Below are 72,089 nucleotides of genomic sequence, written 5' to 3'. Positions count from 1 at the left end.
TGCAATGGGTTGAGGGGAACATACTGGATGCCCCGCAGGTTCCCAGAACAATCTCAGAACTCTTTCTGTGAGGGCCTCAGGCTCTTTTGTGGTTAGAGAGAGACTCAGGGCCCTTGGGTGATGGCTTGGGTGTGGCTTGGGACTCTGAACTAGTGCTTTCTCAACTTCACCCACTTCCCACCCCTGGAGGTATTACAGAGAACGAGTGAGCACAGGTCCCATAGGAAAAGGCTGCAGCAAAGTCCTAAAACAGAATTGAGCCTCCAAGAAGAAAGGGGCACCTTAGGAATCCAGCCAGAAAACACGGCGCTATTTCAGCTAGACGCAATCCGACAGATCCTAAGTGCCTACTGTGTGTAAGCGCAGGGCTGGAACACAGCAATGAAAAGACAGACAGACTCTTCTGTCGCATGTTAGGTTTAGAATCTGCAGGGACAGACCGATGAATACACAAGCATGTTGCCATTCAATTTTCAACAGTCCTGTGGGCCGCGAGACAGCTGTGACTTTGCCTACTGGGGGAGAGCTGCTTCGGATAGGGAAGATGTCATTCACGGCTTCTCCTCGGTGCTCAGTGGTCTGCTGGCCCCCGAAGCAAAGTTGTTAGCCACTCACCCTTCAGTTTACTTCTCTGGATTCAGCTCCTTCCTCCCGTGCTTATTGCTTCATCCAGCTCCATAGTGATTTTGAAAACCGATTTTTTTTTCAATTGAACCTGGTTTTTCCAGTTTCTCTTGGCAGAAACTCTGGTTGGCTGAAGACTACTGCATCCTACACAGACGTAGAAACAATCTTCTGCTTTTGTGTTTCTTTCTTGTTTGATTGACTTGTGTGGATGTATGCTTTGCTTCTGTTTTAAGACACAAATCGCCCACGAATGTACGATCTTCACACAAAATTTAGCAGGACTGTTTGAGACCGTGGGAGTTCTCTTTGCCCTGTTCCACAAGGATTCCCTTCTTCCTCATCTTGGTGACTCTCCCTCAGGTCACAACCGTGGCCTCTCTCTTCCTTTTGCTTCCTTTGCCGGCTGGGAGAGAAAGGAGGGGGCTTAACCTGGTTGGCGAAGGGCGCAACAACATGAGGCAAGCTCAGTTTAAACTCCCTTCCTCCTGAGAGACATCTGCGAGAGGCACCAATTCTCTCCTGCACGTGTGTGCTATCCTCTCCTCTGCTGTCCTCTGCCAGCAAAGGCTGTTATTGGACCCTTGCTACCCCCTCCCCTGGGGCAGCAAGCTGAGTAGCTCCTGGCTTGGGTTAGCCCAGGATTTCGCTAGACCTGTCTCCTAACAGCCCCTTTCAGCTGGAGAAATTTTTATGCAACCCTGGATATACAAATAGATAAAGCAGGTATACAATTTAAGCACTGACTGAGAATAAATCATAAAGAAATGTATTTTAAGACAATTATCTGGCCTACATGTAATTTTAACACTCATTAAAGGTGTGTGTAATTTTTCACATCAGCAAGACGCATGCACTTAATTTTACAAAAGCAGCGAGACCTTGGCTGAGTGTCCGATCCTGCAGCACTTCAAGCATCTTCAGCACTGTCTTAGTTGATTAATATTTTGATTTATAGTCATCAATGCTAAGAATTCCCCTTTGCATGCATATATTGTATAAAAACGGAGGAAACGTGTTTAAGACCATTTTAGAAACTATTGAAAAAGCTTGCCTAACCCCAAGCCCAAAATTCACTTAATGACTTTTAAATACAATCCAAGTCAGCAACTCAAACAGCAATTTTAAAAATCAAACGTTTGGTCCAGTGAGATGGGTCAGTGCCTGACTGCCCAGCTGAATCCCCTGGACCCACACGGTGGAAAGAGAGACCTGATGTCTGTAAGTGTTCTCTGATCCAGATGTGCTAGTGGCACAAGCACCCCACCCCCACCCATCCGCACACCCACAGATACCCATCACTCTCGCACCAATGGGAAATGTGAGTTTTTGTTTATTTGCTTTTTGTAGACAGGGTCTCACTGTGTAACCCCTGCCTGACCTGAAACTCACTATGTAGGTCAGACTGGCCTTAAACTCGCAGAGATCCTCCTGCTTCTGCCTTCCAAGTCCTGGGATTAAACATGTGTGCCACTGTGCCAGACAACTAATGTGTATGTGTTTATATATATATATTTAAAATAAAACATTCTGGTACAATTAAAAAATACTAACTTGATACTTACTGAGGAATGATAGTAAAATTATACTTAAAGCCTTTGCTTTCTGTAATTATTTTATGTTTCCATATATATATATATCAGAAACAGTGCAGTTCCTGCTACATATAACATACAGTAGTCTCCCGTCTGAGCCAAGCTGCTCCAGTCACTGCTCACCAACCATGTGTGGCCACACAGTACAGAGCACAATACACACATGTACGTTCAGAGCCTAGGCTGCAGTGACGTCATGGACGGCAGCAAAGGCAAGGGCCGCCAGAAACAGTCAGGCTTGTTGTGTGCTTGGTTTTCAGTTCAGTCTTTGGTCCTTGAGCCTTCAGAAACCTTTTGTTGTTGCTGAGCTATTCGCTGCTCCCACATGGGATAACACTACAGGTGAGTCACATGACCCCCCTTGGCCCTACATGACCCCACATGGGATAACACTACAGGTGAGTCACATGACCCCACAGGGGATAACAGTACAGGTCAGCCACATGACCCCACACGGGATAACACTACAGGTAAGTCACATGACCCCACATGGGATAACACTACAGGTCAGTCACATGACCCCCCCTTGACCCTACATGACCCCACATGGGATAACACTACAGGTCAGCCACATGACCCCACATGACCCCACAGGGGATAACACTACAGGTCTGCCACATGACCCCACATGGGATAACACTACAGGTAAGTCACATGGGATAACACTACAGGTCAGTCCCCACATGACCCCACATTACTCCACATGACCCTACATGACCACACAGAATAACACTACAGGTCAGTCACATGATCCCACATGACCCCCCACATGACCCCACATGGGATAACACCACAGGTTAAGAAGCTGTGAATTAGGAGGGCGCTGGACTTTCCACTAACCATCTCATTACTTATCTTTTCCCAATAAAAGTCAGGATGTTTTGGAAATGTAGGAGAAGGAGCCACCTCCAATGTGCAACTTTGGTCTGGTACTTCTGGAGTAAAAGCTGAATTTAAAAAGCAGATGTAGTCAGGCGGTGGTGGCGCAGGCCCTTGATCCCAGCAGAAGACATTTCTGTTACTGTGTTGAAAGAGGAAGATTAGAGGCCTACCTTTAATTCCATTCATCAGTCTGTGAGTTCAACACCGGCCTGGTCTACAGAGCAAGTTCCAGAACAGCAAAGAAAGCCTGTCTCAGAAGAAGAAGACAAGGGAGAAAGGAAGAAAGAAGCACGTGCAAGCAAGCCACCCTCTCCACTTGTTTGGCTACCAGCATAGTAGTTGTGCTGGGATCACCAACTGCAACAGACACTGCCGAGAGATGGCACCAGAAGACTCTGTGTGGTGAGTTTTCCAGACTTACTCATCCTATCCATTGGTCTTTTTAGTTGCCTTCCACAGTTTACTACCCTAGAGACCAACATTTTGTCTTTTTTTTCCTCTGGAATTTATTGTTGTTTTCACCACCTTGTAGTGCTGAGGCTTGAACCCCTGACTTTGGATATGTTGGTCAGCATTCTGCCAACTGAGCTATGCCCCAACTGTATTATCTTTTAAAAGATCTAAGTAGCCTTTAATCCCAGCACTCGGGAGGCAGAGGCAGGCGGATCTCTGTGAGTTCGAGGCCAGCCTGGTCTACAGAGCTAGTTCCAGGTCGGGCACCAAAGCTACAGAGAAACCCTGTCTCGAAAAAAACCAAAAAAAAAAAAAAAATCTAAGTAAAAGATGCTTCGTTGCTTAAAGTGTTTGCCAGCAAGCCTGGTGACTCCAGATCTATCACTGGAATAACACACTCCTTGGTACCACCTTCTATTTTTGTTACTTTTCTATTGCTGTGATAAAACACCATGACCAAGGCAACTTATAAAAGAAAGTGTTTACTTTGGAGCTTACAGTTTCCAAGTATTAGAGCCCATGACCATCATGGTATGAAGCAAATCAGGCAGGCAGGCAGGCATGGTGCTGGAGCAGTAGCTGAGAGCGCACATCTTCATCCGCAAGTACAAGGCAGAGAAAGATAACTTGGAATGACATGGACTTCTGAAAACTCAAAGCCCATCCCCCAGTGCCACACCTCCTCCACCAAGGCCACACCCCCAATCCTTCCAGCAGTCCCACCAACTGGAGATCAAGTATCCAAACAAATAGGTCTGTGGGACCATTCCCATTCAAACCGTCACAGACGCCAACCAAGAACCTAGAAGAGCAGAAGGAAAGAGATTTTTGACTGCTCTATAAAAATGTATTAGAAAGAAGTTAGAAGGGCCAGGCTGGGTGATGAATGCCTTTAATTCAAGCATTCCAAAGACAGAGACAGACAGATTTCTGTGAGTTCAGGGTCTAGGAAGGAAGGAAGGAGGGAGGGAATGAGGAAGGAACAAAGGACGGAAGGAAGGAAGGAAGGAAGGAAGGAAGGAAGGAAGGAAGGAAGAAGGGTGAACCCGGAGGGCTCCATCAACACATTACCATATCTACCACACCTTTAGCAATGTGTACAAAAGCTCATCTTGTATCTATACCATAGGCTCAATTAGCTTTAACCACTAAGACTGGGTCATCTACTTTTCTTCACTGGAGTGGATAGGGTTTCATGAGGAGAACTGATGGTTGCTGCCCAATCAATTAGTTTAGCTCAGTTTGCAGCACGTCCCTAGAAAGGAGATATGTACACATTAAATTTTTTATGAACACTGTCAATACTCTGAAAGATCTAGTGATCTTTCTATTACAAGTGTTTGAGAACATCTTGCAGCCACTCTTGTGGGTCACTTTCTTTTAAAAAAATTATTAAGACTTCCTTTTATCTCTAGATCTGCATCTCTGCGTATTTGTGTAAGGGTTTGTGCATAAGCATGCAGGAGCCTGCAGAGGCCAGAAGTACCAGATCGCTGGGGCTGGAGCTGCAGACAGTTGTCAACTGCCCAACGTGGGTGCTAGGAATCAAGCTTAGGTCCTGTGGGTGAGTAGGAAACATTCTTAGCAAGTGAATCATCTCTCCAGCCGCCACCACCTGTCTCCTTCATTTTTATCATTTGTATGTGGTAAAATAGTGAGAATAACTAATATATTGAGCAACGTCCCATGTAGCTTTTTTCAAACATCACTTCACATAATCCTTATAATTCTGTCGGTGAACTATGAGCCAATCCAGGCAAGAGAAGCTCAGAGAGGTTGACTCACTAGGTCCAGGTACAAAACCGCAAGGACAAGACAAATGTGTGAACAAAGGCAGCTGGTTTTATCCTCAGGAACTGAGGCAGAGGGACAGACTCCACGAAAAGGTCTGTTACTATGTTTTGTGGGGATTTTTGAAAAGATTTGTTTTCATGAGTGTGTGTGTATGTGTTTGTGTGTGTGAGTGTGTGTGTGTGTTTGTGCACATATGTGCAACACCCCTTGAAGCTCGGAAGAGGAAGTTGGATTCGCTGGAGCTAGAGTTATGGGAAGTGGTAAACTTCCCCATGTGGGTGCTAGGAACTGAACTGCACTCTTCTGTGAAGCCATCTCTCCAGCCCCATATTGTCTTAAGAACGCCATATGGAGCAGGGCGTGGTGGCTCATATTTTTAATCCTAGCAGCTGGAAGACGGAACAAGGCAGATCTCTGTGAGCTTGAGACTAGCCTAGTCTCTGTAGTGAGTTCCAGGTCACTCAGGACTAGAGGGTGAGACCCTATCTAAAATGAAACAAACAAACAAACAACTGTGTGATGGCCAGGAAGGTGGGTGAGCAGGTAAAAGTCATCAGTACACAGGCCTGGGACCAGGGTTTGATCCTGGGAATGCATGGTGACAGAGAGAACTGACCTCTGTAACCTTCGGGGAGGTCCTCTGGCCTCCACAAGTGCACCTTCTGGAACACAGGGAGAAACAGATGATCTTTCAGGCTTCTCATAGCTAGTTTTAGGTTCTAGTAGTCAGGTACAGCTCCTGAGCTAAAGTTTGCCCTCATGATTCACAAGAAGATGTGTGTGTGTGAGTGTGTGTGTGAGTGTGTGTGTGTGTGAACCAAGCATTGTGCATCATATTTAAAACTGGTCAGACTTGAGAGTGCAGAGGGAGAAGCAGTACGGTTTGGCTGGGGAAGGCAGTGACAGTAATTTGGGGAAGGTGGCCTTGGCTGCTGTCATTTCTCAGAACGCCAAGAGACCTTAACATATGACGTCTCGCAGGTCACCAGGGCAACTCTGGAGACAATGAATTCAGAGACCCGGGATGTCCTCTCCATTTCCTCCCTTCCTCTTCTATGACCCTCTCCCCAGCTGCTTAACACCTCTTCCCTCTCCTGTGGGAGCAGAGCCGCAGTGGGGAGGCCTTGGCGGCTGGATTGCTCTTATGGGCCACAGATGCTTCTGGTTATCAGCCAGGTGTGCAGTCACATGGGGTCAGAGGTGCGTTTCCTGTGATGAGCTGCGGCTTCATGGGTCTTTCCAACCCCAAGAGGGGCTTCACTTTGCGCATGGACATTTAATGACATTTTAACTACCCCCTTCTTCCTCTCTGACTTCCCTTCATGTTTGGGGCCTGGAGCAGCTGTGGGCACTTTTGGGGGGTTCACCTAGAGGAATATAAACTAGGATCTGTCGTTTAGCGAGGGCTAAGTAGGCTCTAGTCACATGTTTTGTGTCATTTCCAGGGTGTTTTGTCAGTTCATCCCAGCGTGGGAACACTGCCAAGAATCCTTTTATCCCCGCTTGCTTGCTGCCTGCACCTGACTGGAGAGGAAGCTCATGGATCTGGGATTGTGTCACAATAAGAGTCTATCCCGCAAGGATGAAATTTCAAATAAAAGCTCCCTGGGCCTCCTAATAAGCATCTCAGGTAGTTAGGGACTGTCCACGAGGAGCTGCTATTGTGGGGATCGGCTTGCGTTTGGAATTCTTGTGTTGTTGGCTTCCATTTGTTCCTGATTCATCATCCACAGAAGTCACTGATCAGGTCACACTTTTGTTTGGCTTATTTCCCTCCCTTTTATCCCTTTCCCCCTCTCTGCTTACCAGTATTTTTTGGAATAGACTCTCAAATAAACTTTTCAGTAAAAAGAAATGAGGGAAGCCGGGTGGTGTTGGTGCACACCTTTAATCCCAGCACTCAGGAAGTAGAGGCAGGTAGATCTCGGGTAGTTCGAGACCAGCCTGGTCTATGAGAACTAGTTCCAGAATAGCTAGGGCTGTGACACAGAGAAACTCTGTCTCAAAAACAAAAACAAAAAAAGAAAGAAAGAAAAGAAATGGGACGGCTGGAGAGATGGCTCAGGGTTAAGAGAGGGTGGGGTTTAGTTCCCAACACCCACATCAGGCAGCTCACAATCACCTCTGACTCTAGTTCCTGGGGAATACAATGTCCTCTGGCCTACAAGGATACCTGCCTGCAGGTGGTACACATAACTCAAGTAGACACACACACACACACTTTTTAAAAATAAACAAATGTGTTTTAATTACTTAACTAATTTAAAAAGAAACAAATGAACAAACGTCCTGCGTCATCTGGCCCAAACAGACCAATAAAAATGAAACAAGGTTAGCAGTGTGCAGGTCAGAGGCTAGCCCATGTGTCGTACTGGCAGACATCGGGCACATAAAATCGTAAGCAGGGCGCTTGCCATCAGCTCTGCTCCAAGCAGTTCTTTTCTGTCAAGAATATAACCAGTGAAGTAAGGCAGCAAATGCAATGGTGTGTCAATCATTTATGTTTCTTCTTTAAAGTGTTTTACATTTATTTGTTTGTTTGTTTGTTTGCTTATTTATTTTGCATGTGCCTGTGCCATGGTGTTCATGCGGAAGTCAAAGGACACCTTGCGGGAGTTGGTCCTCTCTTCAACCATGTCAATTCCTGGAATTGATCTTAGGTTGTCAGGCTTAGTGGCAAACCTCCTTACTAGGATGAACCATCTTTCCGGCTCTACATATTTCCTTTGGCCAGAATCACAAGAAATAGATTCGGAATCACAAGAAATAGATTTTATCAGAATTTCTACAGAATCAAAGTATAAACTTACAGTAGCCATACACAGCATCTACTAATATATAATATCAAGCACTGAAATATCCAATGACTAGTAATAAAAAAGGAAATTTTAGGACTAGCAGGGTAGTTCAGCAGGTGAAGACACTGCTGCCAAGCTGGATGGTCTGTGTTCAAGCCCCGGGATTGTCGTGGTAGACAGAGAGATCAACACTATAAAGTTGTCCTCTGACCTCTCCTGGCTTGGGCAGTGGGAAGTGCAACAGTCCCTACACACAATAAATAAGGAAATAGTAAAATATTTTAAAGAAATGCTAATTACTCAAACTAGGGGAAAAGAGACTTGTCTTTATGTTCTCCAAGAAGTACTGTAATCAGCCAGGAGTGATGACGGCTCACACCACAAATTCCAGCATTCTAGGTGGCTGAGGCAGGAGGACAGCTGCAAGTTTGAGGCCAGCCTGAGCTACATAGCAAGAGCCTGTGTTACCTCTTCCAGCTACTCAAAGAGGTACTGTGACAGAGATGATGTCCTTGAGATACAAAGACTATACAAGAAAAAAAAAATTCGGTCAAGCAGGGTGTGGCGGCACATGCCTTTGATGGCCAAACTTGGGAGGCAGAAGCAGGTAGATAGATCTCTGTGAGTTCAAAGACAGCCAGGGTATATAGAGAAACCCTGTCTCACACACACACACACACACACACACACACACACACACACACACACACACACACACGTCAACAGAATGTATAGTCAGATGGGTCATTAGGAGATACCAGGAGATGTTTAGATTTTCTAATGGTTAGCATAGTTATTCCCTTGAAATACTGTTTATTTGGGGTTTCTTTTCACTGTAGAAATGACTGTTGATGGTTGTGAATGGTTTTGCATTCATCTTGCTATAGTCTTGTTAGTTCTCCTGGACTCCATAGTCCCTTACATTAGGTAACACTAGACAGCCCAGAGCCTGCACTGCTCCTGGCTTATCACACTGAATTCCTAAGACTGCCAGTGAGGTCGCCAGCCCAGTGCTCCTTCCTCCCGCCCCTCCAGTAAAATTGTCTTTCTTCTGGAGTTTGTGTCCTCCTGACTGAGCAAGAAAACTCTCTGAGTTAATCCCGGTCACCCCTCACCCCCATGTACTGAATTCTTGTAAAATCAGTGATCCGCCCCCCCTCCCGATGTCTGACAAGTGGAAGACTGGGAAGCATATTCAATGCAGTCTCGTTAAAGTTCGCACGCAGACACTTCTTCCCTCCGTGCCTTACAAGGGAAAGGGGCATCAAAAAGAAACCAGACAGAGGACTCCTTCTCATTACAAACGTTCAGTTCAGCCCTTTGCTCAACCAGTTGATGTTCATAAAAAGTGAGTTCCCGTGAGTAAGGTTGAAAACTTTTACTTATTGAAAGAGAAATCACATCACAGAGCTTCAGGGTGGTGGAGGAGAGTGACTGACCAGATCAGATAGCCGGGAAGAGGCAGGACCAGCTAGATCCTTTGCAAATGAATGTTCTCTGGACTAATTTTTCTTTGCATAGAGCTGAGTTGTGTGGAGATAGACTAATGAAGCTCCAAGCTGAGGTATAGGGCTCTCATTTTCATTTCCTTCTTGTTGTTTTTCCTCTTTGCACTGATGCCCACTTTCAAGTTGAAAGCTTACTCCGTGACTTTGATTATGAATGCATTATATGTAGCTTTGAATATGTTTTTTCCTCCTTGTCCTCCTCTTCCTTCTGGATTCACTATGTACCCTGGTTGGTTTGGGACTCTACTCAGCCGGCCTGGACCTCATGGAGATCCTCCTGCCTCTGCCTCCCAAGTGCCAGTATTGAATGTGTGCACACCAAACCCTTCTGGGTGTTCTTTAAATTTGTTTTCAATTTATTAATTTTTTGTTTGCTGGGTGGTGGTTGCACACACTTTTAATCTCAGTACTTGGAAGGCAGAGGCAGGTGGATCTTCAGGTTCGAGGCCAGTCTGGTTTACAGACTGAGCTCCAGGACAGCCAGGACTGCACAAAAAAAAAAAAAAAAAAAAAAAAAAAACAAACAAAAAAACTCTGACTTGGACCCCCCCCCCCCACACACACACACAAAATAAGAAAAGATTTGTTTATGTAAGAAAGTATCTTAGTTACTTTCCTACTGCGGTGCTGAGATGATCAAGGCAACTTATAGAAGGAGGAGTTCAGGGACACTGTTTAGAGCACCCTAAACAGTGTTTAGTCCATTACCATCATGACTGGGGGCATAATGGCCGACAAGCAGACACAGCCTGAAGCTTTGCTGAGACAACAACCACAATGTGGGGAGAGAGAGCTAACTAGGGATGTGCGCCATTTCCTTTCAAACCGCCACACTTTCCAAACTGAACGTTTCTTATAGAGCTGGGTGGTAGTGGTGCACACCTTTAGTCCCAGCACTTAGGAGGCAGAGGCAAGCAGATCTCTATGAATTCGAGCCCAGCTTGGTCTATGAATTTAGTTCCAGGGCAGTCAGCAGTACATATAGAAACCCTATCTCAAAAAACAAATGACAGAGAGAGAGAGAGAGAGAGAGAGAGAGAGAGAGAGAGAGAGAGAGAGAGAGAGAGGAGAGAGAGAGGAGAGAGAGAGAGAGAGAGAGAGAGAGAGAGAGAGAGAGAGAGAGAGAGGAATGTTTTTCATTTTTTTCTCGTGACCCAGTGAAGGGCTTAAACTCTCCCATTATCATAACTAATTTAGGTTTCAGTTTTCTGAGAAAGGCAAAACAGGTGTCTTTCCCATAAAGGGCCATTTATCAATAACACCTGGAAAAAAGAAAGAACGAACACAAGGCCTAGGTCAGGTCAGCCTCACACTGTCTCAAGGATAAATTCACCAGCCCCTTCTGAGTCACAGCTGAACTTGCCCAAGCTTGTACACGTACATCCAATGATAAGACTAAACCTCAGCCAGTTAAAAGTATACTAATGTAACTTGCTTGCTTAACCAATTATGAATGAGATGACCTAACTGTCCCCAAAACGCCCTTTAGCTGTGCTTAAAAGAAGCCTGCACACTCCTTTGGGGTTGTCCCCATTTTGTACAGGCGTTGACCCCTGCGTGCTGTAATATTAATAAACGGTCTTTGCTTTTGCACGTTCTTTGAATCTGGGGTCTTCCCTCAGCATTTCCTCTGATCTTTACACTAGCTCAGGGGGTTCTATGATTCATTAATAGGAGCACTAGGTATAAACACCCTTATTTGGCTTCCAATCTTAGAGAAAATGCATTCAGATTTCCCCCATTCTGTAGATGTTAGCTAATTTTTAAATAGTCCTCTCTCTGTTGTGATACAATCCTCCTATATATAATATTTTTCAGGGTTTTTATCACAGAGATAAGTTGAATTTTTTTCAAATGTTTTTTTCTTGTCTGTTGAGATAATCAGATGGTTTTGTCCATCATTCTATTGATGTAACGTGTAACCCTGATGGGTTTCCACATTTATGCTGATTTGTTTTTTGTCAACTTGATACAGGCCAGGGTCATCTGGAATAAGGACCCTTCAGAGGAGGAAATGCCTCCATCAGATTGGCCTACAGGCAAGTTGTGGAGTATTTTCTTGATTAATGATTGTTTGTGGGAGACCCGGCCTGCTGTTGACAGTGTTACCACTGGACAGGTGACCCTGGGTTGTATGAAAAAGCAGACTGAGGAAGCCATGGAGAGCAAGAAAGTAAGTAGCACCCCTCCACGGTCTCTGATCCAACTTCTGCTTCTAAGTTCCTGTTTGAATTCCTGCCCTGATTTCCCTTTATGATGGACTGGGATCAGGATGTATAAACCAATAAACGCCCTTCCCTGGTGGTTTGAATGAGATGGTTCTTGTGCCACATGTTCTCAGACATTTGCACCCTTGGTCCCCAGCTACATAATTTGGAGTGGCTTAGGAGATGTGCCCTTGCCAGAAGTGGCTTAGGAGATATGCCCTTGCCAGAAGAAGTATACCCTGGGGGTAGCCTTTGAGCTTGAAAGGCACCCCCTGTCCCAAGTACACTTCTTTGCTTTCTACTTGTGGCTTAAGATGTGGACTCTCAGTTTGAGGTTTCCGTTTCCATGCCTACCCCACTTCCCAGCTGTGATGCTGATTTGGCTACTTGGTCCCCACTTGGGTGACACTATATGGAGAGATTGAGGAGGTGTGGCCTTGCTAGAGCAAATGTGTCACTGGAGAAGCCTCTCGCCACCCCCCAGTTTGCTCTCTTTGCTTCCAGATTGTGGTTTAAGATGTGAATTCTTAGTTCGCTGCCCCGGTCTCCAGCCCTGTCTGCTGCCAGGCTTCCCAGCTAACATGGCAACAAGAGTTTCTCTGGAGCCATAAGCCGAAATAAACACTTCCTTCTGTCAGATACCTTGGTCATAGTGTTTTAGCACAGCAACAGAAAAGTAACTAAGACATTTCTTAGGTTGGCTTTGTCACAGTAACAAAACAAACTAAGACACATATGTTGAACCATCCCTGCATCCTTGAGATTCTGCCAACTCGATCATGGTAAATTATCTTTTTAATAAGCTATTGAACTTAGCTTGGCGATATTTTGCTGAGAAGTGTAGTTCCTGTGTTCATCAAGCATATTGGCTTATAGCTTTCTTCCACTGTGCTCTTATTTCAGTTGGTGACAGGATAATGTTGGCAGAACAAAATGAGTTGGAAAAGCCACTAAATACTCTTAAGTCACCATTAACGTTAGCGCTAAGCTTTTAGCATGACCACTCCCTTTAATGTTTTTTTTTTTCCTTTAAATAGGCTAAACCATTGGGGACTGGAGTGATGAGACTTCATGACAGCTGTTAGACCCTCTTCCCTGCTGCCCCAGCTGCTTTGACCAAATGACCGCTAGGCAAGCGGCCAGCCAACTGGCCTCATGGATAACCAGCTCGTTGGGACACTCCACAGTCACTCTGAGGACATTTCAGCAGCTGCAGTGAACCGCTATAGCCACAGCTGAAGATATATACTCCAGACAGCCTGCATGCATGGAGTTGGGGGGGGGGGGACTCGGTGAACTTTGGAGGACCTTCGGTCATTTTTATCCAGGCCACGGGTGGGGGTGGGGGACACTTCCTAAAGGGATCCAACAAAAATCCTGTAAACGATACAAATGGCCTCCATTCGCACGAGAACCTGTGCCGGGATTCCCTCCATTTACAGGAAAGACTGCTCTGATTGGTGGGTGCAAGTACCTTTGCCCCACTTTCTTTTGGAATATGAGCAACTTGTTTGGTCCATTGTCGGGGGTACCGCCTCTGGACTTCTGGTCCTCAGCGCTATAAGAAAGCAGGCTAGGCAGGCCAGGAGGGGCCGGCCTCTTTACTGGTATCAGACATGCACATGGTGCACAACCACGCAGGCAAAATATTCACACACATGACATAAAAATAATAAATAAAAACTTTGAAGCAGGTACCAATGGCTATGTGGGAAGAGCAGGTTTGGGGGACAGTGGGAGAGCCGGTCAGGCTGATGGCCCTTCCACACGAGCACAGCGCCCTCTAACTAAACTTGCTATATCAAGACAGCTGTTGGCTTTTGAAGCCGGAAGTGGGTCTGGCAGGAGGTGTGTCTCCTTGCGGAACAGAACACCAAGACTTGCAAGCACTCAAGAGCGCCGCATCAGAATTATAGCTCAAGCTACAACCAGCGTCTCAGTTCACTTCCTGCTGCCTGTGGATCAAGATGTAGAACTCTCAGCTCTTTCTGCAGCTCTCCAGCACCCTATCTGCCTGCATGATACCATGTCCCACCATGATTAGTAAACGAAATCTTACTGAACTGTAAACTATTCAATTAAACGTTTTCCTTTATAAGAGTTGCTATGGTCGTGATGTCTCTTCACAGGAGTAGAAACCTTAACTCAGACACCATGTGTGAGAAACACTGAGGGAGAAGCTGGAGTAGCAGTGGAGACCCTACCTAGGTTGTTGGAGAGGCCAGGAACATAGGGTGACTGAAGAGAACTACAAAACACTAAGTGGCACTGGACCAATAGAGGCCATGCATGCTGCACCATGGGTAAGGTCAAAGGGCCAAGGCTATCTGAGTATGAATAATGCCACCAACTACCCTGGGTACTAGAAAAAAGAGCTGTTGGATTTAATGCTGACTCTGCTAGGTTTTGGTCCAATATTTGCTTCCAATTGTGCTGTTTTTCCCTTTTGAAACGGGAATGTTTACTCTGGCATTGTATAGTGGAAGTATATAATTTCTTCATTTTACAGCAGTTCACAATTAAAAAATTTCCCTTGAGTTTCAGAAGGGAATTTGGACTTTTCTAACTTTTGGAACTGTCAGGATTTCAAGACCTCTTAGCTAGACTAATTGACTTATGTATTATGAAATGGCCATGAGCTTCGAGAATAAATGTAATGCTTCGAATCTGAAGTGTCCCCTACAGGCTCATGTTTTCAACACATGTTCTCCATTTGGTTGGATGCAGAAGAATCTTCAAGAAGTGGCTTCGCTGGCAGGATTCAGTTAGCAGGGGTGGGCCTTCAGAGATTGTAGTTGGGTCCCCACTTCAGGCTATTCTGCTGCCTTCCCCAGCCATCATATGCTTTCACCTACATAAACTGTCACACCTTCCCTGCACTGAAGAGCTCAAACCCTTGAAACTATGCTCTAAAGGAAACCTTGCCTCCCTCTGGTTAGGTACTTTGTTCTCTACAATGACATGAAAATAACCAATAAAGTTGTTGTGAAGAGAATGAGAGAGGATGAAGGCTACTACATTTTGTCTTAAATAGAAAGAACTCTAGCCAGGCGGTGGTGGTGCACACCTTTAATCCCAGCACTCAGGAGGCAGAGGCAGGCGGATCTCTGTGAGTTCGAGACCAGCCTGGTCTACAAGAGCTAGTTCCAGGACAGGCTCCAAAGCCACAGAGAAACCCTGTCTTGAAAAACCAAAAAACCAAAAAAAAAAAAAAAAAAAAGAACTCTAGGGCTGGCAAGATGATTCAAGGTGGCTCAGTGCTGAAAAACCTAAAAACTCGAGTCCTATCCCCTGGACCCACATGGTCAAAGGTGACCTGACCCCCATAAGTTGTCCTCTGACCTCCATGTGCACCCCATGACACAACCGTGTGTATACATACACACTAAAGAAATGCAATAATTAAAAAAAAAAGAGTTCTAAATCCTAATCAGAAACCACCTGTTGTTTTTATGGCATGACCATTAAAGGCCTGAAAAACCCATGCTTATCCAGACTGACTTTTGTGAAGTGCTTACTGTCTGTTCCTGACTTGCTAAGGTATGAATCCTGTTTAATCCTAGATTAAAAACGTATGGCATAGCTGGGTATGATGGTGCATGTCTTTAATTCCAGCACTTGGGAGGCAGAGGCAGGCAGATCTCTATGAGTTTGAGGCCAGCCTGGTCTACACAGAGAGTTCCAGGGCAGTGAAGACTACACAGCAAAATCAAACCAAGTCAAACCAAACCGAACCAAAAAAACCATAGACCAAAACTCAGAACAGGTGAATGACTGAGGTGCTAAAAAAATTTTACCACTTCTTGGAAGTCCTAGTCTTGTAAAGCCAACCCTGGGACTTGGTTTATAGTTTATAATAAATAAAGTTCTGTCTCACAGTTCTGGAGGCTGGGAAGTCCAAGATCAAGTGATAACCTCATGCAGCCAGTGCCAGGATGGAAGAGGAAGGGAAGTGAGCATGTGTAGAATAAAAAAAAAATTAAGAGATTGCTTCAGGTTGTAACCCTTCTCAAGATAATCGATCCAGTCCTTCAGGAATTAACCCAGACATATGAGAAAAGCATCCACAGGGTACCTGGCCCTATGACTCAAGAGCTTCCCACTAGGGCCCATCTCCAACACTGCTGCATTGAATAACTTCTCATTAGCACAAGAACTTCTGGGGAATACACTGGAATTAGAGTGTGCTGGCTAGTTTTATGTCAACTTGGCACAGGTTAGAGTCATTTGGAAAGAAGGAACCTCACCTGAGAAAATATGCCCCTACCAGATTGTCTTGGAGGCAAAACTAAACAGCATTTTCTTGATAGTCGCTGCGGGGAGCCTAGCTCGCTGTAGGTAGTACCAACTATGGGCAGATGATCCTAGATGGCATAAGAGAGCAGGCTGAGCAAGCCATGGGGAACAATGATGTGGGATAATGCTCTTGTACATTGTAAAGTTGTGTCACTCATATTGGTTTAATAAAACTCTGATTCACTCACTAGTAGCCAGGCAGGAAGTATAGGCTTGGAGACCAGACTAGGAGAATTCTGGGAAGAGGAAAAGTAGAGTTTCAGTCATCATTGAGAAGCAGAGGAAACAAGATGAGAATGTCTTACTGAGAAAAGGTACCAAGTCGTGTAGCTAAACATAGATAAGAATTATGGGTTAATTTAAGTTGTAAGAACTAGATAATAATAAGCCTGAGCTAATAGGCCAAACAGTTTATAATTAATAAGCCTCTGTGTGTTTCTTTGGAACAGAAGGACTGCAGGACCAGGCAGGACAGAAACTTCTGTCTATAGAGCAGGCCTGTATAGCACTCTTCTGTCCTCTGTACAAGTATAAACAAAATAAATTCTTCCCTCAAATTGTGTATGGCCATGATGTCTTACTACAGTATTAAAAACCCTGAGACAGAAACTGGTACCAGGAATAGGGTGTTTCTATGACAGATGTGACATTGTTGGATAAACCATTGAGCACTAAAGGATCAGTGGACTGTTGTGTGGAAACTTGGAAGAGGATGTTAAGAGCAAAGCAGATGATGGTGTCTGGCTTGTGAGGTTTCAGAGGGAAGTTTAAGAGTCTCTTAAAGATTCTACCAGGGCCCTTTGTGTGATTTTTTTTCTGTGTGGTTATTTTGGGGCTAAGATAGCCGGGCAGCCAGGACAAACAAGTGGCCTCCCCTTGCAACAAATTGGCACCCAATTTGGGGCTAAAATCCATGTAAAAACCTGAAAACACTTTAAAATTAATTCTACACACACACATACACACACACACACAAACAGAGTTAAACATGGTTTGCTAGCACCATTTTCTTAGTTTCTCTGTTTGCTAGAAGCAAGCAGAGGCATGGCTCCTTTAAAAGAGGATTTCCTGATTCAGCTGTAGCAGGAAAAAAGTCGTGTGATTTTAAAACGCAACTTCCTGGGCCATTCTGCCAGTGCAAACTCTGGCTGTGGATCATTTCAGTGGCATTGGTGAGCCCAGGTGTTTGTGTGCCTACTCAGGGTCAGGAGGAAAGTAGCTAAGACCATGCCCATGGCTTGGCACTCCCTGCCTGGGCAGGTAGCGGGATCAGGTCTACTAGGCTTGCACAGGCAGGAAAGCATGGCGAATTCCTACCACCATACCCAGAGATGTTTCCAGGCTGCGCAGAAGTGGCCGATTTGGCTGTTATTCAGATAAAAAGGATTTATGTGTTGCATGCTCATTCTTGGGGTTGGAGTGTTGAGCATGGCTCCTGCCTGGTAGCCCCAGAGCTGGTACTGGTGGTGCTTCCATCATTTTAAAAGTGGAGAAAGAGGCGGAGACAGCTTCCAGAGCAGCTGCAACCAAGCTGCTTACCATTTTAAAAGCTCTTCAAGACAGTAGAGAATTACAGATAATGCAATAAGAACAGATTCAGACATAAAAGAACTTTAAATGGGTCATAGTGTTGGATAAATGTACATAGGCTTGGGAGAGAGAAGAAAAAGAGTATATAGAGTTAAAAAAGAAGTAAAAAATAAGTCTTTAAAGAGACATAGTACAAATAGTCATAGATTAAAAGGAGTAAAGAAAAATAAGCCACGTAAAAACAAAAAATTCACAGAAAGTCTGGATTATGTATTTTATTGTGTTTTCTTTGAATTTTTTTGACTGTGAAGGAGCTAAGTACAGAGAGAGACATTTCATTGTATGGGCTGCTAAGCTAAAGCAATATGTATATTGTAAAGGTTTCTTGACTTCAGAATTTGGGTCTAAGGATATGGTGCTTTGGAAAAGAAGTTCTTTTGTTTTCACACAAGATGAGAACCTGCGGGTTGTTTCTAGACCAATATGGTTTCATGGAACAAGACCCCCTGAAAAGTTGCTGTGAACACCCCCACACAGAAAATCCTTCACCCAACTGCTGACTGAAATGAACTTAGCACACAGGATACACCATGAAAGACCTGATTAACAGGGTCCCCAAACAGCAAGAAGTAGTATGGATAGAACTATACCCATATTCCCAAATATTGTTTATAAATGTTCTTTTACATTTAAAGGGGGATATGCTATAGAGATTTGCATTGGTATGGATCTTGGTTTATTGATATAAATTTAAGGTCAATTTTGTTATACTGTGTATATGTATTTCTGATTTTAAGGTATTGTTTGTCCAGCTTGTTTAGAAATATAATGTATAATTAAGAAATATAGGTTAATAGTCATTTGTAATAGTCAAGATTGCAGTCATGACTATATATATATATCTCAGTTAGTATTCTTCAAATCTTTCAGAGACCTTCACAATATGGCATTTAAAATGTTTTAAGAACTTAGGACTTTTCATGACAGTGAGATACATCTGCTCCTGGCAGCACCAATCTACTTCAAGAGGAAGATGGGCATCGAAGAGGCTCCTTATGGAGTTTGTTAGATGAACTTGACGTGCAGGATCCACAGAGAAATGACTGCTGAACTTGCCTAAAGGTGAGATGATCCTTCAGGGTTCCTGCTTCATGAAAGAGTCTGCTAAGCATTCTGCAGGACACAGAAGAAAGTGACTGATAAACTGACAGTATAGGTGAAACCGTCTTTGAAATTTCCTGCTCCATGGAAAAGTCTGCTGGATACTATGGGCCTGTGGGCTGAAGATGGATGCCCCAACGGTACTGAAGAACTTTGGGTAACTGTCCAAGCAGCAAGATACCTCTGTCATTTCTTTAGTTTTGGAAGTTGCTTACAATGCACTTCCTGTTTACTTAGGTAATATATATATATATATCCTTCTGGAGTCTTTGAATAAGTTGAAGAATTTATAGTTATAGTTTTCCTTAGTTATAATAGAAGATAAAGTAAATAGAAATATTGCAACTGTAATTCTTGCTTGATAACTTTTGTTATATGTAGTTTTGCTATGTTAAAGCCTTCTTTTTTGTTTAAACAGAAAAGGGGAAATGGTGTAGGAGGTCCTTCTGCCTGTGTGTTGCTTTTCTTGGTTAATGAATAAAGAAACTGCCTTGGCCTGTTTATAGGGCAGAACATAGGTAGGTAGGTAAGACAGAACTGAATGCTGGGAGAAAGAAGGGCAGAGTAAGAGACACCATGGATCCACAGTTGGAGATAGGCATGCTTTGCTGGTAAGCCACTGCCATGTGATGATATACAGATTAATAGAAATTGGTTAAATAAATATAAGAGTTAGCCAATAAGAAGCTAGAGCTAATGAGCTAAGCAGTGATTTAATTAATATAGTTTGTGTGGTTATTTTGGGGCTAAGGTAGCCTGGCGTCCAGGATAAACAAGCAGCCTCCCCATGCAACAAAGCACTTTTAAAATGTACCAGATGGATTTACAGGTGAATGCTGGCTTGCCTGTAGCTTTTTGGTCTAAGCTCAGCCTTCTTCCAGGAAGGTCATTGCTTTAAGGTTCTTCACTCTGGTGGTGTACCTACAGGCTAGATCTATTTCCTTTTCTAATCATTAAAACTTATTGCTCATTAGTGACTTACTTTGAAACTTTACAACTCTCTCTTCTTTGTTCCTAGTGAACATTGCCTATAGTAATCACACGATCACATGTAATATTCAGATGGTTTTATTAACAAGTATATAATACATATATTGCATACTGTATATAGTATATGAGGACTGTACAGTACAAATTTATGTTCACAGTTTGACATGACAAAATGTCATTACTGAATTCCCATTGGACTACAGGGTAGAAACAGCGAAGGTACATTAAACATTCACATCTTTAGTAAAGAAAGATTACCAAAATGTCTCAGTATTTGCAAGTATACTAATGCATGCTAAAAACCTTTACCCATTCAGTCTTATTAGCTTATAAAATATATTACACTTTATTAAAAATTTCTGCATAGTTTATACAAGTATTAAAGTACTGTAAATGCAATAACCCTTCTATGCTTGCAGGTAGGGTTTAAGAGATGCTAAGCAGAAAGGTTATTCTGACCCTCTAACACTAAGTACATAACAGGAAAAAAAGTGCTAGTATTTGTAAAACACATTGTAGCCCTCGTTTAATGCATGTAAAATGGCTTTGTAAATGTATTACTTAAGTGAATTTGCAATCATTTAGAAACTGTTAACCTTGACCAAGTTGAGAATAAAGAAAACTCAAGTGACTTCATGTACATTAGCAATTCCTTCAAGACAATTCTTATTTTCAAACCAAATTATTTAAAACCTCTGATCTCGGAGATTGTCTTTACAACAATCTAAAGAATGGTGTGCAGATTACAGTATCAGCAAGTCTCTCAAATTCCGCATTAGTGCAATACTGATAGTGCGGGTGGGGGTTTAATACAACATACATATACATATATCATTCCCCTGTAATCCTGTTCCAACGCTCTTGAAACGTCTGCATATTTAGCATCTTCTTAGCTGAACCAAGCTATGCTGCAGTCTCCAAATCAAGGGACTTTAGACTGCTAAGTGCCCACTTAATGATGCACACTCCTACTGGAAAGCTGGAATTGAATGAAATCTGTAACAATTTACACGGGGTGACTTCGTGTTTGCAGCCTGTTCTCATCAATTTAAAATACTACAACCGAACCGCCACTGACAGTAACATAGCACGCCATCAAAAAAAAAAAAAAAAAAAAAAAAAAAAAATCACGTTTCCAGGGCATCTTTTATCTTCCACAAAAACGGCTTAAAAAAACAAAAAACCAAAAAACTAAAAGACTAAATTTCTCAACTACCATAGTAAGATACAAATACATACACATAACGAAAATTTGGGAAGGGCCAATGAACTAAAAGCATATCAGACCAGCATGGGGATAGAGAACGGATTCTCTGGGTTACTTTTCTTTCCGAGTTAAAATAGATCTTTCTGATAGAACTGTTAACATGACCTAAGCAAGCTGAAGAGTAATGTAATGTAGATTTTTGAGCAAAATTTAAATCTGTCAGGAAGCTATTAACTGTACTTCACCGCAAAGCTAATTCTGTCCTTCCCGGTGCTCTTCCCCTTCTCACAAGTTTGTGTGCAACACACAAACCGAAACAACAAAACCAGGCTGGATTCTTCAGTGCGCTGCAGAAGAACCACTTCAAGACACAATGGTGTTGCCAGGGCGTGACTCCACACCCACAATGGAGACCCTGCTTTTCCGAGAGACTTTCCGCTCCTCCATTCAGGCCATGGGTACAGAGAGAAAGGCAAGAGCCTAATCAGCATGCTTTAACAGCCTGAACAGATTTTTTTTTAAATTTATTTTTTTGCAGAGCTAAAAAAAGAACGAAAAGGAACCCAAGTGCTAAGATAACGTTTCTTTACAGCTTCCGCCCACGTTTCCCCTCAGCTGGTTCACAGGGCTGAGCAGGACCTTCTTTCTGTGTGCAGTCCCCACAACTCTGAACACAGTGCCACCAAAGCGAGCTCCCTGCTTGTGTGCGGGTCACGAGCATCACTAATTCGCTGATGTTCAAGGACCATCAAGTAGCGTGCTCCTCCCAGGTGTGTTGGATCCTGAGCTCTCCTCTCTTCTCCTTCATCCTTTGTGAGGGGGTGAAGGAGCTGTCCTGTCATATGTAACCACATCGGCCCATTGTGCCCATTTTCTTCAAATTTATAACCGATGGCATTTTCTATGTGTGAATTGTGTTCTGTTGGCGTTTGGACTATGGTGTTCAAAAGCCTGCTTTTGAAAAAAAAAAAAGTCCCCCCAAATAATGGTGCTATTTATCATCAACATCGGCACGAGTCATTGTTTTTAGTTTGTACTAACAGGATACATAGTAGCGACAGAAAACTGCTAGCTCCCGCAGAAACTTGTGGGAATCCTCAAGCTACATATATAAATCCCTGAATTGTGGTTTTCTCTAGTTTTCAAAAATCTGTCACCAAAATAAAGATCTATGTGCTTCACTAGGTATATTTACAAATAGTGTCACTCAGGGGTTAATTCAATGATTTCCCTCAAGCTTATGGATGCTCATGTATGCTGTGTCACAGACACAAATGACAGCCGGATTGGCACCGTGGAGCTCACACAAAAAAGCTCCATACGAAAGCTATGTGACTAATTGGATATGGGAATAGAAGTACCACTCATTTTCCTGTTTGCAAAAGCCCACTTAGCAGGCTGGAGGGGTGGGGAGAGACCACTTTATACTGTCTCAAAAGTTTTTGTTTGTTTGTACATTACCGGACAAATATTTCTATGGATTCCTTACTCTGAATGCTTCGTGATCCACAATGAAGGATCCTGCAGGAATGGAGGCGGTGGTACCGTTAACCCTTCAGGTATCCAGCTGGGTAGCAAGGGTCACTCAGTTGAGTCACGTCTGGGGATGGACATTTAACAAAGGCACCGCACAGCCCATGTTAACGGCCCAGATGTCCATGGCCCACAGTCCTATCCAAGAAGAATCGCTGGCTTCCTCCTCCACTCGCAGGCTCTTCTGCTTCTTCCCCACACTATGGGAGCACATGGCTCCCCTAAAGCAGAAGCCCGGGGTCAGCGAAGGCCTCCACATGAACTTCGGGTGCTATGGAGGACAAAGGACTTTGACATAGCGGAGTTGGTAATCCAGGCCAACAAGCAAGTGGGAAGGTCGATGGCAGAGGGGACAGGACCAGCTTGACATCTCTGTGGATCTATCTCGCTAACTGGTAAAAGGAACCCCATTCTTTGTGGGTGAACACAAAATGTGGCAGAAGGTCTCTGGCAAGGACTAGCAGGCTGGATACTGTATTTCTGATACATTTACTTTGACATTCTTTTGAGGAATACATGGAGAAACTGACAAATTGGTCGTGAGTTTACATGTTCCCTTGTTCTCATTACATTAAACGTATCTGTAAGGAGGGTTTGCTTAGCATCCCAGGAAAAAAAAAAATGTTCACATTCTTTAGGTCTGACCCGTGGTAAGGAAAGGGAGGGTTAGAGAATCAACTACTGACCATATGGAAGTCTTGAATGATATAAATTCAGAGATTCAGACCAGCTGAATCGAAATTAAAATGTACATATAAAAAATGAGTTAGCTAATGGGCAGGAGGAGAGGAACAGAGACGCACAGACAGTGAGAGAAACAGAGTGCCAGGAAGAGTCGAGAGTCACTGAGGTGGAGACAGGCTTTCAGACGAGCATGTGGCGTTTCCTGTGGAGGGCAAGGTGGTCGGAGCGAGAGAAGCTTCGGTCGCAGTCCGGACACTGGAAAGGTTTGATTCCAGTGTGCTTTCGGAAATGTCTTGTTAGTTCATCAGACCGAGCAAATTTCCATGTGCAGCCTTCCCAGGTGCATTTGTAGGGCTTTTCTCCTGCAAGAAAGGGAAACAGAGCTTGAATGGTTCTGCTGTTGTCGTCGTTAAAAGGAGAAGCTAAGATTTTTTGTGAACTAACGCACTTGGAAGATGTAACTTTTGAGATAAAGTCAATAATACAGTCACTATAGGAAAGCACGGAACAAGCGTATCCTCCATGGAAAAGCAGAGGAAAAGAATGGGGGTAGGGTCTAAAGAATTTTTAAGGTAGGAAGAACCATTCCGGGGACGAGCATGAAGCAGGATTCTGCATCTTTAGATCTCCAAGCCCTAAACCCTCGGGAGATTAAATGGTCCGTGGCCCACTGGAAGTTTCTGAGTTTTTCTTATGCTTTTCCATAGTTTTCTAAAACTATAAAGTTCCTATCAATCAAAATACTTGCTAAAGAATTCGGCAGCCCATTTTCTTATTTAGTTCCTAACAGTGATACCAAGCCCCTACGTATTAACATCAGAAGTTTTCTCTACCTTCTATACCCCTTCCTGTAGCCACCACTCACAGGAAGCCTCTTGTGGGAAAATGCTAGTGAGAGCCAGAACGGAGACCCTCACAGATATACTGCTTCCTGGTGATCTTATTGAATTAAAGTCAGTAATTCAAGTTGGCCACCCCTGACAGGAAATTCACAACACTATAAAACAGCGTTTCTCAACCTGCAGGTTGCAACCCTCTCAGGGGTCACCTAAGACCATCATAAAACACAAGATATTTACATTATGATTCACAGCAGTAGCAAAGCAACAGTTAGAAGTAGCAACGAAAATAATTCTACACTGGGGGTCACCACAACATGAGGAACTGTATTAAAGGGTTGCAGTGTTGGGAACGCTGAGAACCATTGCTCTAAAATCTGCCACACTGCACAAGTCTTTCATAGCAGAAGTTCTCCTGGTGGCATCACGTCAATGCTCAGAGTTGGGAAAATGCCATATATATGCCTTCAGGCTGTGAGGAGAGTACGGAACACCTGGGTCATGGTAGGTGATGAATTCACCCCTGTTTAGTGACTCTTGTCTCTAGAATACTTGGTATTAAGTTTTCTGGGGGCTCTATTTTGCTACTCAGCCCATACATGCCTACGTCCAAATACAAAGACTTTGATTTTAGACAGGAAGACCTGCCGCTCCACACCTCTGGTCCCCTTCATGCCTAGTGCTGACTTGCCATTGCTGTTTGGGAACCCCCCCCCCGCCCCAATACAGTTTTTTCCGCCACCTCCTCCTCCTCAGGATTCGCTGAAAACCACTGCTGTTTTTCTGTGCTGAATCCCAGATTCCTCTGTGAGTACATCCTGATGGGAATGACCCACCAGACTCAGAAAAACAATTACACTCTACACAAGGGTCGTGCAGCAAATAAGTTAGACTGTACTGTCCACCGAAGGGCTCAAGCAGCCTTACCACACAAAAGAGCAAAATAAATAAATAAATAAAATTTCTGTACTCTCAGAGCGTTTGGAATGCAAGATTTACAGACTTTAGCAGCCTGCGAGAATGCGGATGTTTCTCCTACCTGTGTGAGTTCTTCTGTGTGCTTTCAAGTGCGAGCTCTTAGTGTAGACTTTGTTGCACCCCTCGTAGTCACATCTGTGTATCCTCCGCTTCCTTTGGGTGTCCGGGGACTCCACAGGCAGAGGTCTCTTCCCAGGCTGCACTATGACCGAAGGATGGTTCCTAGCAAAGCCAAGTTAAATGCAGAACACTGAGTGATGGCGCTTTTTTCCCTTCAGTCTACTAACAACCAAAAAGCACTTACGACATCGGGCAAAAACAAACGAAAACCCCCAACAAAATATAAAAGAACAATAAAAGGAATTAGCTGTTCAACCCAAGAAGCACTGCTATATTCATTCAACAAACATGTAGCGAGCACCTACCATGAGCCAGGCACTGTGCTTGGCACCGCGATACAAAGATGAATAAAAACAGGGTTCCTGCCCTCGAGGAGCTCACACTCTAGGGGGAGACAGACATGGAGATAAGTAATGACAGCAAGAAGGTTAGGTGCTCCACTCAAGGAAGTGCCCCGAGCGGGAGAGGCTCTCTGCAGCTGTCGGAAGGACTGCGCTCCTTCCTTTTCTGCACCGCACCTGCGTTCCCACAGGCTGCCTGATTTCCATTTTTTCTCGCAGGAAAAAAAAATGTAAACAGTCAAATCCCTGCTTCTTCGGCAAACACACTGCTTGACAGATCTATGTCCTAGACTTTCTCTTAAGGTCTCTTTTAATGATTGCTGACTCACGTTTAATTTTCAAGGGCTGGCTCTTTCAAAGGAGCCTCTAACTGCTGTCTTAAGCACATTCAGTGCCACGATGGTTCCTGTGACGGAGGCTCCCGTGGTCAGCAGTGAGGCGGGGATGGGATAGCTCATGCCCTCCGTACCTTAACCTCTCTAGCACCTGCCCAAGGGTTCTTAAGCCACATCGTCTCGCCATGACTGTGAAGTGTTTCCATGTCAGAAAGGAGACCGACAGAGAGCAGGGGCACATGGGAAAAAGTGTACGGTTTCCCAAGCCCTTCCTGCGGCCCATCACCCACCCACCCATTCGCTTGCTCCTCGGCAGTGACCTAGACGATGCAAGCATTTGCAGCTGTCTGCTAACCGGGAGTAAAGGCACTGCTCATTTAGAATCTCCGGGTCCTAAAATATTCTAAATGATGCACACATGATTTCTGTGTGTGGGAGAGGTTAAAAAAAAAAAAAAAGTCAGAGGGTGAAAGGACGATTTCTCATGATTCTGAAATGCTATTGAGGCTATTGAGGGGTGCCTGCAATAATATTTTCAAGGCTCAAAAAATTGAACATACTTCTTTTCGGCTTGAGATGTGTTAAGAGGAGACTAGTAAATAAAAAGGTGGGTTCGGTTTATGTGGCCTTCCTTCCTTACATCAGTACTTTAAACCTTACCTGGGATGCCTGGGAGACAGATAAATGGACACTAAGGTTTATTTGGGGTTTTCTTGTTTTTTTTTTTTTTCCCTAAAGAAGACTCAAGGGTGAACTATATCCTGTGTCTGGGATCTGGGGAGAGCCCATGTCAAGTGGCTTTAGAAATCTGGGTTCTATAGGTTGAGAATCTAACTCATTTCAGCACGGTAATTATGACTGCTTTCCCCTAATCGCCTCTGTACCCCAATTTCATCTGTGCGATGAGGGTGATGCTAACAACTAAAAAGGCTGCGGGAAAGCCACTATCAGCGATGACACAGAGAACCACGGGACAGTGTGTGTGCCGGAGGCCAGATGACTGCCAGAGAGTGGCCAGGACTCTGTTCAAGTCCCCCCGCCCTGCACCTCACAGCTATCCAATCACGTGGAGTTTTCTAGCCACTTTAAGGAATATCAAGTTAGGGTCTACTGGAAAAGGCGGCAGCATGAGGCTGAAGGGCACTGGCTGAGAGTAGGGGTCCCGGGAATCTCATGCTCTTTGGCTTCCCACCCCTCACTTTTAAAAGATATCCCCTGGGATCATACAACCATACAACAACTACCTGCTAGGAGCTAAATTGGCCCTTAAGTTTACGTTCTCACGCCCACCCCTCCGTTTTCTGTTCTAAATGCAGCATTTTGGACATATCTTTGAGTGTATTTAAAAATGACCCTACAGCTGAAATCCTAGATTGGACAAATGGGTTTCCAAGATGGGAAGGCCACGCCCAGGCAGCAGGGTTTCTGGGCCAGTGTTGCTGGGTGCTTGTCTCTCTGCAGGGATCCAGGCACCGGACTTCGAAAGATCCCTGCCTGGCTAATGCGTCCTATATGTGGGCTGCTACTGGGCCCACTCCAAGACATTACTTAATCCCATCTGAGAAAGAGTTAGCCAGAGCGCATGCTCCGTTGTGGCTAATCTACAGATCTTTTTTTTTTTTTTTTTTTGAGGATTAGGTCATCATTAAATAAGTACATTACTCATTAAGCATTTAAAAGCATCTAGCAGTAAGATCACTAAAGGAATATTACTTGAAAAGGGAAAGAAAAAATATGCATGTCTATTTGAGACAGGTCTCATGTAAGCCCCAGGATGACTGAAAAGCCTGACTCTCCTGCCTCTTCCTCCCAAAGGATGCAATCAGAGGCAAGGGTTACCACACCTAGCTGGAAATAGTATTCTTTTTCAGCATTTTAAAGACTGCTTTCAAATCCTCTTCCACAACGTATCACACTTTAGTTCGTAAGACTTTAGACTAGCCTTCTGCCGCTGGTCAGTTTCGGCAGGGAGAACACCCAGAGAGACACAGTGGGTCGAAGCGGGTCCCCTGGTCAAGAGCGGGACTGTGGGTGCCTTAAGTAGTGCCTTGGCTCACCAGCTCTCTATGCACTCTGAATAAAGGGGGCTCTCTTGAAACACTTGGAAACGGGCATGATGACACGTGCCTGCAACCCCGGCACTCAGGAGGCTGAGGCAGGTGGCCCATGAATAAGGTCAGCCTGGGCTACACACCGAGACCCCATCTTTTAAAAAGCAGACAAAAACCCTGCCACCAAACTCTTAAGGGGAAGCACTAGACCAGTGTGAAAAACGAAAGCAAAGGCTCCCGAGATACTTTGTCTGATGCTGCAGCTGGGCGTTGAGGAGTCGCCCCTCTGTATCTGTAAGGGACCATCTACGCCAGCATCCCTCAGTGTGGTTGTTCACACCTGAGCCACTAGGAAAGCCACACCAGTCAAAGGTGGGTACGACTGATGGTCTGACATCATCACAACAGCTGCTGAAAGCCAGAGAACTCACATGTTGAGGTGATAGACAGGGAAGGTGGGCGAAACATTCATCGAAGGTGACGTGGTTCGAGAAGGATGATGGAAGGGACCCTAGGGGACAGTGGCTGTGGCCCTGGAGGCTGACCAATGGACCCAATGCAGAAGTACTATGGTACAGAGAAGGTACAAGAGTGATAACAATAAACAAAAACAGAGAATGTGGATGGTGGGAGGATTAGCCTATGGTCCCACACAGGCTGAAGCACAGCGCCAGGGTCAAAGGTCATCTCCTCCGAGACTGCTCACCCCAGCAGTGAAGCCATAAATGCTGTAACTTCACCATGTACTTTATCGTCCTGTCCGAGCACATGCTCAGATGCCTGTCAGGGCAGACAGCCTTCCTACTTGGCTACAGTTCCGCATGTGAGGGGAGGCTCCACGGTAGCTATGATTAAAGACGCGACGCAAAGATGTCCTTCAGCACTGAGCTGCTCTGAGCTGCACGGAAACCTTCTGAGGCCAACACTGTGGTTGGCCTGAAGATTTTAACAGAAGCCAATTTTTCGATCATAGACACACTAAATTACATTTGAAGTGGCAGCTGTGGGGAAGGGGATGGATTCTGTTTGACACATTAAAAACATTTTGGGACTCAAGCTGATGTGAACATCAAATCCAATCTTCGTGAGAACACTAAATATGTGTATTCCAGATGGATGGAAAAAAGGAAAAAAAAGAAAAAGATGCACGTGGTCACCTTGGGGGACCCATCCGCTGAAGTTGCCACACTGCCGGAGATGCGGTCCGTGCTGTTCCCGGAGACTGTCTTGACCACTGTTACAGAGGCGCCACCCAGCGACACCACACACAACGCAGGATGTCCCGGGTCATCCACGGCACACCCTAGGTTTGCAATTCCACTCCAGGTCCCCAGGTGCATGGCACTACTAAAACCAGGCACACCTAAGGATACTTACTCTTGCAACAATGCCTGTGGGGGGGACACGGAGTTCATTAGAGGGGGTGACATTTCTTCAGGGTAATAGTCTGTCCTCTGTGGTTCAATTCCGGGTTCTATTTTAATTTTTTTCTGTAATATGGGCTTCTCATAGGATTCAATTACAGGTACTAAAAAATAAAAATAGAAAAAAAAATCATTCTACATATGATGTATCAATTTCAGCTGTAAAGCTCACTGCCTGGCTTCTAGCTACCACACTTACGTATGGATATTTCTTCTCTATACAGCAGGGCTCATTGTGCGAGGGATCCTTACTTCTGAAGCAGAGGGAGGGCCCTGCACTTCAAGATGACTCTTCCTTACAAAGTCTGGCTATCCCTACCTTTAGTCCCCAGTCTATGGCTGGTACGTAGGCGCCTTTTAAGAGCCATTAGCAGCAGGATCAGAAAGTACTTAAGTCCCTTTTGTTCCCAGAACCTTGCTGGCACTCAAAAATCAAAGTGTAGCATATACTGTGAAAGTAACTAATTATTGAACTTTCTCTCAATATCAACACTTCAAAACAAAAGCAGAAAGAGTTGCCAAGGGGCAGACCAGGTGGTCCTCTTGAGGATGTGATAGCTCTGTCTAGAGTCCTCACTAGACTCCCAAGGGAAATGCGGTCTATACTAAGCAGGTGCCCCAGTGCGAGGGCACAGCAGAATTTACCTTGCAAGCTACTGTTTGAATTGTCCATCTCTTCTGACAAGGAGACCATGAGCGGCTGCTGGAGGTGGCTGGTGTACATGAAAGGGACAGGCTGCACCACGACGGGCTGGATGACAGGGAGGATGCCAGGGCTCCGGATTCCATGTCTGGTCAGCGCAGCCGCCATCACCGGCGGCATGGACAGCGGCATGCTGAAAGGTTGCACTCCAGGAGAAGGGGGTGAGTATTTCTTAATGGGCGGGCTGGAGGGCGGCATGCCCAGCACAGGTGACGCTCTCCGGTGCGCCGGAAACTTGAGGGAGGAGGGAGAACTGCCGGCCGAGGGTGGTGATCCCCGCTTGTTCACAGTGAGGTCCACTGGTTCCATCTGGATCCCGTGAGTAAGGCCTTCTGGGGTCGGGAAGAACTTGTCGGGTAATGGCGTGGAGTAAATGACCCCAAATTTGTTGGGTTTTATTGATTCTATGTAATTCGATGGGTACGACTATCAGAAATGGGAAAAAAAAAAGAAAAGTGTAAAGAGACATACCTTTGGGGGAAGGTTTAGCAAATGCTATAAATTAGACTATTGGGCCCCAGGGAGAACTGAACGCTATGTTTTCACGTTCAGTCTGAAGGCCAAACCTGCCTGGATGCATTCTAAAGTGGCTTGTCTGCATCACCAAAGGCTTGCAGCCTTGCTGCCACCAAGGACAGGCTGAACCAAATGCCTGCTGCTTTTCTGATGGCCTTACTTTCCTTTGCTCTTTTTGTTTTTTTTTTTTTTTTTGAGACAGAGTCTCACTGTGTACCCCTGGCGAGCCTGAAACTCACTATGTAGACCAGGTTGGCCTCAAACTCAAAGATCCACTTGCCTCTGCCTTCACTGTGCTGGGATTATGGTGTGCGCCCCCAAACCAGCACACTGTTCCTTTTGAGCTTCCCTGCCGTGGCTTTGACTGGGATTATTCCTGGAATTACACCCTTTCTTCACTAGGCCCAGACATGCGAAATCGCTGCATGTCTATGAACTACAACTGTTTGCCCTTATTGAAATACCATTCTGGACCTAGTGCCATCCTCAAATGACCCAGGAATAGGCGACCAGGCAATGAGACTAAAATCACCTGTCCTTAACTGGTTCTGATGCCACTTTCTTGCCTTTTCTTCTCTCTCTCTCTCTCTCCCTCCCTCCCCCCTAACCTTTAAAGAATTAATTTGTCTTTAAAGAATTATTGTTATTACTGTGAGTTTTGTGCAAGCGTGTATCTACAGGTAGGTGTGTGCTTGTGAGGACCGATGTCCATGGAGGCTTGAGACACGGGATGTCTGGGAGCTGGAACAAGAGATGGGTGGGAGCCACCTGATATACATGCCCGACTGAGGTTTCTGGAAGAGCAGCAAGCGCTTTTAGACGCTGAGCCACCTCTCCATTGCTTTATGAACACGTGTGGTTTTCTTCTGCCCTTATTTACTCTTATTACCTGTGTAACTCAGTGACTTCTACTGAGATCAGCTGAAAGACGGGGAAAAACTATCAGTACTGTGCAGAACAGACAAAGGAATAAACCGGGAAGAACAGGACACAGGTTTTGGCATCAGCTTTGGCTAGAGGCAGAGGGTTGAATAACGACAACCCATGCATTCCTCCCACTTCTTAGTCACTGAAAATTTAAAATTGTATTTTTGTTTTGCTTTATGGATTTTTTTTAAGGATCTAACTCCACAGTCCATGTTGCCTTTGTACTTGTAGCAATCCTCCTGCCTTTGCCTCTCAAGGGTTGGTCTCCACCAGCATACACAGCTCTTTCCTTCTTTAGAACTGGCCATACCCAAGCATAACACAAGAAAAGAGGTCCAAGTTACACAACAACATAAACATGAAGCTATTTAATTAAAATAGGTACTAATAAAAGAAGCACTGGGCCCACTTAAACAAATGAGACACTATGCACAAAGAGGATCAGTAACTAAGAAGTTACATATACTTTGTTTAATTTTCCAAAGGACACAGTTCTGGCAGGAGGCAGATCCACGTGAAATGGATGGGATCCGTGAGTTTCTCCACTGTAAAGCTGAATCCTCCTGATTTCTAGCCCTGTTCTTCCGAGACCTCCCAGTGACCTAGATTTTAAGGCCCACAGTTGCTGGCAGCTCAACAGGGAGCAAAATGAGGACAATATTTTCATCGCTGTCTGTCACCGTGGCATGAATTTAAGACAAGCGGAATGCAGGCAGAACCTGGGGGATTTGCAGATTTACTAATACCCTCAGGGTCTGCAAAGTCGTCAAGGAAGAAAAAGCCACACACCAGGCGGAGTCTAATATACACTTTGCATTTTCATACGCGCTTTTTCAACACAAAAGAGCATCCGTCCCTGCCCTCCATACTTTGGGTTCCAGGATAAGTGCAGGGAGGCACTTTGGGACACTCAACTTTGAGTATATAATCAACTACTTCCAGGGCGACCGCCTCAAAAAGGTCCAGGGGCCGTGGTCCTTCCAGTTGGCTCACTGACAAGTTCCAGGATCTTCTCTACTTCATTTGGGTGGAGCACACAGCCTACTGCAGTGGCTGACAGTCATGTGGCGTGCACTGTAAAAACCGATGCACATCAGGTACGGTTTGGGTTGGAAACCCCGCTAAGCCACTTGCCTTCTGGTTTAGATGACTCCTGTCTTCTAAGGTCATACACAGACATGGCTCCATAGGTCCCAAATCACAGCAGCAGCAGGTGTTGGAACAGAAAATTCTTCTCTGGCCATTGGCAGGCATGAATGGAAACCCAGTGTCCTCCTAACTCATCTTCTGCAACACAGCTATCCAAAGACAAGACATAGGAAGGGCCCACCAGCAGCACTCCAGCCCTGGGTGCTCCTCTCCTGGTGAAATGCACACCGCAATGTCCACACCTCCGTTACATGTATATATTTGCTGACTGCTGCTTGTCACTGGAGCGGGAGGCAAGAGCTTCATAAGCACTTCATGTCTGGATGTCTGGGAAGAATTAATCGGCTCTCCATGGGTCTTCACTCCCAGAGAGGCTCAGGATAATGCGATACTTGTGATTCTTTAAGACAGGGGTTCAAAACAGGAATTGGGGTGACGGTGGGGAGGGGGTGGGGGAGAAAAGAGGCTTGGGCACTCTCCCAGGTGTCTTACTATTACTTTGCACTGTGAGAATGTCCAGAGTCATATTTTATTAGGAACAGCTCTGGAGAGTTCGCTTTACAAGACAGTAAATGGGTGGGACCAGTGGCAGGAACAGGAAGTCTCTGCTGCTGATGGACAGGAAAACAAGGAGCATCTGTGACGGGGCTAGTCCTCAGACCACAGGTGGGGCTCTGGGCACAGGAAGGCAGAAGGCGCGGCACGTTCATCAACACTTGCTCTGGGCTCAGCAAATGTTCTGAGGCAAACAGAGAAGGCTTTCTGTCCACCTGGTCCAGGAAAACCACAAAGGGTTGCTATTGGGACAGAGCTCGGGAAATGACTAGTCTAAGTGTCTCTCACAGAACAAGGAGTCTGCTGGGAGACAAGTCACCAGGAAAGAAAAAGAAAAGAGGGCTCCAAGGGGAATTTAGAGAAAGAGTAAAAAATATTTTTCAATTTTTCTTTCTTCAATTCTTTTTGATAGCTTGAATCAGAACCTCTAGATTTTAATCTTCTTCAGGAGGCCACCCTGTCTGTCGTGTGCAGTCTTTAACAGAGTTTATTTCAGTAAGAACGCTAGTCCCCACTTTCTCTAAGCTATGACAAGAATTACAAATAAGAACCCTGCTCTGGCCAGGATTTTCTTTGAAAAAGTGAAAGGTGATGGTGGCGGGGAGTGATGACAGACACACGGACAGACACAGCAACAGCGTGACGCTTTTTGTGATAGGATTTAGAAAAATAATTCTGGAGGCTGGAGAGGTGGCTCAGTGGTTAACTACACTTGTAGAAGACCCAGATTTAGCTTCCAGCACCCACATGACAGCTCATGACTGTCTGTGACTCCAGTTCCAGGGGCTCCAATGTCCTCTTCTGGCTTCCTCAGGCACTGCATGTACTTAGACATACATGTAGGCAAAATACCAATACACAGGAGAAAAATTTCTTTGTAAAAATCTTACAAGCAGCCGGGCGTGGTGGCGCACGCCTTTAATCCCAGCACTCGGGAGGCAGAGGCAGGCGGATCTCTGTGAGTTCGAGACCAGCCTGGTCTACAGAGCTAGTTCCAGGACAGGCTCCAAAGCCACAGAGAAACCCTGGCTCGAAAAACAAAAAACAAAAAACAAACAAACAAACAAACAAAAAAATCTTACAAGCTTTGCCTAATGCCTGCAATCCTAGCGCTCAGAAGGCTGAGGCAGGAGGACTGCCATGAGTCAAGGCCAGTAAGGGATACACAGCAAGACCCTGACTCAAAGGAAACACAACCCAACTTACAAAGACCCAGTGCTCAGTAACAAGTGCTTTTTGACCCCTTCACCTCCTCCTGTGAGGGTGGGGGAGGGGAAGCTGACCTGAGAGCACAGACTGAAGCTCTCTGGAATGGAATGAATTCTGTGTCAGGTGAAGCTGACCACCAGCGCATGAAGGAGAAAAAGCACTAATTACAAAAAACACTTTTACACCACCAGCGCATGAAGGAGAAAAAGCACTAATTACAAAAAACACTTTTACACATTTCAACTTTGTATGTTTGCTTTTCTGTTGTTGTTTTTTGTTTTGTCAGCTTGACACAAGATCAGGGGACTTGGGAAGAGGGACGCCAACTGAGAAATGTGTCTTCTGTAGACCGGCCTGTAGACATTTTCTCGGCTAATGATGGATGTGAGAGGGCCCAGTGCACTATGGGAGGTGGCATACCTAAGCAAGTGAAAAGTAGCTCTTAAGCTAGGTCAGGGCAATTTCCCTCCAAGGTCTCTGCTTCAGGATCCTGCCCTGATTTCCCCTCAGCGACAGAGTTTGGCTTGGAGCTGTAGGCTGAAATAGTTTGTTCTCCAAGTTGCTTTTGATCGTGGTGTTTATCACAGCAATAGAAAGCAAATTACAGCATTCTAACACATAGAAAAATAAAAATTCCTTTTATCCCCTCCCATCACAGTTAAGCTGCATTTTCTGCACACCTAACTATCTCACACCAATCTGCCAATGTGGGTCTTCATGTCGGCTGCAATTGGGCTCATGAGCATACTTTTCATGGTTGATTAAGAACACTGGATGTACCGTCAAATATATCAACGATGGCCACACACCATTTACGAACATTATATTCTCCAGCTAAAAACTGGAGAAATGTGGCTGTCTTCACATTTTCCTGCAAGCGGAACATTGCAACAGCTGAGAGAAAGGGGCAGAAGGACAGTGCCGCAAAGTTGCTGAAGAAAAGTCCGGTTCTTCAATGAATGCGATTGAACTATTCCACTGTTCTATTCGGGCACGCGAGAGCTGCGTTATGTAGCCACTCTGCTGGAATGTAAATGCTATCTCCTCAAAGATGTTCTCGCTCCTCACTACGGACAACTCGGAATACCTCATCGGCTTAGTAATATCCATGATAACTGCATTCCGGGCGCCTCAGAGTGACCCCGTGTCTGGTATAAGTATTTCTGGCAGATCTTCCACAGCCAGAGCATAAGCATGATCTAATTTTGCAAGCGTGTCAGCCCCAGCCTTCAGATACATATCCAGGCCAAGATATTTTCCCCTTGTGAATATTTTCCAATCCCATGGAAGAAAAGAGCAAGACAGACCGGGAGCATTGCCTTGTTAGTCAGGATCCACGAAACCACATCCTCTCATGTCTAAACTGCTCCTTTTGTTTGAAAAGCCGGCCCCTCTTTGTCACCCATGTCTCGTCTCCACGGCACTAGGACTGGACTGGTGGCCTCGCAGCACTATGGCCTGGCTCACCAGAGGGGACAACTTAGTGCTAAAGCTTACAAGAAGAGCACAGATGTAATTCCCACCCAGCCACGGACTATTCCAAATGTAATAAGATTCTGGCTTCGCTGCCAAGTCCTTTCTCTGGCTGGCTTCTCCTCAGTCATCCCTCATAGAGCCTCAGCCCCATATGGCTTCTGTCTACACTGTTTTCTTTTTTCTTAATTACTTTATCCTCAATGTATTTTACACATGCATTTGTGAACTTACTTTCACTGTGAACAGATCAGCCTGTGGTTGACCCTATCTAGGGGTGTGGAAAAAGGGTCCCAAGGATGGATCGTGGCACCTCGTTTATTACTGGGGGCTTTTGAGAAATGCCACCTGTCTAGTGCCTGTCAAACAAGGAGCACATTAGGAAACAACAGAACACATAATGTTACCAGTTAAGAGAGCTCAGTCTTGGGCAACTCACCACAGAGACAGGGTCCATGGCCTCCTGCTTGACAGGGACAGGGTCAAACATGAGCATTCTTTTAGTTAAGCCTTCTAGGGTGTTCTGGTCTCTGGCCTGCAAAACAAAACGACACGCCCAGTCTTAACACCAAGGTCACATAAACTAAGAAAAACGAAACACCCCTTTGCCCCTTTCTCCACTCTACCTCTCTCCCGCCTCTGGAAAGGCTCGGACTGTTGGCCTTACCTACCACCAAAGATGCCCCCTTCATATAATTAAACCCAGGCCTCACGGGCAGGACTAGATGAAGCGGCCTTTCTTACTCAGCTGCATAAACCCTGACATTTCTGGAACAATATGTACAGCCTCTTCTGGCAGGAGCCTTGCTTGGCATTGCTGGGCAGCTCAGCAGAGGATCCTCCCCACCCCCACGCTCATCACAGCAAAACACAGGGAGAAAGAAACCCAGAGCAGCCATCAGTGACCCCTGTGTTAACCCTGCAAACCCTTTCAAGTGGGACTGCAGGACACGCGCTATTAAGAGCCTTTATGGTCACTTGACACTTTATTGAAAAACGCTTCTTTGTTGTAATGAGTGCAGGCTCAAACCATCGGCCTCACCACACTGCCCTGTGAGGACATCAGCTGAAACTGTCACTTTTCATCAGACACAAGGGCCAATCAGACGGCTTGGTGAGCAAACACTTCCGCTGCTAAGCCTGATGATCACTGTTCAGTCCCCAGACCCCACGCGGAGCAGGAGCAAGTTGCTCTCTGACCTCCATGCGTGCTTGTGCACACACACACAGAGAAAGGAATAAAATAATAAATACACTGTTGGACCCTTCGTTTCCAAATGTTCCCACTACAGACAGCGCTGACCCTCTCTGTTTAATTCTTACACCAAATTTTCTAAAGGAGAATTCTCTCCTTCAATTTTGATGGATCCCAAATGAGAGATCATTTTACTTTGAGTTAAAGCATTACTGATTGAACCTGTTTCATTTTTATTTGCCATTTACAGTTCTTTCTTTGAGAAATGTCTCCTTGGATCTTAAGGCATACCCCCTACACACACACACACACACACACACACACACACACACACTTTCCCTTATTAGCTTGCTGTCACTCTGTCCTGTTCTGCTTGGTAACCACGGCATGCTGCACAGAACCACCGTGTGGTTGCTATGGACTTTACACAGCTGCATCAGGTCCTCACCATCCCAACCTGGGGTACCCGCTTAGGACTTTGGTTTAAGACAAGGTCACTCAAGGTCACAGGTTACTCTGGCTCTCCTGAGAGAGCGGTGTGCCTGTGAGCTCAAGCACTAGGGAGACCCAGGGAGGAGGACTGCCCCAAGTTTGAGGCCAGCCTGGGCTACATGGCAAGACTTTGTCTCAAAAACAAAAACATAAAACCCCGCAGAGGCTGCAGATGGCATCATCTCTGGCATCCGCCTAGAGTTTGGTTCCTGGCACCCATCTTGGGTGGCTCCCAACCACTGGTAACTCCAGTCCTTGGCGACCCAATGCCCTCTCTGTGTCTCCATGGGCACCTGCATTCTCTAGCGCATACCCACACAGAGACACAGAATTTTAGGTTCCAGAGTCTTTGCATCTTCTATTATGGTATGGAGAAGGTCCCATCCTCACAGTCCCATGAGTACAGTGTCCAGAGTCGACCACACGTGTGCTCTGGCAGTTACACTATGACATCTTCACATAAGCACGAACGTGGTACCAGATGGCTCCTGGCCTCAGTTCTTTAATGGAACCTCTTCTGATTTTCATGTAAATATCATCCACAAGGCCCTGGCATCACACTCACTGTCCGGTACCCTAGGATGTATAATAATCTGCAAACACAATGTGACACCAGGTTGCTCAAGTCCACGGTGTCACTACCCTCTTAGTATCCCAGCAAAAAACAAACTGACAGCAAAAAAAAGGGGGGGGGGTGATCTCATTAGAAAGAAAACCTCTTTGTGTGTTGGGATCTAATAAGCAGTCTTAATCTAGCAGCTACACTCAAGGGTGGGGCTCTAAGACCTGCCTATCCCCAAGCCTTAGAGAAGGAAGGTGCAGCATCTCCTGGTGTGGTGAGGAACCATAAGGCCAGGTGACACCTCTGTGAACACTGATAAGGTCAGACAGTTGAGCAGCTTCAAAGAGAGCTGGCTTCGTGGCCTCCAACTTCTAGCCCTGAGGCAACACTTCTCACAAGCAGGGTACAGACTATACTCCTTGTTTCAGGTTGTAGGATCCTTTTCCCTCTCAATACTCATCTCAACAGATGTGCACAACTTCTGGATACGTGATACATCACACACACACACACACACACACACGAGATTCATTGGTCTCAAACTCCGGAGCAATATATAAAGCAAGGTAAGTGCCTGGACCCCTCGACTGTTAACAAGAGCTTCTAGGGGGACCCATGTGTGGTGGTATATGATTAGATCTCAGCATTCGGATGCCACAAGTTCAAGACCATCCAGGGCTTGTAAGAGAGTCAGGAGCAAAGGCTAGCTTTAGCTTCACATACCCATGTGACAATGTTTATTAACTCTGTAGTTAAACGTTTAAAGACACAAAGGGGGAAGACGGCAGAAAGCAAGTGGAGTGCGCTAATATCAGGCTGCCTGTTCAAAACAGCAGCAGCCACTGCTCTGTACCAACCGCCTGGCCACCGGTTCAGGTTTTAGGGGTTCTGTTAAGGAACCAGGAAAGAGGAGGCGTAACTCTTGGCAGGCAGAATGCTTGCCTAGTACCAAAAGGCCCTGGGTTCAATCCTTCATACTTGAACTAAAGTTAATATTTAAACCACGCACTAAAAAGGAAGCTAAGGCCCTAAGAACTGGGGTCTTTGCGCGCCGCTGCGCTCTGCAGTTAACTCCTGTATCCTTTTTAAAAGCTCTTCCCTACTTTTGAGACAGGGTCTCACTAAACAGTCTTGGCTGAGCTAGAGCTCACCAGTAAACCACACTGGCTTAGGATTCAGCTCCACACCAGACTCTGCCTCCCAAGTGCTGGAATAACGGATGGGCACCACCACTCCTTGCTCATTTTTAAAACAAGGATTCTGAAATCTTTTACGATACTGGCAGCGATCCTCAACAGAACCAGTAGGTGGCGCACTAATACAGGCATTGGAGCCTTAAGACACTGGCAGAAGACAGGCTTGTGCCCGCCTCAGGGTCTTTAAAACCTTCTGGGTTTTAACCTAGCTGAGGAATCCTATTAACCACTTTATGTGGGTACTGCAGGAATGAGGAGCCTCAAATGCGTTTTTTTGTTTGCTTTTTTGTTTTCCCAAACACACATTTACATCTTAGTTTTGTTTCGTTCAACTCTCAATCTAAATTAAGCAAGGGCAGAATAAAACAGCAAAATCTTTTTATTTTCAAAACTAAGTTACTGAAATACTTAAAAATCAACAATATAGAAAAATCACTTTGGCCCAAATAACTTTTCATAATTGGAGCAACTTTTCAAAATTGGTCATTTTTCAGGGAAGGGCCCGTAAAAACTGATTTTCAATTGGAAGTGATGTCCCTCCCAACCCCCCAACCCCCCTCCACCCACGCGTCTACTTTTGACTGCAAGGGTTAGATTGGATCAAGGGTCAGATATCTGTCAACATACAAAACTGTAGAATTACACATTAGAAACCTGGCGAGCCATTTCAGTGACTTCTAGAAATGATACAGCTCATTGAACAACTGCTTCATAAGAGGGGATGAATTGGGGTGCAGAGAAAAGGGGGGAGAGGAAGATCGAGACTTCTCAGTTTGCTGAAGGCGGAGCAAGATTTGCCTGACTCTCTTCTTTTTTATCCCTGTTCTTTGCCGGCGTTTCTTTCCTCAAACCCTCAAACGGTCCCTATGTGAGTGACTATCTCCCCAACCCAGCCTGACCCTAAGGCTTGTTTGTCTCAATTACCCTCTTCCCTCAAAGGGAACCCCAGCCAGGTGTGGGAGAATAGACTCATTAGACATCAGGCAACAGTCAGCGAGTGCCCTTTTCACTCCGCTGAGTGTCTGAATTTCAAATGGGGAAGTGAGCTAGTGGTCCCCACCGTCCCTCTCCAAAGGACCTTAGGGACAAAACCTGAGCTCTGTGTATCCTTGCCGGGAGGGCAGGCGCGTCCCCGGAGCTGAACTTCCACTGGAAACCTTTCTTTAATTTCTTTAGCAAACTCTTCGAATGCTCCCGGGGAGTAGAACGGCAGGGAGCGCTGTGCAAAGGCTAGGGCCAGAGACACAGGAGCAGGCACCCAAGTCAGAGGCCAGCTTAAGGAGAGCTAGCGCTGGCCGGCACCTACCTGGAAGGGTGTCCAGTTTCCACACCACCCAAGTCTTTTCGCCCACCTCAGTCTTCTCTTGGTGACTGGAAAAGAATCCCACGGAATAGCTCCAAATCTTTGCCTCTCATGAATTATGTTTGCATTACCACGTTTTGTCAAAGGGAGAGAGCCGGGAATTATTTCGCTGCAGATGGAATATAATGATCCCGAGAGCAAACAATCCGCCCTCCTTCTCGGCGAACAGGCCACCCAATTTTACTTTTCTGCCTCCACCCATCTGCTCCACCCCATGGAGAGTTGCCAGGGCGAGTCCAACTTGTCCAAACAGGACATGGCTTCAGATAAGATTCTGCCCACACCCTGTACTTCGGAAAGACCGGGTGAAGCAATTGCCTTCGCATGGAAATGAGCACAGGTGCAAAGGTGACCAGCAGGCAGAGTCCCTCAACATCTCCACACCACCCCCTTCCAGCAGGGGTAGGGCTGGGAGACCCCAACCTATACTACCAGCTCTCAGTTCAAGGGCACCTGCTTAGTGCTTGCGTTTTATCCTTTCCTCCCTTTGCTCCCTGGCAAGTCTGTGTTTCACTTTTCAGGGCAAGCAACCTAAGTTAAACTGAAAAATACCCACAATGTCTAATCCCGCTGTGAACACGGTTCCAAAGGCCTCGTAAGCCCTCACGGCTCTCCTCTGTGAGGTGTTACATAATCACATCCAGAAGGGCTGCGTGAGGCCACGCTGCCTCTCATCTGCCTGGCCTACCGCTAGAGACCCACCTCACTCCACCCTGCTGGGCCTCCACCCATGCGGCCCCACCCTACAGGGAGTGGGAAGGCTGGGAGGGACCTGACTGGCTCCAGGCTGCAGCCGGTTCCTGGAAATTCCAGCCTGAGCAAGGATGGCAAGGATCTTAAAAAGAACCAGAAAGAACTGTGTGTGTGTGGGGGGGGGGGGGGGAGGGTGTAGTTCCTGATGCGTGGAGTGTCCATTGAAGCTGACCTCAGAGGGCTGCACCTTCAGACTCAAAACTGTGCAAGGGAAACTGCCCTCCTCTTCATGAGTAAACACAAACCAGAAATCGCTTGCAACCACTGCTAGGGAAACAGGACTCCAGACCAAACCCTCCTCCTCCTGGTCCCCTCTCTAAGGGCTGCCCCTCCCTCCCTTCCATTTGCCTGATTTTCTGGTCTTTCACCATAGAAACCTAAGGTCACCTGTGAACCCTGCCCCACCCCTTTTCTCTCCACCTCCACTACTGCCTTGGGGGGGGGCTCCTGCGGGGAGTCTATGACCCAGCAAAGCAGCCCAGCCCCCTGGCCTCCAGTCTCTACCTCATCTGGTCCCTCCTCCAGGGCAGCCTGGGGCTGCTAGGGTGGGGCAATACTGCCTGTGCTTGTCACCAGCTTCCTAACGAGCCCAGGCTCTCCCGAGTGGCCCTGCCCCCCCCCCCCCATCCCAGGCTTTTGTTCATTTTTGGCCCCGATGCTGGGCAACAGTGTGGAATGCCCCCTCCTCTTCCGGCTTATCTAAATCCGCCTAATTCTTCAAAGACCTGCTGAAGGCCTCCCTATGTGGCCAGCTGACTGGTCCCTAATACATCCAGGTTGGCCGCCTCTTACCTAGACAACCTGGGTGTGTCTCCCAGCACCGCCAGAAGGGTCCAGGCAGGTGCCTCCCCACACTTTAGGAGGCTCCCTCCCTCTTTCCAAGGGAGAATGAAAAAACAAAGATGTTTCTTTCTCTGTCAGGCCCAAGGAGCTAACAACAAAACAAGCCACCCCTCCCCCCAGTAATAATAATTAATTGCAAGCGGCCAGGCCTTGAGTAGGACTTCCGCGGTCTTGTCCTTGGGAGCACACTCGAAACGTTCCAAGCCTGTTCCAAGGGTGAGGGAGAGCCCAGCCTTACAGGAAATTAATGATCAAACTTCCTTAAGAAGCAACTGCCCCTCACCTCTCCAGCCTATCCAGTCTCGGGGAAACCTCACCACCCACCTTCAAACATCTTTTTCTTGCCCACCCATGGAGGCCTTTTAAATAAGCCTGGTGTCAAGCGCTCTGAAAATCTAAACCAGAAGAGTTAAGAGAGGGGAGGAGGAGGCAGCTATGGGTGAAGGTTTATGTGGGCCAACTTTTGTTTTTAATGATACTTCTGCCTGGTTTGCTGGTAAATGCTGATATTCCCAGTCTCCGGCGGAATCACAGAAATTCTTACCTATTTGACCCCAGCCTGGGCCACACAGAAAGACCCTGTCTCAAAACCAGAGAGGACTACTGTTGTTGACCACTACAGACGGGACTGCATGCTATGAGCTGGAGAGTGCCTTCTAAGAGACTGGTCCTTGGGGAATATGGGACACAGTGCGGGCTGGAATGATTTTAACCCCCTCCACCTGGCGCTGGCTACCTGCCCCTTCTTTCTAAGCGTATCTGGACACAAGATCAAAAGCCACATTCTGAAGGTCCCAAATTCGGTTATTATTCTTGCTAGCCAAAGCACCTGCAATTGGCCCATAAAACTGCTAAGAAAAAAATTGGCAGCTTTACCCAAGTAAATACGGAAATCCTCACAGTAACTGTACAGAGGTGGAGGGGGTCAGGCCTCCATCCCCATTTTAGAAATGAGGAAATGGAGGAAGAGATGAGGTGACGCGTCCACATTGGTGGAGCGGCAGCCAAGAACCAAAGTGTGCCTGTTTTCAGACCAGGGCTTTCTGTTATGCAGAGCCTGGGCGGAGGGAGCCATCTTTGGGTGGAATCACCCCACCCTGGGGTCACTCCCCTATTCGGAGGGTGTGGTGTGCACACTGGTCCACGGTAAGCAGAGCCGTGGGGAGGTTCCAACAGCAATTAAGATTTCAAAACGCCTTTTCAGGTTGGATCACTCCGGGCAGCTCCCCTCCATCCTGCGGCCTAACTCAGAATGATTGCACACGATGCGAGATTAGCAGTAATAACTAGGTGCTCAATAAATACCTGAGAGATGAACAAATGTGTGGATGTCGAACTACACTTCTCAGGTGGGATACACAGGAAGGCAGGAGTCCGGGTTGAGCACCGGTCCGGGACCAGTGAAGCCAGCGTCTCCTAAACTGCCAAGTGTGAACCCTTTAAGGAAGGAGTTAGGGGAGGCAAAAGTACCATGTTTGAAAAGGGTGAGCAGAACAGGAAATTGATCTCCCTAATCAACGCATATGGGAGTGGAAAGCTTTGAAGGTATCAGGGTATAAAGTACAAGCACAGATAAAAGGAGTGGACGTCCGTGATTAGCCGCCAACAGCAAGTTCTTGGAAAGAACGGCAGAGGCCACAGGAGACAAACCCAGGCTGCTCTCCAGCCTGACTTCAACAATCTCCATTCCCTCTCGGCTGTCCAGGTCCGGCTGCGCTCCAGGGATGGGGGTTGATTCCAGCTCCAAACCATCCCTTGCCTGATTCCTACACTTACAAAGACTGGCAAGTGGGGTACGCCCCAGCTAGGCTGGACCCAAGATAGTAGTCCTGGGAGGGTTGTCCTCTTGGGTGCCCCCTTTCTGAAAATCAGGGGGCAAGCTAGTCCAGGGGTCGAACAGAGTGCATGGGAGGCCAGGAGCTTGCTTCTTGTCAGTTGTTGCTCCATCTTCACCCCAACCCCGCCCCCCCAAAGTTAGCTGGGGAAATGGTAATGCATCCAGCCTGCCAACACAATGGAAATGAATTTCAAAAACCTCCACCAACCAGTTTTGCCAAAGAACTTCCCTCCATGCAGACCAGGGCACAGGGGACAGGGTTTCTTTAATGGTGCCCTGAAGAAGGTCGCAATCCACAGTCTGGGGCGTGGAGACAGTTGAGAGGCGAACATGCTTCTCTCTTTTTGCTTTCCTGATTTGCAAGGCCTCTACTGCACAGTGCTTCTTTCCGTGCTAACTTTCAAGGAAGAAGTCTTTGGGGTGGGGTGGGGGAGCCTGGCTACCTCCTGTAGACAATACTCTCCCTTATCAGGGCAGACTCTGTCTGGTTTCCTGTCTCAGAGCTCTGGCGTGACTGGCGAAGATGAGAAGCAGGGTCTGGATAGACCATCCCCTCCTCTCCCAACTCACTCGCAGAGGCGCGGCTGAGGAAATAATCACTCGGCTCACCAGGTGTTAACTGCTCTAAGATTCTAGGGATTTCTGCCCCATAAAAGCTAGGGTCACCTCAGGAAAGAAGCCCAATTACAAGAATAATGTAATTCCTACTGCTTAAAGGACAAGACTGCTTATGTTTTTTTTTAAATGCAAATGTGTAAAATCAGCAAGAAATACTGAGGAGGAAGGCCACCATTTATAGCAAACGTGTAGATCTAGAACTAGAAGAAAAGGCAAGAACCTGGAGGCAATGAAGTTAAGTTAGGCATCATGAGTTCCATGGTGGAGCGAGGAAGCTGCTGTTCCCATGTCTTATAATTATAGCAGCTACCAAAAAAACACAATTTCCCCAACAATGTAATACAGCATTTAAAAGCCTGCAGCACTTCTGATAGACTAGATTAAACCCCAATCAATTATATTAGCCGCCTCCCTGTCCCCACCCAAGCAGAAAGAATGATCTGGATAAAACCTCATCAAGACTGTTGACCCTATATAGTTGGAATAAAAACTCTGGAATAAAAACAAAAACAAAAAACAAACAAACAAACAAAAAATAAACCCTGCTTCAGTTTGGATGACTTACTTATGAACTTCAGCTTAAAGGTCTCTTTTTCTACAAATCAGCTTAATATTTCAAGTTGCCTTGTTCCAAGAAAGAAGGAGAAAAAGAAACCCAACCAACCCTGAGAATTTCGAGGACTCCCAAGATTTTTCAGGGAAGGCATCACTAACCAACTGTTTGGCTCTGGTAACTTTTGGGCATGAAGCAGATGGGACACTTCACTTTGGATCACTTTATATTTTCCTTGCCTAAGACCAGCAGGTTGGAATATTAACTACCTCCTCTCCACACTGAGTTCAGGCCTGATTCTGTGTTAGTATCTCTTGAATTAGCTCCATCAGGCATCATTGTAGATCATTCCTTTAGGGTTTAAAAGAAAATCCCCAAGTAAGTTTGTAAAAAAAAAAAAACACATAAAAGTCCCCACCCCCAACCCTTTAAAAAAAAAAAGTTTTTCAAGAGCTCAGAGGGGGAAAATACACAAAACCTTGTTGCAGTAGGTTTTAAATAGTTTATCCAGACTGATGAAGCCACAGTGAAGGACTGAAAAACTGATATTATGAAAGATACACATCTTTCTGTTTTCAAAACAAAAGATTACAATTTTCCAAACTATCATTAAATAAAACCAACCAGCACCTAGCTCTTCTTTTCCTTAAGATTTTTATTCTCAAAATGGGCTGGAAATCAACTCTTTGTCCCTAAAAAAAAAAAAATGTTCTGTTGGTACTTTTTTTTTCTTCCTCAATAAATGCCATGCTTAGCTTGAATAATTTTTCTAGAGATTTCTCCTTCAAAACAAGCAAGACTTTCCAACTCAGCCCAGGTGGCCAAGATATTTAAATTCTCCATCCCCAGGGCCCACCTTGGGCAGCCCAGTGAAAACCAAGGGTGGGCCACAGCTTTCGCGTAATGCTACGTCTTCAACTCTTGTCAATCTTATCTAAACTTGACAGCTTCAGGGCAATGGACCCATCTTAAAACCAGAGCTCTACCCATCTTCCCAGGAAAATCACAAAAACAACTTCCTTCAGATGTGTCAGCATGCCCATGAATTCCCCCACATCATAATCCAACGATAGAATATGTCTTAAAAGGTAAAAGTATTGATTTGCCCCTATCAACAGTGGAGCAAGGGGTGTGTGCCAAAAGGTTAACTGACTTCTCATTATGACATAACACAGGCATCTTAAGCAATCATGGCGTAGAGACATGATAACTCCTGGGTGGGGATACGGAGTTGAGGGGCAGGGACCATGGCCTGGTTTAGGCTACTGATCGACCAGAAAACAGCCTGAAACAGGAAAGAGCACACATATGCCACTTGGAATGTATGACGCAAAGCCCAGCCTTGAAACAAAGAACAGGAAACAGCCCGGCCGGCAGTGCTGGAGAGAGAGCTCAGAGAAACATTTAGCCGGCCCTCCCTGACCCTATATTCATGAGCAGCTGGAGTTTTTTAAGACAACAACATGGGGGTGGAGGTGTTTGTTCTATGGGTGTGAATAACAGCACCAGCTTTCTACAGGGGACCTGCCCTATGTACAAACAGGAGCTGCCACCCAGTAAACACCCCGAGTGCACACGTGATGATCATCTTCAAGCTGCAGAGACCTCCCAAATAACCCAGTACCAGCCTCCCTCCCGATTTCTTTTGTCCCTTCCTGCCAGGTCCCAAGGGCTAGTAGTAGCCCCCAGTCCTGACCAAACTCTATGCTGGGATAACAATTCGAGGCAGACACCATGCATGTTGGGGAAAAGCCAAAGAGAGCATTGCTTTAGGAATCCAGGTTACAGCTGGGTTACCCTACAGAAGTCAAGCTGGACCAAGTTAAAGCCTCCCTTGGTCAAAACTAAATTGAACACCCAGACTTTTGCTATGTAGCCACTTGAAAATTTCATTCTTTTTCAAATGTAGAGAAGGACACAGCTACTCACTGGTTCTCCACAAAAACCTACTGAAACTCCTCCTTTTGGGGAATGTGATGATTTTTACTTCTGGCAATTCATTTACTCCAGAAGTGCTTGGCAATTCACAAACTGCAGCACCATTTCTGGCCCAGATAGATATTCCATCAATGTCTACTTTCTCTTAGGTATTCTTAAGGTAGCAAAGCCCATTTAAAGTCCCTCCCACCGTATTTTCCTTTATACTTTGTTAGCCAAGATGGTTTAACTCAACTCAGGTTTCCATTATCAGAGACTTAAGGATTGGTACGTAGACATAACTACAGGTAAAAAGAAAAAGGGGTGGGGGAGGGGGGAAGGCATCACTGTGCCCATAGCAACAAGACTGGATTTTAATGTAGAAACTTGGCAGCAAAAAGACAATAGCTTTCCGCACAGCTATGGAGTTTCCTGTGGCACAAGGCTTTGCGACCCAAGCAGCTACTTTTCTTTGTTATTCTCACATCTCAGTTCTTACGCTCGTACTTCCCTTCACGGCAGTCAAACGATCTCCACAATGCACCTTCCCAGGACTTAAGCAATGCTGTCGGTCTGCAGCTTTTCTCCAGGGAACTTAAATTAATCAAACATCTTCTTTCAGGATTCCATTAACAGCCTAAGGTTAGCAGGCACGTTTAAGCCAAGGAATAACTCAGAGGGATCGTTCTTCAAAACACCGCAACTTGCAAAATTAGAATGTTTATGTTGCATAGCTTTTTCCCTCCTAAAGACTTCCCTGGGGTGAGGGGCATTATCATGCAAGCAGAATTCACTTAAAAAAAATGCACCTCAAATTCATGCATAAAATACTCATTTATCAACAACCGGCCCATGCTCACCTAATTTTGCTTAGTAACACGATTCTAAATCTAAATGAGCACAGAATACCAAAATTCATACTTTTCCCAATACACCAGACTCTCTTGAGAATAAAGTACCTTGGACAATATTAGAGGAAAAAAATGATTCTTAGAATAAAATCTCAACGATTCCAATGTAAATGTAAAATGTTTATTTTTGAAGAAACACAAGGCGAACAATTTTCTGTGTCCACTTAACCTGAATTATCCAAAGTCTCATTCATATTCAACTACTACTGTTGTGTCCTGCAGGAAAATTTACCCAAGTGTTTCTGTTATCTGCCAAAGACGTGGGTATGACAATTCCAACTCTTATCTGCCACCTCCAAGCTAGCCACTCTGAAATGTTAGGGTACTTGGTCCACACAACAGTCCTGTGAGTCCCTACGCGGCTCCGGTTCCCTAACACAGAAGGCGCTCTCCACAGCCAGCCGAGCTTCAATCCTTTGCTTCAGGCATTGCGGCAGGTTCTCTAAGTCCCCAAAGGCAGACTCTAGGTTCTTTTCCTCCCCCTCTACCCCTCCCCAAGCCAAATGATCCGGCAGCTAGCCCGCTCTGGGTACCAAGATGGGGATGCTCCTCAAGTCCCAATCGCCCCCAAGTTTCTCGTCAGGGGCGCCGGAGGCTGGGCTCTAAGTTTGCTGGGGCGGGCAGCAGCTGGGGGCGCGGGCGGGGGGGGGGGGCGGGAGCCCCGAGTTGGGGTGGGAGGGGGAGGAGCAGGCGCGCGGCCCCACAGCTACCTGGCTCTCTCCAACGCGGCCGCATGCGGGGTGCGCCGGGGGCACCGAAGGGAGCCCAGCGCGGGAGGCCGGGGACCACACAGGTGAGCCCCGCCCGCGGGCTCCCGCTCCACCGGGTTCCCTTATCCCATGATCCGGCCCGCCATCCCCCTCCCCCTCGCTCCTCCACCCTGGCTCCGATGCACTTTCCCAAGCCCGGAGGCGCCCTCGCTGCACCCTGTACCCATTCTCCGCGCCCCGCTTTCTCCAAGAGAAAAAATAAAAAAAGAGAAGCAAGCAGATGCGGCGCAAAGCGGGGCACAGGAGGGCAAGGTGAGAGCGCGGGGACTTACTCTGCCAAGCGCGGTGCCAAGCGCAGCGGCCGGGAAACCCAGGCCCGGCTCCCCGGCGCCCGGAACCCCGCGGGCGGGCAGGCAGGTCAAGCGCTCCGGACCGAACGGCGTCGGGGACAGGGACGACGACCGCACGGGCGCGCGGGTGGGGTCGGCTCGGCAGGCGCTCGCACTGCGCTCGGGCCGCGGCTCTGCGCGGCTCGGCTCCCGGCTCCCCTCTGGCTCCTTGGCACCAACTCCGGGCAGTCACATGACGCCGGCGCCGCTCGCTCTGCGAGCCTCCCCGGGGCTGGCGGGGTAAGTAGAGGCTGGGAGCCGGGGTGGGAGGGTCAGGGAGGGGCAGCGGGAGCCGCCGCAGCCGCCGGGGCTGGGAGGGGTCCCCACCCACTTGGGTGGAGGCAGCCGCCGGAGGGGTCGGCGAGTCACTGGCAAACACGCACCCCGCCCTGCCCTTCCCCGCCCCCGCCTCCCGCACCGCCCCCGCCCGCGCCCCGCCCAGTCACCCGGGGCCGGCCTGACAGACACTCATTATTCCCCGGAGCCGGGCGCCGCCCCGCCGGCTCGACCTGTCCCGCGAGGCGCGGCGCGGCCTCGGGGCTGGGCGTGAGCAGCCCCCGCCCGGCTTCTCCACCCTGGGCCTCCACCCGGCCGAGCGCTCCGCCCCGCGCCCTGCTCCCAGAGCCCGCGCCCCGCCCTGGCCGTCCGGGCCGCCTTGCTGCCGCCCGAGCCCTGGGGGGAAGGAAGGGCGGCGCTGGCCGCTCGCGGCGTCACACAGCTCGCGGCTCTGTAGCACCGCTTCCAAAACACACAGCCCGGGCTGGCTGCGCAGCCGAGGAGGGGGAGCGGAGATGTCAATCTCTGGCTCCCGCGGGAAGGGCGGCCCCTCCCGGGCGGAGCGCAGGAGGGCGGTGGAGCGGGGTGTCGCGGCAGAGGACGCGAGTCCCCGGCGTCGGAGAGCGCGGTGGCTCCGAACGCGCTCGCTGCCCGGGACACAGGGTCGCGCTGCTGCCTGTGCGCTGGCGCTCTGTGTTCCGGAACTCTGGGATCGCTCTTGTCCTTTAGCCTGCCCTGCAGGGATGACCTCGGGGGCGCCTCCAGCCCAAAGGGACTTTTCTTGGAAAGGTGGAGACCCCCGGAGGCGTGCAACTCTCACAGGCCCCGCCTGCCCTGAAGCACTGCTGCCAGAAAATTTAGCAAACTTCGGGCAGATCCTCCTCCCACCTGGAGCGAGAGCTCAGGCTGGCCCGGGGCTTAGCCCCGCGACCTTTCCTTTCACAGCGTTGGAAGGCCAGCAGCCTCGAGGCACTTTTCTGTCCGAACCAGACCCGTGCAAGAACGATTTCGCGTAGCTTGGTGCGAGAGTCTGATGCCTTTGAGTTTCATTTTTAAAACAGTATTAATGTAATAAGGAACGCAATAAAAAGAACAAAGGACAAATTGGTTCAATTGTTTTAGTTTTGTGTAATGTTTTAAAACAACCCGGCTTCAGTCTGTGGCTTGTTATTGCTTCAAGATGTTTTAAAGGCCCTTTAAGTTCACCATTCTCACTTTGATGCCTCATCCAGGCATGGTACTACTTAAAACGTAGTGATACATAGATTCCCCGTTCCTTAATAAAACTGCACAGTACAATAAAACTAGAACCCGGTAACATCCAACATTGAAATTGCCTGTCCTGAGGAGACCCAGAATTCACTGGTTCATATACCTTCATAATATCCTCTATTAAAATGTAAGTGGTGGGAGTCTTGGGTGGTTTATTTGAGTAAAATACACAAAGAAAAAGACAGTTGATTTTTGTGTCGTTTGTTAATTGCTTTTCATTGGTCACCAACCATAAGCAGTCTGCATGAATGGCCTGAGTCTGAATGAGCTGAAACAGATGCAATAACTATGGAATTGTTTCCCTGGCTCATTGTAGGTGCTCAAAAAAATAAATAAATAAAAATAAAATACAGGTTTCAACTCAAGGGGACATGGGGTAATGAAAACTTGAAAATCCATAACCATAGTACCCTTCTATTGTTCACATGGACATGGGACCATAGAAGGGTAAAGTTTCCACTGTTGGGCAGAAAGAGACCAAGATAAGAATTGATAACGGGTGTGGTTGAGGGTGGGGGACTAACAGTGAGCCCTTTGTATCGCGTGGCTCCTGGGAAGAAGGTCAACTCAATACCCGAGTTCAAATGCATCCATCCAGTGCGAGTAGCTCTGGGAGTGACACGGAAACCCTGCTAGGTGGGCAAGTCAGAACTGCCTGAAGTCATCCACGGAACCCTCTTCCAGAACCATCACCTACTCCATGCCACTACCCTGGTCCACCCTGATGCCGCAGTATCTCTCCTGTTTGCCGGATGGCTAACCATGTGGGAAGAGAGTGGAAGCCACGGAGCAAGAATGCAAGCCTGAATGGGCCCTTGGGTAACTCAGTTTAGCCTGAAGTTCAACCTTTCTGTCTCCACTGATGGGTTCCTGTGTTAGTTACTTTTCTACTTCTGCATTAAAACTCAACGACCAAGCTAACATAGAGAAGGAAGATTCATTTGGGGCTTGTGGTTTGATGGCCATTGTGGTGGGAAAGTGTGGCCTCAGGTAAGCATGGCAGCAGGAACAGCCGCGAACTCACATTTTGAAAAGCAAACAAGCAGAGAACTGGAGATGGGGATAGACTTGGACCTCCAGCCCACTCCCCAGTGACCCACTTCCTCCATCGAGGCAGCTCCCGGACCCCCTCCCCAAAATAGCACCACCCACAGAGGGCTAAGGACTCAAATGCTAAAACCACCACATCCCACTCCCTGGCACCTCTAGTCTGCAGCCATGTAACGATGCAAAATGCATCTAGTCCAACTTCAAAAGTCCCCATAGTCTTTCAGCCTCAATGCCATTTTCAAAAAAATCTAAACTCTGTTCTGAGACTCCAGGCAACCTCTCAGTTGTAACCTCCTGTAAAATCCAAAAGGAAATGACGTGCTTCTAGCGTCCAGCGGCACAAAACCTATACACCCATTTCAAAAGGGAGGGATGGAGGTGTGGAGAGAAAACACTGGAGCAAAGAAAGTGTGGAGCCCAGCAGGGCAAACTCCAAAGTTCTCCACCTCCTTGTGTGATGTCACCGCCCTTCCAGCTTTGCTGCTGTAACACATTTTTCTCTCTTGGGTTCGTCTACTCCCTATGGGCAGCTCTCCTTGGCAGATTTCCCACAGCTCTGGCATCTCCAACATCTTGGGGTCTAAACTGTAACTGTGGTCTCACTTCCACAACTTCACACACTAGCCTTTCAGCCCCCGCCCCCCCAAAAGGACTCTTCTGCCATATGCCTGACCTCAGTGGCTCTCTGAAACCCTTTACTTATATATCCTTCATGACTAAAGCCAGGATTCTTGTGGAATATTCCTTTACGCTGTGTGAAGATGTGTCACTGTGACTGGTTTGATAAAGAGCTGAATGGCCAATAGCTAGACAAAACTTCTGGGAACAGAGAGGTCTCAAAGAAAAAAGACAAAAATTGCCAGCCAGACACAAAGGGAGCAAGACATGCAGGAAGAGAGGTAAAAGCCATAAAAATATGTGGATGAATAGAAATGAGTTAATTTAAGTTGTAAGAACTAGTTAGAGCTAGGCTGTGGTGGCGCACACCTTTAATCCCAGCACTCGAGAGGCAGAGGCAGGCGGATCTCTGTTAGTTTGAGGACAACCTGGTCAACAGGGTGAGTTCAGGGTTAGCCAGGGCTACACAGAGAAACCCTGTCTTGAAAAACCAAGGGGGGGGACTAGTTAGGAACAAGCCTAAACCAAGGCTAAGCATTCATAATTATTAAGTCTTCGTGTCATGTTTTGGTGAGCTGGCAGCCCCTGTAGCGTGATTAATAAAAACCCGGAGACAGATACTGGAGTTCAAGCTGAAGATCAGAAAAGCAAAGCAGCCACGCCAATAGAGAGTTCTTTTTTTTTTTTTTTAAATATTTATTTATTTATTATGTATACAGTATTCTTCCTATGTATATGCCTGAAGACCAGAAGAGGCCACCAGACCTCACTACAGATGGTTGTGAGCCACCATGTGGTTGCTGGGAATTGAACTCAGGACCTTTGGAAGAGCAGGCAATGCTCTTAACCGCTGAGCCATCTCTCCAGCCCCCAATAGAGAGTTCTTATCTCTACCAAGGCTCAGACAAGCAAAGGGGCGATCCTGTCTTCAGAGTGACTGCAGACCGCCACGCTCGTCACCAAACTTGAGACTGCACTTGTCTCCTCCCACCTTATGTTCCTCTCTCTACCCAGCCATATCACTCTGTCTTCACCTCCCTAGCGCTGGGATTAAAGCTGTGTATCTCCTGAGTGCTGGGGGCACCTTTGTGTGAATCTTATTTCTCTTTTTAGGCAGATTCAATCTCGTGTAGCCCAGGGAGACCTTGAGTCCTGGGATCAAAGGTGTGTGCCACCACCCCATGAAATCTAGTGGCTTAGCTCTGCATTCTGATCTTCAGGCAAGCTTTATTTGTTAAAACACAAATAAAATATCACTACAAGTTCTGACAAGACCCAAGCAAACAAAAAGAAAACACACACCCAGGCTGTCACAGCAATGTCCTACTCCCTGGTACACACTTGGGTCTTCGTTCATTTTCTGTCACTATGATAAAAGATCATGGCCAACACAACTTAGAAAAGAAAGAGTTTATTTTGGGTTATGTTGGCAAAGCTGTAGATACTTTACCAACTGTGCCATCTCCTTCACCCTGGACATTTTCCCTCCTGGTGCTGGAGATTGGATCCGGGCCTCCAGACCATAGAAGTCCTTTACCATCAAGCTATACCCTGAACCGATAATAATTATTTGATCTATGGGTTTGTTGATGACTTTCAGCCATGTTGGATTTTTGTTTGGGAGATGTTTTTCTTTGTTTGTGTGTTGTTTTGTGATTCTGAGGCTTTAGCACAGCCTTCTGCATGCTCGGCAAGAGCTCTACTGGTGGGTTGTGTACACCCATTTCTCCTGTAACACTTTCTTTCCTTGTCAGCGCACCATGATGGTTTCTCAGTTGGAACGAGAGTGGAACTTCTGAGGACAGGGACTGCTAATTGAGCAATATTACCTGTCCAGGGCCCAGCTGTCCAGTGACAGCATGTCAAGTGAGTAGATGGTTTTACGAAATGAGAGGAAGGGAAAATCTTCTGAGATAAAGAAATGCAGCCCGAGCTCTGTGGTACAATGGTGGCGCAGAATGCATAGGACCTGGGTTCCACCTCCACCCTGCAAAGGGGTGGGGGGAGAGGGGAGAAGGTGCACTGAACCCTAGTACTTGGAAATAGGAGTGTGGGGAGGAGGAGCAGGAGGGAGTGCCTCTTGCTGAATATTCACAAGCACCAGAGTGGATATAATGCCTAAGTGGGGTCTGTCAGTTTGCTTTGCTTTGGTTTGCTTTTACCCTGCTGGGGAATCTAAAAGAACCTGTGTCTGCTGGGGAGCACTCCAGAGCTCTAGACTGAGCTGACTTGCTGGGGAGCACTCCAGAGCTCTAGACTGAGTTGACTGCTGGGGAGCACTCCAGAGCTCTAAACGGAGCTGTCTGCTGGGGGAGCACTCCAGAGCTCTAGATGGAGCTGTTACTCACCCCAGACCTAAGGTTTGTTTTGGTTTTCTTTTTTCTTCTCTTTGTTTTTATTTTTATTATTTATGTATTTAGTGCCAGGGTCTCCAAGTTGGCCTCAAACTTGCAATGTATTCATGCAGGAGGATGAATTGCAATGTCCTGATTCTCTTGCATTCACCTCTCCAGTAGTGGTTCATACCTCACATAAGGTTTTATTTCCTAAACCTTTCATATATATATATATATATATATATATGTGTGTGTGTGTGTGTGTGTGTGTGATATATATATATATATATATATATATATATATACATTTTCTTTCTTTCTTTTTTAAGTGAAATGAGATTTTTTTTCCCCCATTTGTTTGTTTGAGACAAAGTCTCATGAATCCTGCCCAGGTTGGCCTTGAACTTACTAAATAGCCAAAGATGACCCTGAATTTTGGATCCTCCCACCGCTACCTGCTGAATGCTAGGATTACAAATGTGTGCTCCCACACCTGAGAGACTAGGGCCTTACACAGGAGTCCAAGCTAGCCTTGAACTTTTAACAGTCCTCCTCAGTCTTCTTAACACTGAGAGTATAGAATGAAATACCATGCCTGGTACTAGCTTTTCTTTTTACCCTCAACATTAGCACAGTGCCTGTCCCAGGCTTAGGTGCCCAATCACTCCAAAATAAATGCAGTCTCTCCAGCTGGCTTTTGGGGTGACAGCAAGCTGGTCTGGCTCAGTTCAGGTTGCTCGGGCTCAGTACAGGCCACCCCTTCTCGTCTCCTGCAGAGCCACAGTTGCTCCCAGGCAGTCACCGAACCCCACCCTCTTGGCTGGAGAGTAGGTGTGCGACCTAGTTCTGGCCGCCGTTGGGACAGGAAGGTAAGTACGCTAGGGCCTTGTGGGAAATATTTTTCTTCCTCGCAACAGGAAACCCCCCAGACCTACTTTGGACAGTGTGATGTGAGGATGTGGTACCTAAACATACTGCAGCCATCTTGTCCCGCAGGAGAAAGGCTCTCAAGTTTCCATACTGATGCTTCTTTTCTTTCCCGTTTAGTTTTTAGTTCAGTCGTTACCTCTTCATGGGCAAGTTCCCTGTTAGCTATGTATTTCCTTTCTGTGACAGAAACAACTCAAGAAAGAAAGGTTTATTTGGCTCCCGGTTTGAGCGAACGGCCCATCGTCGCAGGGACGGCATAGCACTGAGAGCAGCTACAGCTGTGGTGGCAGAAATGTGTCGCAGCTAGTCACAGCCAAGAAGTGAGTGCTGGAGTTCACATCACTTTGGGGCCCCAGCTCTTGGCGCGGTGCTGTCCGTATTCCGGGGGATAAACCTGTCTGGAAACACCCCCAGAGACACTCCAGCGGCAAATCTCCTAGGTGTCTCTAGACTCAGTCTGGTTGACAATGAAGATTCCTTTCTTCTCCCTTCTGTCATTCACTGCCCTGTTTAAACATCTCATCGACTAAAATTAGCTTCTTCTTTTCTTGTGTACATGGTGTGTGTGTAATCCAGTTTGATAGGGGGAATCTTCTTCAATTCTCTTCCACCTTATTCTTTTGAAGCAGGATCTCAGTCGAAACCCAGAGCTCACCTATATTACTAGTTTTGCTAGCCAACTTGCTGGGGAGACTCCAGTCTCTACCTTCCATGGCTAGAATTACAGGCAAGCAGCCACACCCACCCAGTATTTTTATATGGGTTCTGGGAAGCTGAGCTCTGGTCCTCTTGTGGTGAGTGTTCTAACCACTGAGCAATCTCTCCAACCCTCTCTTACTTTTTTTTTTTTAAATGAGGAATTTTATTGAGATAAAAAGGGATGGGGGAGAGGAAGAGAGGAAGATAGAAAGGGAGAGATAAAGAGACAGACGAGAGAGAGAGAGAGAGAGAGAGAGAGAGAGAGAGAGAGAAAGGAGAAGAGAGGATAAGAGCTCCTCTCTTAAAAATATGTATTTTTTGCTCCTTAGAAAAGCACCTGGGCACTTTCAGTCCTTCGTCTTATGTAGCTCCTAAAACAGTGTCTCGCAGATGAAATTATTCCGTGGAGACCTATGGATTAATGACTGGTGGGATGACGTCCACTCGATAACCCAGGCTCAACAAGGTGACCACAGGATAAGCCAGGCTGAAAGTGACTCCAGGGCGGTAGAGCTGAGGCTCCAAAGCCCTGCTTTCTCTTTCATACTCACACCTCATGTAGTTCTAGCTCAGGCAGTTGTTCTTGTGTAAAAACTAAATCCCCCTGAGATTTCCTCTTTCTGTTACGGTTTAGAAACTTTCGGTTTCTTGCTCAGGAAAGTTTCTCCTCCTCATCTGATGACGGAGAGTGACAAGAGCAGAAGAGTATCATGTGACTGTGAAATTGTGACACCACAGGTCCACACACCTTAGAGGAGAACAGGAGACTGGCTTTGAAGTAATATAGGAAATATATTGAGGGCCACCCATCTCTAAAACGCTGCAGTGCTGTGGAGATTCCTTCATGCATCTCTACAAGCCCTTATTTATCCAGCCATCTATATGTCCAGTTTAAAATTGCCAAGGAAGTATCATAAGTATTGAGATTGAACTAGAAGGCTAAGAGTTGTTTTGGTTTGTTTTGGTTTTACGTAATCCAGTTTGGCCTCAAATTCTCAATCCTTCCTGAGTCCTGGGATTACGGGTGTGCAGTACTACACATAGTTTGATGGCCAAGAGTTCTGATGAAGTTCAAACTCTGTGGATGATTCCCTGCCTGCCTGACTCCAGCAATTGCCCTGGATTCTGTTTTGGCTGAACATGTCATCCAAAGACAGTGGCAGAGAAATAGCCAGGAGTGGCAGGACACAACTGAATTCCCAGAAGTAGGGTGGGTTGAGGCAAAAAAAAAATTAGAAGTTTGAGATTAACCAAGGCAAGCTGGCAGTAGTGGTGCACACCTCTGAACCCAGCAATCGGAGGTAGAACCAGACAGACCTCTGAGTTTGAGGCCAGCATGGTCTACAGAGTGAGTTCCAGGATGATCAGGGATGCACAGAGAAACCTTGCCTTGAAAAATCAACCAACCAAACAAAAAGATTAACAATGGCTACATACTAAGTTCAAACTTGCGTGGGGTACTTCAGACCCTATCTCAAAACAATCAGTTAAACAACAACAACAAAATTCCGGGGGAAAAATGTTCAATCAAGAACAATAGCACAAATAGTCGAATCATTAGATCTTGGAACCTAAGTAGGAGAGTTCAATCAAAAAGAGGATGTAGGGAGGTAGCTAAGGGATTAACATCTGGACATTCCAGATATCTAGAAAATGAGAGTGCTGGGAATATCGTCATGAGTGACCTGGAACTCTCAGAGGTGAAGGGCCAAAAGGAAGACCTCTGAGTTTAATATCTATAGGTGAAGCCGTCTGTTGGGACAACATGGTCCAGACAATACCTTTGGAAGAGGAAACTAGAGAACAGCCGAGCCACTCCTGAAATTTTGACAGGGATGTTAGCAACGGGCATTGAATCTTGGTTCTGGGGATCCTGAGGGTACTCAGAACTGTGGCCACGGGATCCTGGGAAGATGATTCAGCCTCCTTCTGCCACATCTTCATTCTATAGGGAAAAACCTGCCAAGAAATGTTGAAGACCAGCCTTGACGAAATTCATACATTCCAGGGTAGGATCATGAGGATTAGAATTAAGCAAAAGGAACAGAGATATAAGAGAAATAAGAAAAAGAAACACAGAACAGAATCAGGAGGGACATTCAGTGAATACTGAGTCTGCCTCATTTATTTTCCACACACTTTTATACTTAACTCCAGAAGGGGCAGGGGGATACAGCAGACTTCATTAACAGGATATAAGGAAAAGACTTGAATTCTCCAACCTTTTGTCCAAGTGGAGCGGATTCACCTCTACACCCAAAATACTAATTAACCACACCCTAGGTCAGGATATCTTGTTTGTAGCCACATCTGTTGTCAACAACTTCAAGAGAGCAAAAATAAGCTCAAACTCTCTGATCTCCAGTCAAGGTGGAGCAAGCTTACATCTGTGGGCCTCACAAAGAGACTGCTGGTGACAGCTAGAAAGAGCTGCTTTAGTGTCCTTAGAGTGGCTTCCCTGAGTCCTGTTAGCTCAGCTAAACTCTGTCTTTTGTGTTTGGTTGTCTATTGGTTATTTTTTTCTTGTGAAATATGTCAGCTTAAGTGTTTATATAGCATTGAGATTTTAAGCTAGCTCTGAAGGACTGGTCAGAGATATTAATGTGTTATCACATGTCAGAGGGATCTGATTCATAATTCTGAAGTCAGTGACTTATACACACATAAATTTATTCTGCAGTTTTATTTCTTATTGGGAACTGAGTTTGTTCATTGCTGTTATTTCATTTATCTATTTTTTGTTTTTCAAGACAGGGTTTCTCTATGTAGTCCTAACTGTCCTGTAACTTGATCAGACTGTTCCCCAACTCAGAGATCCATCTGTCCCTCTGCCTTCTGAGTTCTGGGATTAAAGGACTGCACCACCAGGTTCAGCAGTTATTGTTGTATTAATGCATAACATACCGAGCATTGTGGGCTCAATGTTGTGTGTCCGCCATAAAGCTAGATCTGCAATATGGAGATACTAAGTGGGACCTTTAAGAGATGGGACCTTAGCAGTTCCTAGGTGGTTCCTGCCTGTAATTCAAAACCAGGGAGATGCAAGTAGATCTCAAATTCTAAGTCTGCTTGGGTACATAGGGGGTACAAAAAAAAAAAAGAAACTAAACAAGAGCCTGTCGTTAGTGGCACACACCTTTAATCCCAACACTTAGGTGTCAGAGACAGGCGTCAGATCTGAATCAACCTCTGGTCCCTAGCTGTATGAGACCACACACCCATGTCAATACATATACACAAATATACACCAAACACACATACAAAAAAATGAAAGAAGAAAAAAAAGATATTATGCCCGTTATGACTCATGCCTGTAATCCAGCACTCAGGAAGCAGAGACAGCAGGCTAAGGAGTTAGAGACTCAGAACAAACAAACAAATGACTGTTGAGGTAGTTCAGAAGGTAAATGTGCGGGCCACATGTTTGATTGGGTCCTCCAGTTCACCCCTGTATGATTGGGAAGCCCCATTCCTGTTTCTCTCTCTATCCAAACCCCACCCGCTCAGAGTCTCCCAAAGAAGGGAAGACACCAAAAAGCTCCAGTTCCACATTCTTGGTGGCTACAGCAGCTTCCTCCCCTGAAGTTGACAGCTCCAAGTCCTCGCCTAAAGCCCTCAACTTCTGACCATACTTGGGCGTACACCCAGTGTGTGGACATGAACACATTATCATCCCTTGCTTGCAACCTATAAAGTCTCTGCGCTTTCATTTGTGGGCATGGCTTCTCCGGCCTTGATCTCTAGGACTGGAGAACCCACCCGGGAGCTTCTTTATTCAATAAGCCTGTTGTTATGCTTTTACAGTCAGCTGGATCCAGCTTACTATGTTGATGGGGAAACATTATCAGGGGGCAGAAAACTGATTACCACAAAACCCTGATGATCTGAGCTCAAGCTTGGGAAATTATGGTAGGAGAGAAAAATCTCCCAAAAGTTGGTTTCTGACCTCTGAACATATATTATACATGATAAGTATTTTGAAAATCCCTGGTTTGGGGGTTCCTCTGCTGATGCAATAAGCCAAGTCAAACCGAATTAATAAGACCAGATTTAATAAACAGAGCAAAGCAATTCCGTGGTGACTCTCAGAAAGACAGTAGGGAAATCTCACGTGGTAGACCTGGAGACCAGGTCTTAAATACCCTGTAGGTGTGGTCTTGAGTAGCTCTCGGGGAGGAACTGATCCTTGGTGGGCTTTTTGAGGGGCAGGCTTTCTGGAATGGGAGGAGCGAAACCAGAGCGGAGATTCCCAACAGTGCCCTCATGTCTCACACACACACACACACACACATATACACACACACACTCACACACACATACACACACACTCACACACACACACACACACTCACACACACATACACACACAACACACACACAACACACACACACGCTCATAATATAAGTAAAATGAATTTTAAAAGAAAAAATACTAAATAACATAATTGAATAAGCAACACCTATAATGTGCACATATATTTCTTGTTCTATGATGCTCCTACTCAATAAACCCATTTTTTTGTTTTGTCTTGTTTTTGAGAAAGGGTTACTCTGTGTAGCTCTGGCTGTCCTGGAATGCGCTATGCAGAACAAGCTAGCCTTGAATTCAGAGATCCACCTGTCTCCTGAGTGCTGGGATTAAAGGCATGCACCACTCCTGCCTGGCTTTCAACAAACCCACCTTAAACTGTTCCTAATAAGTTGGAGGGGCAGTGAATAATTCACCTAACCTGCCAAGCGAAGTCCTTGGAGGACTGTCACTGCATAGCATGGCCAGAGCACATCCCGTGGCCCATCACCAGCCCCAGGTGAGATTAAAATATAAAATTTAATTTCCACTGAATGTGTTTGCTTTTTATACCATTGTAAAGTATATCTGTCATGGTTCTTGAGAGTAATAGAACTTATAAAATGAATCTCTATTCATTTTATGTATATGTATATTGTATATATATAAAGATTATGTACAAATATATATATATATATATATATATATATATATATATAGAGAGAGAGAGAGAGAGAGAGAGACATTAAGGTATGTCTTTCTACCTTAAAGATCCAGATTAGAAGTGAATCTTCCTACTTCAAATTAAATAAAAATTCCACCATTTTTAGATGTTGTTTCAAACTGACAACCAAGAATAGCCATCACAAGTTCACTTCTTGTCAATTGAACACACACGGTCATATCTCATTATACTTCAGGATGGTGGGGAACATGGCAAAACCGATGGATCCCATGATCATGGGCCCACCATGGCACTTCTCTGAAGTGAGTTCCTGTTGAGAGCTGTGAACCCCCAGATCCTGAATATCTTATAAACATCTTGTTTCCCCTGATCTGAGTGTCTACAGCAGCTCTGAGCACGAGACCCTCAGGAGTTCCTGATGGCAGGGGAATGGTTTCTGGTGCATTTGACTGGGGTGTGGCTACCCCTGTATAAGCTGCCCATGAACACAATAAAGGGGGCATTCTTGGGGCATTCTGGCATCAAGGATGACCTGTGTCTCTGTCTGAGAGTCTTTGTGTGTTTCAATCTCCAGCCCCTTGCCTGGTTCACTAACTGTATGGCGGCACATAGAGTACAGACGGGCATGGTGCCTTCCTCAGAAACAATACTGTGTGGAACTCCATGGTGGTGGATTTGGCGTTCAATAAGTCTGTGCACTGGTGGTTTTGGCTGAAGTATCACAGACAGGAAAGGCAAATTCATTACCAGAATAAGGATCGACTCCAGTAAGGACAAAGTAATGTCCTTTCCACGGAGGAAGTGGTCCACTGCAGTCAACCTGATACCTGGTCACTGGCTGGTCATCCCAGGGAATGGTGCCTTATCGGGGGCTCAGTGTTGGTCTCTGCTGTTGGCAGATCTGGCACACAGCAGCAGCTGTAGCTGCTATGAGTAGATGTCTATGTCATCAAGCATAACCCCATCTCTGCCACCATGGCCACTTCATTCACGGGCCCATTGGGCAATGACAGCCTGAAGAAAGGCTGACTGTCCACAGAGCATCTTTTGATGAGCATTCTCACGGGATACAAGCATCTTAACATCCTTCAACCACTGAAGAGACCTATCCACATACTTCTTCCCCAGATGTCTTTCTCTCCAATTTCCAATCACGCTGTTTCCAAGCCCCTGACCATCTGGTCAGTCCACTGGCTACAGCCCATGAATCAGTGAACAACTGCTCATCTGGACATTTCTCCCTCCAAACAAACCATATAACCATGCGTACTGCCCAAAATTCTACCCACCATGAAGAATTCGCCAGTGTCTTTCAGGGTCATCCCAGAACAGGGCTGTAATGCTGCAACTGCTCACTTCTGGGTGGTGCCTGCGTGTCATGCAGAGCCATCAGTAAATCAGGCCCTAGTCTTCTCTTCCCCAGTCAGCCGATCCCAGGGAACAACCCATGACCCTATGGGTGAATGCTTGGCAGCTGATGACATTATAATGGAAGTAGAAACCATAGACATTTGGGCAACTTCTTTATGTAACTTTCTTGTGCCTTTAGGACCTGTATATATGGGCCTGATCACATATATACCACTAGTAGATTGCTGTGCATGTCTTACTTGATGACTTGTTGGGTCAGATAACACTCAGCTCATGGTGGGCAGCTCAGGTCACGTGATAACTTGGTAGCCCATTGCCAAACTTTCAATTTCTACTGAGGCCCAAGGGCAGGTTCAGAGTTGTATGTCAAAGGGAGAATAGTTGTCTTCCGATGATGCAGAGAATTGTTCTAAAATACCAAGGGTTTCTGATATGATTCACCTCAAGGGACCTTCCAGAGACTCTGAACAGCATCCCTACCTGCCTTTGACCTGTCAGGTACCAGTAGGTACCAGTAGGTCTCCTGGAGCATATGGTCCAAGTGGTAGGGCAGCCTGCATAACAGCCTAAACCTGTTGAAGAACATTCTTCTGCTCTGGGCCCCACACAAAACTTTCCAAGTCACTTGGTATATGGGCCAGAGGAGCACAGCCAAGTGAGAGATGTGCTGTCTCCAGAATTCAAAGAGGCCAGTAAATGTTGTTCTTCTTTCTGGGTGGTGGGAGGGGCCAGGCGCAATAATTTATCTTTCACCCTAGAAGGAGTGTCTCTGCAGGCCCCACACCACTGGGCTCTAAGAATTTCACTAAGATAGGAGGCCCTTGAATTTTGGTTGGATTTATTTCCCATCTTCTGATATACATATGGGTTACCAATGAGTTCAAAGTGATTGCTACTTCTTGCTTACTTGGTCCAATCAACATAATATTGTTAATATAGTGAGCCATTATGATGTTTCTGGAAGAGGCAATCAAGATCTCTTCTAACTAGGCTATGACACAGAACTGGAGAGTTAATATATTTTTGAGGTAAAACTGTAAAAATATACTGTTGGCCTTGCCAACTGAAAGCACCCTTCTTTCTTTTGGCCCTTGCAGATAGGCACTGAGAATAAAGCATTTGCTATATCCATGGATACACACCATGTACCAGGAATGGGGCAGAGGTCTTTATCAGCTTTGGAAAGAAAGATTGGCTGAAAGTATATGAAAATGATTGGAGTGGTTGTCTTGATGTTTGGTGGACAGGGGAATTTTTTATTTGCATTTCAATACTCTGATGTAGTCTTTCTTAATGAACACTCTTCAGAAACAAGGAAAAAAGTGTTTCTACAAAAGTAGCTAGAAAGAAGTGGGTAATTTTTGTCTAAAGAAATGCAAAATTGGTCCCTTGGAAGCACCCCAGACTCAGAGGCACCTAGAAAGGGGGCAAGGGAGAGGAGAGGAGGTGGGAGGTAAGAAGCCTAGATGAGGCAAGTATCTTTAAGTTTACAGTGGCCGCTTGAATGGTTGGGCCTGCTCAGTTTCTAGAAACTAGAATTCTTCCTCAAAATCTCTTTCTACTTGAAAGCCTTTCCAAGCAGAAAAAGCTGAAAACCAGAGGAGCCAGCAAATTAGACTGAACAGAGCCCAAGTTCCTATTTTTAAAGGCACGTACTTCCTGGGGCCCAGGGTCTACTCTTCCTCTCTAAGTTCCTTTGCCAGGATCTATTGGGTCCAAGGCCAACAAAAGAGGAGTCGGCGTTTGGGGCCATGCATGTGAGAGACCTCCCCAGTACACCAGAACACCTGCCTGGGTCTCCTCAGATCGAGGTTCTCTAGCTCCCAGGGTCTTTCTTTCAAGATTGTTGTCTGTTATTGCTCTGAAGGTTTTCTGGGTAACTATAAGCAACAGAACTTGTTAGTTCCTCTTAAGCTTGCCCACTCCTCCCCACCCTTATTTCTCACCTCCCAGCATCCTGTTTGTCTCCCTGACTTGGTTCCCCTGCCCCGCCCCTAGCCCCCACCCAGCTGCCAGTACCCTGAGCCAGGCTTTGCTTCCCTCAGTTAATTCATGTGAGCCCTTTTCACTTTATCCTGTGTACTTAGACCAAACACACGTGCATGCGCCTATTCGGTGCTTTTGAATTTCTTCAATTCTTAACTCACTGGACCGTTTGTTTTTCTCTCACGAAAACACCTAAAGCGTAGTTAGAGCTGGTGTTTGTCTCTTCCTTCTCTTCCCTTGAGATAATGTATTTATAGAGCATGGAAATGAAGGGGAATAAGAGGAAAATGTGGAAATAAGGAAATGTGGGCAGTCATGGTTTAGATATGTAATCTCCCTAAAAGGCTCTGTGAAGGCTTAGCGTCCAGCCGGTCAGTCCAGGCCTTGAGAGGTTGAGTAGATCACCAATGCACTGACCTGCTCAATGGATGTTCTTATCTACAGGCTGACGGATAATCTGATGATGTTGTTTGGAAGTCAAGGAGACTTTCAGAGGAGGGGCCTAATTAGAGGAAATAGGTCCCTGGAGGTGTGTCACTGAGGGCTTTCTCTTGTTCTCCATCTTCTGCTGAGGACAGGTCCACAGCTCTGTCCTACCTTCACCCTTGACCCAACCTTGTCCAGATCCAGAGTGAACAATGGGACCTTACAAAGCTGGGGCCAGAATAAATCTGTCTTTGTATCTTGTTTGTCTTGGGAATTTGTTACAAGAAACTGATTAACATGGATAAATTTGAACCAAGCACAGGGCATTTTTAGTGGTCTTTGCCTATTTAAAGTTATCTGGTTATGACATGGTTTGAACTGCAGTCATGTTCACATCAGTATGATATTTAGTTTATTAGATAAAAAAAAACACATTTCTTTATTTAGAGAGAGTGAGGGAGAGAGTGTGTGCCATGGTGGTCGAGGACAACTTTACAACTTTGTGGGGTTGATTTTTTTTTTTCCACTGTGTGCGGGTTCAAGGACTTAAACTGAGTTCATAAGGGTTGGCAACAAGTGCCTGTATCTACTGAGTCTTTTCACAAGCCCAGTTTATTAGATATTTTGAATGTTTTCATAGGTAGGACACAGCGGTACACACCTGTAACCTCAACACTAAGAGGCTAATACAGGAGGATAGCCATGAGTTCTGTCTAGCCCAACCAGTGAGTTCAAGGTAATCCCATGCTACTTTGTGAGACCCTGTTTCAAAAAATACCAAACCAAATCAAAACAGCCACCAGTATTTTAGCCAGTTAGTAATCTTACATGAACTATGTTAGTTAGCTTTCTGCACTGTCATGAAATATCTGAAATAGGGGCTGGAGAGATGACTCAGAGGTTAAGAGCACAGACTGCTCTTCCAGAGGTCCTGAGTTCAATTCCCAGCACCCACATGGTGGCTCACAAACATGTGATATGAGATCTGATGCCCTCTTCTGGCCTGCAGTCATACATGCAGGCAGAATACTGTATTCATGATAAATAAATAAATTTAAAGAAAAAAATATCTGAAATAATCACCTTATAATAAAAAAGTGTTTATTTCTGTTGTCCAAAGGCAGCTTGTTCATTCCCAGCTGCCCAGACCACGAAATAATCACTCAGAAACTATATTATTTGTAATACTATTTGGCCAGTAGCTTAAGCATATTGCTAGCTAGCTCTTACATCTAGTATTAACCCATTTCCATTATTTTATATTTTACCACAAGGCTCGTGGCCTACCAACCAGGTTCCAGCAGGTAGCATGCGTCTTTCCACTCTCGTGGCTACATGGTGTCTCGTGACTCTGCCTTCTTTCTTCCAGCATTCAGTTTAGTTTTCTCTATCGAGCTCTACTCTGCCCTATCACAGGCCAAGCCAGCTTCTTTATTCAATTAACCAGTAAAAGTAACACATATACAGAAGGACTTCCACATCATACGTCTGCTCAGTTTCGAAGGTCCCAGCCTGGTTTCAGTTGGGCCCTTCCTCAAGGTAGCACACCAGGGATTGTTTACCCAGAATTAAGAAGCCAAAGACCTGGGAAGGACTGTGTGTCCCACAGTCCTCCTTAAAGATATAGGTCAGTAACTTGAAAACCTCCCACTAGACCCCACCTTTCAAAGGTGCCACCAACCCCTAATACTGTCACCTAGACACCAAGCCTTTGGCACATGGGTCTCTAGGGGAAATTCAAGATCCGAATTATTGCATGAACTTCTAGACTTTGACTCAATTATTTTTTACATTGTTGTGGCAAATGGGTCTGTTAGCTATATGTGACCTAGCTCTTCAAATTTTTCAGGTTTATAAAAAAATTGTGATGGTTTGAATGAAAATGGCTCCTATGGGCTCATAGGAAGTGGCTCATAGGTGTGGCCTAGTTGGAGTAGAGTAGGTGTGACCTTGTTGGAGGAAGTCTGTCTGTATACTGCCATGCTTCCCACCATGACGATAATGGAATAAACCTCTGAACTTACAACCAGCCCCAATTGAATGTTTTTTCTTTAGAAGAGTTGTCATGATCATAGTGTCTCTTCATAGCAATGGAACACTAAGAAAAATATTAAGAATATTTGTCTTTTAGGGCAATATTCATTTTAAGAATACCAGAATAGAAGGAACAATTAGCTTTCCAGCACAAGTGAATACATAATTCTGCACAGTTGCCACAAGATTATCACAGAAAAATGTACTTGTAAAAAAGAAAACTTTTGTCTAAAAAAAAATTACATTTCTGTTTTTCTTCCTCTCTTTCTTTCTTTCTTTCTTTCTTTCTTTCTTTCTTTCTTTCTTTCTTTGTGTTTGTGTGTGTTTATAAGTCATACAACAATTTATGGAAGTCAGTTCTCTCTTTCTACTGTATGATCCCAAGGGATTGAACTCAGGTCGTCAGAATTGGCATCAGGTACCTTCACCCACTGAACCATCTAGATAACCCTCTGTATCATTTTTTGAAAAAGAATAAATACTTTGAAAACTCACTGAGCACAACTAAACAGTAATTTGTTCCAGAAACAAGATTCCAAAGATGCAGAAAACAGTGATGGTGGAGTCCTAAGATCTCACTGAAACCTTTGGTTCCTCTTACATTATTGCAGATATTCATATAATAAAGACTTCCCCCAGATGCACTGAATGTCCATGTTTGTTTGTGTGCTTATTTGGACAAATTTTCCGACACAATTTGTGTTCTTTCACTCAATACTGAGAGGCCAGGCAACATGAGGAAGCCTCATCAGAAAGGGACAGGACAAGCCTTGTTGAGTATTGTCAGACAGTCACCAGCCAGATGCAGAATAAGCAAGATGGGAATACTTTACAGAGAAAAGGTACCACACTATGTGGCTAATCATTGATGAGAATTATAGATTAATTTAAGTTGTAAGCGATAGTTAATAATAAGCCTGAGTTAATAGACCAAGCAGTATATAATTAATATAAGCCTCTCTATTTCTTTGGGACTGAATGGCTGTGGGACTGGGCATGACAGAAACTTCCATCTACAAATGGTGCCCAATGTTTGGCAACTACATCCACATAAAGCCTGAGAGAGCTTGGGGAGGAATTCGAGACACAAAAGAACAGAGTCAAGCATGGCTTCTTAGTAGCAGTATTGTCTCAGGTGGACTCTGTTTGCTCGAGGTAAGAAGAGGCTCAGCTCCTTTAAGAGAGGCTTCCTGACTCAGTGTTAATGCAAAAATCTTGCAGCTCTTTTAAGAGGCTCTGCCACCAAACACTTAAATGGTGTTTGTGAGCAGCCAATGGCAGGCATCTTGGTGGTGGCATGGAGTTGTGGCAATAAACATGGCTCCTGCCATTACCTCTGCCCTGATGCTAGCCTCTCAAAAAGCTAAGGAATAGAATAGAGGCAGCCACCAAAGCTGCAGCTTTAATCCTAGCCATATCACTTAGAAGATTAAAGACTCATGTGGAAAAAAAAAAAAGAAAAGATAGAGATATACAATAAAGATAGATTCAGACAAAAAACACCTCTAAATGGTTTACAGTGTGTTTAAAAAATATGTCATATTGGAATAGAAAAGAAAAAAGGATAGAGAAAGTCCTTTTAAAAAAAGAAAGAGTATCAGGGTATGGTAGCACATACCTTTAATCCCAGCACTCAGGTGGCAGAGGCAGGCAGTTCTCTGTGAGTTTAAAGGCCAACCTGGTCTACAGAGTGAGATCCATGACAGCCAAAGATTCAGAAAAACCCTGTCTCAAAAAAACAAAATATAAAAAGAAAAAGAAAAAAATCCACATAAAGGTGGAAAATATACAGAGTCTGGATACTGTATGTTATTGTGTTGTCTTTGAATTGTTGAATGCTGAGGAAGAAGCAACAGCTGCTAAAAGACATTTGATTATAAATGCTGCTGGATTAATCTAACCTATAAATTTTGAAAATGTCTTGACTTCAAAATTTAAGGCAAAAGATATGTTACCTTGGAAAAGATGTTTGGTTTTTGTTCCTACAGGAAATGAGAGGCTGTGGATTCATTCTGGGTTAAGAAAAAAAATAAGATTTATAAAGGAAGACCCTCTGAAAATTCTTCAATGGGAATAGATAGCTCTGATGATCCAATGTCTGAGAGCACCTCTGTTGCAGTTTCCTCTGAGTTCTACATCCAGAACAGCCTTAGACTGCTAACTGAGATGATCTAGCCTCACAGAATACTCCAGCCAGGACTTGACCATAATCTTCTTTGGGTCTCCATAAGATTATCCGTGTCCCCAATCAGCAGGAAGTATCCTAGAAAACTATGCCAACTTTCTCAAAAAATGGATTATGGATGCTTGTCTTTGTTTAGAATGTTGGTTATAAGTTGTTATGGATAATGGTCAGGAAAAAATCTAAACAAAGGAGATTAGAGTCATAAAAAATGGGTGAATGCTGTGAGATAATGCTCGTGTACTGTACACTGTAAAGGTTTGTCACTTGTGTTGCTTTAAGAAAACACTGATTGGCCAGTAGCCAGGCAGGAAATATAGGTGGGGTAACTAGACTAGGAGAATTCAGGGACGAGGAAAGGCAGAGACACAATCGTCATTCAGAAAGAGAGGAAACAAGATGAGAATGCCTTACTGAGAAAAGGTACCAAGCCACTTGGCTAAACATAGACAAGAATTATGGGTTAATTTAGGTTGTAAGAGCTAGCTAATAATAATCCTGAGCTAATAGGCCAAATCGTGCATAATTAATATATACCTCTGTGTGTTTCTTTGGGACTGAATGGCTGCAGGACTGGGCAGGAATGAAACCTCTGTCTACAGCCACCTTTTCCCAGAGAAGAAACTCTTGACAGCATCTCCCCTCAATTTCTTTCCCCCTTTGCTGTGGCATTGGCAAACATCTTTCTGAGGTCCAGTCTTTAGGACTTTTCCATTACTAAGTAATGGCCCTCTCTAGTGAGTTGTGATGTAGATAAGAACATAATTAGCCATGCCTCTTAAAGCAACTCTTTTCTTCTGTACATGGAGGACAAGTATGCTCAGATACTTAAAAAAAAAAGTCCTAGAAGGTTTAATCTAGTCTGTTTGGTCCAGAGACCTGACAAAGCTCAGGCAAAGTGGAGGCAGTGTGGTATGCCCTCCTTGACAATGTGGCTGATTATGTTATTTCAGTTCCAGATAACAATCTTTCTATTCCACTGTCTGTGGAAAGAAGGAAAGAAAGGTAATGTTGAGTTAGCTTATTTTAAAGGAAACTTTTCCTGTGTTACTGTTTTTCAAAAGTGTATCAGATTTTCTTTTCCAACAGAAAATTGAATGCATGCCCCCCAAATATTTTAGAATTTGTTTTTAGACTTTATGTTATACTCCTGCAACTTGAATTTTCCAACTAATTGAACCTCTAGCCATTGTTTATATTCTTATGAGGGCAAGGGCTTCATCTTTTGTTTGTTTGGTTTGTTTTTTTGTTACAGCTTTTATATTTAACAGGCAGTTTTATATTATTTCCTTTACCATGGATTTTGCTTTTAAAATAGCCTTGCTATCACAAGGTCTCAAAAAGTGGGAGGGGTGTGGTAGGGGAGCTTATGAGTCAGAGTTGTTGTCCATGGAAATCTTTACTAAAAGGTAAGAGATTAATATGATCAAAAGAAAAACTGAAGTATGCAAATTGCCTTTTAAATTTAATAGTCAGCATCCATAGAAAGGATGTCTGTGCTACCACTGGGAGAGAGAGTGCTTGTTTCTATGTATATACTGACACATTGTCACATATCACTTGCTTTGGAACTTTTGAATTACATTCCTAAAAATGCAAAATTGATCAGCAATAGTATATTGTTTAGATCCTTATTTCCCAAAGAGATGCTATAACAAAATATTCCATTTCAACTATAATAAAATTCCATACAAAATGTCCTCTTATATAACACTAAAAGGAAGAGAAAGTTACTCAGGATTGGGTGAAAAAGAAGTCAGATTGTGATATCCCTGCCTCCGAGGCTAGGAACCCCCTCACTGGCCCCAACTATCTGAAATTTCAGTTATTGCATGGATGCCATTCAGCACAAAGAAACACACCAAGTCTTTTCAAGGTCATGTGAAGGTTAAAGCAAGTTTCCGGAAGCAACTGGAAAAACATCACACTAATTTTTCCTAGAAGCTCTGCCCTGAATCCAGAATTCTCTTATGCGGGGCAGTTTCAGTCACACGAAGTGAAACAGGAAAAGCTGACTACCAGAAGAAGAAAATTTCACATGAATAAATTTCCTCCAGTATGTCTTCTACTTACAACAGCATAAACATCCTGCAGGTGGCTGCCGAAGGCCAGAGAAGCAGAGTTCATACACGTTCTGCATCCTGCTGCCCACCTGATTATCTCGGGCAAGCACCTGCTCAATCAGAAAATGAGAGGAGAGAATGTCAGGAAGCTTTGGCAAGGGAACTTCCAGTGTGGTGGTTCTAATGAGATGTTTACTATAGTGTCAAGCATCTGAATACTTTGCTCTTTGGGGAGGTCAGGAGGTGTAGCCTTGTTGGAAGAGTTAAGTTCCTGAAGGAAAGCTTTGCATTGTAAAGCTATGCACCATTCCCGGTTTGCTCTCTCTTCAGTGACTGTGGTCAGAGACCTGAGCCTCCAGTCACCATGCCTGTCTGCTGTCACACACATGATGACAGCGATGGGCTCTTATCCCTGCAGAAACATAAACTCAAGTCTTTCTGGAAGTTTCTTTGGTCTGGGCATTATACACAGCAGCAGAAAAGTAAATAATACAGAAGTTGGTACCAAGGAATAGGCGATTGCTATGACAGACCTGACTATGTGTTTTCGTTGTTGTTTTTTGAGGAATGTGGAAGACTTTGAGATGTTAGACTAGGGAAGGGGTTGAAGGCTGGAAGTGAAGCTTAACGGGCCATCCTCGGAGTCTGGAAG

General features: G+C 45.6%; 1 protein-coding gene across 2 annotated transcripts; it reads right to left on the bottom strand.

Annotated features, from left to right (window-relative positions):
- Positions 1-23,048: 23,048 nt before the first annotated feature.
- On the bottom strand, positions 23,049-49,297 carry Klf3 (KLF transcription factor 3). Of its 2 annotated transcripts, none has more exons than XM_057771872.1 (6): positions 49,165-49,297; positions 36,322-36,417; positions 29,996-30,479; positions 29,304-29,454; positions 25,141-25,301; positions 23,049-23,624 (listed from the first exon to the last, which is right to left on the bottom strand). In XM_057771872.1, exons 2-6 carry the CDS (start codon positions 36,376-36,378, stop codon positions 23,443-23,445), a joined length of 1,035 nt encoding a protein of 344 aa, XP_057627855.1. In that variant the 5' UTR covers positions 36,379-36,417; positions 49,165-49,297; the 3' UTR covers positions 23,049-23,442. The 2 variants fall into 2 exon arrangements, with proteins under 2 accessions (XP_057627855.1, XP_057627856.1); XM_057771873.1 differs by lacking the exon at positions 49,165-49,297 and adding an exon at positions 40,634-40,811.
- Positions 49,298-72,089: the final 22,792 nt, after the last annotated feature.

This window comes from Chionomys nivalis, chromosome 6 (assembly GCF_950005125.1).
Source record: "Chionomys nivalis chromosome 6, mChiNiv1.1, whole genome shotgun sequence".
NCBI classification, from domain to species: Eukaryota; Metazoa; Chordata; class Mammalia; order Rodentia; family Cricetidae; genus Chionomys; species Chionomys nivalis.
This window is presented reverse-complemented; position numbering and strand designations above follow the sequence as displayed.

What these genes read in the sequence shown, in the direction of transcription:
- Klf3 (XM_057771872.1), bottom strand. Translation starts at nt 36,378, where the DNA reads ATGCTCATGTTTGACCCTGTCCCTGTCAAGCAGGAGGCCATGGACCCT. An exon ending in CCACAGGCATTGTTGCAAGA is followed by an intron (nt 25,302 to 29,303) that starts GTAAGTATCCTT and finishes TGGCTTTGCTAG; the next exon opens with GAACCATCCTTCGGTCATAG. An exon ending in ACACAGAAGAACTCACACAG is followed by an intron (nt 23,625 to 25,140) that starts GTAGGAGAAACA and finishes CCTTTCTTGCAG; the next exon opens with GAGAAAAGCCCTACAAATGC.